The sequence below is a fragment of the Homarus americanus genome, unplaced genomic scaffold, assembly GCF_018991925.1.
Source record: "Homarus americanus isolate GMGI-L3 unplaced genomic scaffold, GMGI_Hamer_2.0 scaffold57980, whole genome shotgun sequence".
Classification (NCBI taxonomy): domain Eukaryota; kingdom Metazoa; phylum Arthropoda; class Malacostraca; order Decapoda; family Nephropidae; genus Homarus; species Homarus americanus.
The window spans coordinates 19,505,164-19,577,252 of NW_024716703.1; the positions used below are offsets into that span (position 1 = coordinate 19,505,164).

Sequence of the window (72,089 nt, forward strand, 5' to 3'; positions counted from 1 at the left end):
GTTGAAAAGCACCTTTCTGCTTCTGCCGTTGTCATTGGAGTTGTTATTAAAATTTTCAGCAACTTGACAGTGTCTGAAAATGTTGACTGTAGATTATTGTCATTCATCATCTCCAACAAGTCTATGAGACTTTCTGATTTACACAAAGCACGATTTAACCACACCGTCCACACGTTGTACGAGACTGAGCTGCTTCAAGTGCGGCGGCGGCGCCAATTAATAACAGACATGAATCGTACAGCATTGACAGCAACTATGAAAGTAACTTAAATTTTGGTCTGATTTTAATGAAAATTCACTTAGCAACGTATTGAAAATAATTAAATAACATATAAAATGATATATTTGTTGGTAGTGTATTATTCAGCTGTCTCTCTAAAGGAATCATACGCCTGGCAGTGAGTGTCTGGAGGGACTGCAGCTCTGCAGCCCTATGCATATATGTAAACACACACACACACACACATATACATACATATACGTATATACATACACATATACATGTACACGTACATATACATCATATACATGCACACACGCACACATACATACATATACGTCGGTCAGATTCATGTGGGTAATGTCACTTTTCACTGCCACACAGGACAGAGGTTCGTACACAAAGAAGGAAATACATCATATTCATTAGCAGCATATATAGGTCAGTGGATCACATACATTGGAGTCATATTCTAATTGAAGACTAATCAGTGTGGGCTAGCAAATTCCCGAACAGCTAGTAAGCTGATAAGTGGTGAGATAAATAAATAAATAAATAAAAAAGAAAGACGTTTCAGTGTCCGATATCGAATCCGACTTCATGTTAGAAAAGATTACGAACGCAATTCTCCAACAAAAGTTTGTATTCCTTAATTATTTTTCCTAGCATAAATGTCAACCACAGCCTAATCAAACCAAAAAATGCTTATTTTTTAATGTAACTGATTGCTTTGCGCCACCTGAAGCATTAAATGCTTTAGCATTTGATATCGGGTTTATATTCTAACATAACTATTTGTATACATTTTTACTTAATAAATATTTTTCTTTGTGTTGTAATTTGCGAATTATTTTTTTATTTTAATATTCTCGTAAATTTAATAAATTTGATAAAGTGGCTCAAGGTGACATTTATTGTATATTTTATATAGTGCCGAGGAATGAACCACTTACCAAGTTGTTGATGTAAACAGCTGAGAGCCATGGCTGACGTGGATAACACTAAGCTGGAGGTAGTAGCAGTCTCTTTCATTAATTTAAGCTTTATTTATTTGTTGATAAGTTGTTTTAAGTTGCTTTTGAGTCCTTTAAGCTTAAAACACACACGATAATTGTTCTGTTCTTGGTTATTTCTTACAATAACTCGACATTATCACTCCAAGTTGTGGCTGCTATGCCCAAGTTAACACAACAGGTTAGAGTAGAACTGTGGACAGGTATGTTGTCAACACCAATGTATAATGAATTCGAGTTTGGTTTTGTAGATATGATTGAAATATCTGCTCAAAAATATTTATATAGCAGTGTCTAGAAAGTTTTGTAGTACGTGGCAGAAGTGGAATTATCTGCAACAGTTTAGGTAATATTGTGGAGCACTGGTACGTGATGACCAGCCAGCAACTTTAGGATAAAATTTAGTAAATATTTGGTATGGTTAATATTTAGAAGTTGCCAACATCTACTTATATAGTCTTACAGAGGAAGAAAAAACATGAATATATTCGTTCATTGGCTGTTCTCAGGTGTTGGTACGAGAATAGGTTTTTTTGGGTGTGTTTTACTCAAACATGACCCTCATTTCTTGTGCTAAGTTTTTTTTTTAATTATTATTTTCATTTTTGACAGAAACGCTAATTTTTACAAAAATGGAGGTCAGATTTGAGTAAAAAAACAAAAATATTTTTATACCAAAATAGGGGATTATTTTACTTTAGGAAATAGTGCACCCCAAAGTAGTAAACTACTGAAACATTTAGATCTCCCCATTCTGAGCATTTTGAACCCCATTTATACAAGTTGGAAATGGAAAATAGCGACAATTTAATTAAATTTATTTTAAGTACTTTTCAGTCTTCGTCTGTGAAGAGATGTTATCTGCGTGAAACCGAGTTAATTATGCATCACGCAATAATGACTGACGTCATCCAGTCATTACCAATGATGTATCGATATCACACGATGTTTTTTTTTTCAACCAATCACATTTGAATTTTTTCAAAGGAAGCAGCCTGGGTATGGAATTGAATTTCAATGACCAGTGTAACAATGGCCGTTGTGAAAGATTGGTTGTGAATACTGCTTCTACGATTATTTTAAGTTTATTGTCAAGTTTTACGAGAAAGACGATCATGCTATCCAATTCCTACGTAATCTCGGTGTTCTCCCTATGTTTGTTGAGTGCCCCCACTGTAAATTCCGATGAGGAGGAGGTCGATGACCCTGAACCTATCCCTGGTTCTTCCACTTCTAACTAAGGTATTGTTCTTTTGGACATGGTGCACCCCAAAGTTTTAAACTACTGAAACATTTACATCTCCTTATTCTGTGTCTTTTGAATGCCATTTATACTAGTTGGAAATGAATAGGATAGGTTAGGTTAGTTTAAGCGAGGCCTATCAGGGGTCCGGGGGCAGAGCCCTGTGCTAAGGGTTAGGTTAGGTTAGATGACTCGTTTTCGTGTTCTCCCCCGCCCAAAATCCCGATTTCCCAGGCTTTCTCCCATTATTGTTGGAGGTCAGGGTGGGGCAAAACGAGCAATTTCCGACGAAATTGACGGTCAAATTCGCTTAAAACACACCAAAATACACTGGAAAAACATATTGGTCAACCCCTAGGGACTCGTGTCCTAAAGTAAAAATTTACCCAAAATAGACAACTCTTTAAGTAAGGAGTATAGCCTCTGGTAAACATGGTGGGAACCTGCAAATAGCCAATGGACAGTACTATATTATGTAAGACTCATCTCTCAATCTACAAGTCCTATATCATAATTCCTGTACTGAGATGGTAATGACCAACTTTTATTCTAATACATGAAGTGCTAAAGTTGCAGTTAATGAGTGCAGGGAAGTTAAACTATTATCGAGTACTCTTTTGTGTTGCCTTGACTAATTTTTACTTTATAGATTAAATGTAAATTTCTTGAACCAGAAATTTTTTTATACACTTCTGCTCAAGTCCCAAGGTTGCTGGATTGGTTTCAAGTTTGATTCAGCTGTTTGGTTAAAGGTTATTCTTATTCAATGATCAGTGGTCATATTTAATGATCATGTTTGTAGTTTTTGAGTTTTACCTGAATTTATTTATAATGGTGCATAATCATTTGTTTCTCTTCCAGATACCAGATTTTGTCGACCCTGGTGGATATGGAGATGTGTCGGGGGAGATGGCTGTTCCTGGCACTGTGGGGAAGACTCAGGCCAAGGAATACAACACACTTGATGAACCTGTTAGAGAAACTATTGTAAGTTTTGTTTAAAGAACTTCTCTTGCTCTTATTATTTTGTATTATAACATAGCTTATGAATTTTGTTGTGTCCACACTATTCCATGTGACTTTTATGTGTAAGTTGTGAAAGTATGATATGAGTTTTAACTGTACAGTAATCTCCCTATTAGCTGGAATAATTGGTGCATAATGGTTCTGAGATTGAGAGAGTTCCAGGTCTGGAAACGAATTTTCTCATCCCCAGAATTTTTGTGGGTACAGTACACTGTACTGGGGGAAGTTTTCCGAGAGTCTAAACTACGCGTCTCACATGGAGCCACTTAACTGCACTCAGATAGGCACAGAGCTGTATTTAGTTACCGGTATGCAAACACCACTGTACACATACTACAGTATGTATACGTATACAGTATTATAAATAAACAAAATACAGTATATTACTGTACTGTGCTCACCAGTACAGTACTAAATTCAAGACTGTCATTATTACACAAAGTACAAATGACCAAATTACACGTGTCAGTATTAAAAGCCAAACTTACAACTAAAAGTCAAAGGTCAAATTTGTTAATGTGAGTACAATATAATGTTTATGATTTACTGCTTTGATGTGGAAAGGAAGCTGGTGTCTATTTAATCCCCCATTATCTCCAATGAGTTTGCACTTCATCAATCATGAAATGACTGGTAGCATCTACATGAGGTCACCAGAGTACCCAGAGAAAACATGTTATATTGAGTAGGGTTACACTAAAGAATTCCCATCCAACCTTAGATGCAATGGTGAGAAGCAAGCACACTATTGCTTTACTTTTTTTCTTATAAGTAACATTTGTAGCGTCTACATTTTATTTGGTAAATGATTCATTCGGTTTGATTTAGGAAGTTAAAAAATTAATTTTTGAATGGATTGGAACTCTTGAAATTTTCATGTTTTCTGGTGCTGTCATGTTTAGTGTAGTAATAAGTATTTTATTTTATTTTTTTAATTTTCAGATGCGAGACTTGAGAGCTGTAGGCACAAAATTCTACCATGTTTTGTATCCCAGGGAGAAAAAGGCTCTCCTAAAGGATTGTATGTATATATAAAACTTAATTTTAAAGTAATATACTGTACAGTACAGTAATGTGTAATATGGAGATGTCTTATAAGTTAACGAACTTTGATTGTGTATACTACTGTACCGTATACTGTACAGATATGCCCTGGATAGCAACCTTGTTTATTGGTGCCTTTGGACCACATTAGCCAGTTTGGAATCATCTTCACATTCAGACTTTACAGACAGAATTTTTCATTCTTAAAAGTTTTATATTTTATTTAGATCTAAATTCCTAGAACTTCGAGCCTTGCTGAGGTATCATGAATACACTGATTTTAATTTTCCTCATAGCTTAATATGTTATGAGAAATGTGTACCTAAACATGTGCTTATATCCCATTAGTTATGCAGATGAAATATAATTTTACACATTGTCTTTATGAGTTTTTTGTGTGTGTGAGTTAATGAGTGTTAAGTATACTGTATATATAGTATAGATAAAGAGAGTAAAGTGAAATTCTTTCTGTCATTCACATCCTTCAAGAAGACAGAGGAAAGGGGGCAGAATTTCCTTCCCATTCAGTTTTTAGTTTTGTATCAATACTTCCAAACAACCAATTCTGTATGTTTATCTTTTTTTATTTTGATTCCATGGATTCAGAAGACTGTTACCCAGATTGCGTTTGTACATCACCATGCTCCAACAATTCCTTGCTGTAATGAGATAATTAATGAATCCATTGTGCAGAAAATATACAGAATTTCTAATAAAGTAACAAAACATCATACAGGCTATATATTATATTTGTTAAGGGTTGCTGGATATACAAAAACCAGGAATTGCATCACTTGTGCCAGCTTTGTTATTTATTACAGACCCTTATTTATATCCATTTTCATTGTATGAACTGTAGGAACTATTGACATTATAACATCACTATGTATTTAATTTTTTCCAGGGGACTTGTGGGGACCACTTATCTTGTGTACATTCATTGCTATGTAAGTACAGTAAATTACTTGTGAGGAAATATTGTTGTCTTTCATAGCTATATAATTAATGTTATGTTTAACACTCCCAATATGCCATGATATACCTGTACTAAAAAAAGATTATGTAAACTATTCATTCATCTGTTATAGTTAGTAACTAAAACAAGTCTGATATGACATCAAATTAGAGAATTTCTTTATATCCTAGTACTGTATCTACTTAGTATAATGATGTGCATCCACAATCTACTTCCATATTTATGCTTGTTACCATGACCGGTAGACTAAGGGTTATAATAGGCAAGCTACTATATGTGTGTGTGTTTGTGGATACAGTATTTTTTCATCAGTTTGCACAGTAGTTACTGAAAGTATAAGTATGAAACTTGTTCTCTGGTCAATAGTTTGTAAACTCTTGCCTCTCCAGATTTAGGATATACAGTACAGTATTGTGTGCCACTCAGGAGTTATTACCAGGGGTGTTAAAACCACAGAATTCCATAAGTTAAACCTGTAGGGTCATCTTCAGTAATTTTCAAGGTAGAGGCTTACAATGTATAGTCTACACACATACATTATTTTATTTAGCACTTTATCTAGGACAGAGAGAGCACTTCATTTTAAAATATTTCTTTTATCCAGATGGACTTAATGTTTGCTAGAAATTTATATAAACAGGGCACGAAGGTATTTTTCTGGCCAAGTGGTAAAAGTTATACTGTACCGAGTAAAAAGTGATATCTCCGTTAGCCGGTACAATTGATGCAGAGCACTTCCGGGAATGAGATGACTCTCAAAGCCAGAAAGAATCCCTCATCCCCAGAATTTTCCAGGCAAAAGAAAAATGTTCTCGAAAGTTCCAGAAATTGCCCATTACACCATCTCTCGAACCCAGAATAATATCCCCCATCCCGGAATTTTCCAGGTATCGGGAAAATTTTCTCGGAATTAGATGGAAAATGTGCCCCTCAGAAAATCATTCTGAAAGCCGTAATTTTCTGGAAATTTCCGGCTTTGGGAATGATTTTCCGAGGAAATTTAATTTCAATTTCGGCTATCGGAAAGTTCTGGGTTTGAGGGATTCCGGCTAACAGAGATATTACTGTACAGTATATAGAATATTTCAAGGGTGGATCACATATAGTGGAGATTCAAATGGAAAGCAAAGGTAACTTCATACAGTACTCACATACTTTATAGCTTTATGATTCAAAGTACTGGATCGTGTAGTGAGAGTTCTATTTTGGCACATATTATTTCATCTCCCTAGGATGGTCCAAGGATCTGAAGGTGCAAATGAACCTGATGGTGGACCAGAGTTTGCCCAAGTATTTGTTATTGTTTGGGTGGGTGCTGCAATTGTCACCATGAATACCAAATTACTTGGTGGAACCATGTAAGTCTCACATGTCATTATGTTATAATCATAAAGTAGGCAGGTAGTCTTTGATTACCTAAGGGAGTAGCAACCTTGTCAGCTAAGCAGGCACTTGAAAGTCCTGCATACAAGGACTAGTTCCCACTGTAAAAGTAGGTTGGCAATAAGAAGAGCATCCAGCTGTAAAACTGGCTCCAAATTTACTTGATGGCAACTGGGACACCATGCTGTAAGCTGATGATGGCTCAAGGGCAGATCCAATACTTTTCTTTAATGTAGTATTGTACTTAGGCATTTTTGTATAGGTAGTAAAAAATATTTACTATTGACTTCAGAATATCTCTTAATATCAAGTGTGCATGGCTTCAAAATGCCCATGATATTGGTCAGATTTAAAAAAATCTGTAAGCCCCCCCAAATGGGTGGGCACGCTGTACTCGGCATGTTTCCTCACTCATGATGATAAGGAGGAGAAACAGTAAGCTATTAAAGATGTTGAAATATTAGTACTGTACTTTTTTATGTGCTTTATAGAAACATACAGAAAAGGTTTACTCATGTATAGGATATTAAAGAATCTTATGAATCAACTGTATGGAGAGAAGTGGATAATCCTGATTTTACATATGCCCCAGTAAAGAGAGAGACAAATCAAGGAAAGGTAGCAATGAAATTGCAGTTGCTTGATATTATATAAACTGCTGTTAGTTTCTGCAGTAATTCATGTTACTGATTATTGGACAAAAAATTATGTGGAGTATCATAATATGGTTTTCATATTGGTTAGTTCTGCTGTCAATATAGTCTACTGTAAAATCTCTGCATAGTTTTCAGTCTCAGATACCATTAAAATTATGTAATTTAAATGTTTTCTTCAGTATTATTTTTTTTCCAGATCATTTTTCCAATCAGTGTGTGTGTTGGGGTATTGCTTGATGCCGTCTTGCCTCTCGCTCATCCTGTGCCGTCTCATACTCTTCGCCCCAAACAACAATATCCTCTTTGCTCTCAGGTTTATTGTTACTTGCATTGGATTTATGTGGGCCACTTTTGGTAAGTGCAGTATATAATGTATACATATACAAGTAAACATCGATAAACGATGGGGTTAGGTTCCTGAAAAATCTATTGCTAAGTGAAATATCATTGATAGGGAGCATTATAACATGGGGTTCAATGGGATACATTCCCAGCCAGTCCTCAAACACACATGTACTGTATTACCAACAAAAAATTCCTACACTTATGAAATCAATAGAAAACAATTAACCAACACTCACCACATCATGAAGAATAAGTCTGGTCATCATCACATGTCCCCTTCATGGCTAAGGGGACTCTTGTAGGTGGAGTGGAGATGTTACTCTGACTCCTACACAGCCTCTGGGGAGTCTCATGCCACTTCACAATGTCAAGCTTCACCTCATGGTTACAAAAACAGAGCAAAAGCAATTGACACAAAAACAGTGAATGATGATAACGTAAAAACAATGTTAGCGGCCCACACTGCTCACATGATTTTCACAACAACAGAGGTGAAGAGCTTAACAGCCACAAAAACACAGAAAATATCACTTCACAGTCAACATAACACATTTCAATCTAAGTGCTAGTGCTGTCCTCTCACTATAAGAAAAAAAAAACACAAAAAGACACCGATGATCAGTACATTGTACATACAGTAAACCCTTGCTATTTGCGGGGGTTAGGTTCCAAGGAATGGAGCGAATTGGCAAACCATAAATAACAACTTGTACTACCTTAGTGCACTACTGTATACCTACAGTATATTGTGTATGAGAAACTCAAGTCACCAATACTACTCTCCTTTGTATGTGGAAGTTTGGGCTTGATAAAGTGTACTGTACAGTAGGATGAAATCTAATTACTGAAGTATAGGGAAATCTTCAGGATCACTGTTGGAAAAAGGTGATGCAGTGGTGGTTGGTGGAGAGGTAGGTGGTGGGGTAGTGCGTGGCGGGGTGGTGAAGCGGCGGCAGCAGCTGACCAAGTAGGTGAGGTAGACGAATCAGCTGGGCAAGCAGCTGGTTCTTTCTTGAAAAACATCATGATTGGTAGTTGCTTGTTCTTGTCTTTGAGGTCTCTAGATGTTTCATTCCACTTGCATCACTAGCACTATGCAGTCTTTTAGGAGTCATTTCACACAGAAACGCTAAAGTTTTGAGTACAACACAAGAGATGCTGTGTCGCAGGCAATGGTTGAGGTCAAACAAAAGAAGAGGAGACGCTGTGGGTGCTTGGGCATGACTCGTTGCACTGCGGGAGAAGCTTGTAAGCGAGCCACCATCTGCTTACTGTGAATAGCCGAAATCGCGAATCACAAACCGGCGAATAGCAAGGGTTTACTGTACAGCCAACGATGCTGAACAATAATTGTGGAGCTACATGATGGGGAGATGCTATTGACAAAGTACCAAGGGCAGGACTGTAGTGTGTGGGTTGATTCATGACCACTTCGTTAATGCGGAATGTCATTGAACGAGACATCGTCTATCTAGGTTTACTTGTACATAATTATGAGTTAAGAAAAAAACAGAAATTTAGGATTTATTACATTCTTAATTTGTCCAGTTTTGTTGAAGTGTGCTTGTTTGGGAAGCATTCAGAAAATATCATGTTAGTTATGAATCTTAATCTCTTTATCCTGTATACTTTTCCTGCCATACAATAAGAGCATCTCCAAACACAGTAGTTTTTGCAAAGCTTGAACTGCATTATGCTCTTATCCGTTTTATTAAATTCCCTTAGTGAGGTTGATGTTCTGTTGTCCCATAAAAAAAATATATATATTAACCTTGAAAGGTTTATATGAAAAACCTGATTACCCAACTTAGGTCAGGCCTCATTTATGTACAGTAGTCCATCATGAATACTTTTGGATGTATTGATTAATGATTTGAGTTTACAGTAGTTGAAATTTGAGTAGATTGTGTAATTTTATGGCCCTTTACATAATGTTACCCAATACAGTACAATTCAATTTGACTATATTTTAAATTCCATTTTATTTGCATTTACTAGTTAGAATTGAGCTTTATATTTATTAGGACTCCTTAATTTTCAATTTGAAGAGAAAAATATTTTTGATAAAACTTTTTTTTCCCAACATGTTGAGTTAGTATCTGAGTTTTAAAACTAAATGTTCGAGTAAATGGTGTTTATAACTACCATATAGTGTGTTAAAGAATTTAAAGCAAATTGTCCGATTAATATAATACGATGTACTTTAAATTTAATTCACATTGAAATATTACACGGCCATTAGCAGAGGCGGGAAATATGACTGCGAACAACTTCATATTTTTCCCGCCTTTGCTAATGGCCTTGTAATATTTCAATGTGATTCTGATCTTTTAAAATGTTGGTTTTTGCATAATGTAGTATTACTGATACGTAATTTGTCTTAGTATCCCTTATTGTGGGTAAACATAAGTACAGGTTTCCAGTAAATTAAATGCATCCTCCGAAAGCCTGAATTTGCTACCAGTGTTTAACAGTTAATTCACGTATAATACTTCTGATAAACTTCCTATGTGCTTATGTTTGAAATTATTAATGTGAGTGTCTTTATATACAGTAATTTAGCTAAATATCTTTCTCGTCAAAAACGGTCATCCCAACCATTATGAATAAACTCATTTAAAATACATCATCATTTCGGGATGAAATCAGACAGGTTTGCAACAGCCAATCAGCTGTAACTATTGAAAAATGGTCGGGGCATCTTTTCTCAGCTGGGAAAAAATGCTGTCAAGCATCTTCGGCCCTGGCAATTTAGCCACAGTATCCCTGTCATCTTGGTGGGCCTGTCCAGTAGATATATGTGAGATATTTATGATATTTTTAGACATGAGCTCAATTCAAGGTTCATCCTTAAAATTTAATAAGTATGTTATAATGTATACACTATAATGGTTCCAGTTAAAAAGATTATAATTTCTGTGCACTTCATCTTTTCAGCTGCCATGATATTCCTTGGAGATAGTCAGCCAAGCACAAGAAAAGCCTTAGCAGTCTACCCAATATTCCTCTTCTACTTTGTTATAGCCTGGCTTATCATCTCACATTCCAATGCATGATGATATTCCACCAACACACATTGGAGTTACATTAGGGTTTAGTGACAGTTATAAGGGGAGAGCTATATTTTCTCTCTTTGGGAATGTAGGTACATATACAATGAACAGCCTTGAGTACTATCATGTGTAAAGCATGAGGCCAATAACTTGTAAGTATGACTCTTCTAACTATACATTTTAAGACAGCCTCATATTTTTATTCTTTAATTATGCTGATTGTTGACAGTGTCTCTAGTGTTGTTATTTATAATGTAGTTTTGTGTCCAGAGTTAAAAGCTTACATACTTTATGCACTGTGTGCATTTGGCTGCACAAAGGTCATTTGAATAAATAAGTTGAGGTGATCTTTAAGTTTGTCTTCATATCACATGGTTTCCAACTCTTAATGTTTACCAGTAAGTAAAATTTTGCTTATACAGTATTTTCTCGATTTCACGAACTAATTCAAGCCACCCCTTTCCGTTGAATCAAAATTTCCACTAAATCGAATTTTAGTTATTTTCGCTCGATTTAGCGAACTAGTTCGCTAAATCGAGAGTGATTCCGTGCCAAATGCACCGTTTGGCGCATGGGATTTGTTTACATCCACTCAGTCTGTGTCCTGCTGCCACCACATGTATTGTTCACTGCTACCTCTCGGTCTACATCTCGGTCAACTAACTACTGTACTTAGACATCATGCTGAAAGACTCTCAGAAGTCTCAGAAAAAAGTTGTGTGGGGGAGAAAGTCAAGAGTGCACCCATCAATTGGAAAAAAGTGTGAGCGTATTAACGTAATTAATGTCGATTTAGCGAATTAGTTCACTAAATCGAGTGAAATATGTGTAAAAAATTCCTTCCGCTAAATTGAGTTTGTTATATCGGATTCCGTTAAATCGAGAGTATACTGTACAGTATAATATCCAATGGTTTCAGTGTTCAGCATTGTTTAGTGTGTACTTGATAGTATTACATTTATAATTCATGCAAAAAAAATCCAATTTCATTCTTTAGTACATACTGTGTATGATATTACCCTAACAGTCCACGCGAGAAAAATCTGTGTTCATATAGGTAACTAAATCCAGTTGTGACTGTCAATGTGGGACTATCCATACTCATCTTTGTGATATTGTAAAATGATTTCCTTCATCTCAGCAGTGAGAATAGTAAAGAAAACCAGATACAGTAAGAATATGGCCAACATTACATTTCTGCAGTGGCCATTAAAATTAGGCAATTCAAAGTATTAATGCAACAATGAATGTAATGTTTCAAAATACGCTTGGTGTTTATACTGTGCTAATGAAATTAAATGCGTTAACCCATGCTTTGAATTGAACAGGTTCCCATATTTTTGCATAGATACACCTGTGTCAAAGTTTCAGACTGACTCAAATCTTGCCTAAGTGACTGTCATCCCATTTTGAGAGAAGCAATAATATTTGTGTACATTAGCTAAGAAAACAATGCCTCAGTGAGATGGGAACATGTTTAGTATCCTGTTTTTTCTTCTTAATCTTGTAAATGTCTTATATTTATATTCCCAGCAGGATAGTACTGTACAGTATATGGAAAACTCCCTCTGAAAAAGAAAAGATGAAGGATGACCATCAACATGTTCAGAAGTATCAAAGAGTGAACAATATTTCTTGAAACTTGATAAAAAATGGTGCTTATATGATTCATGTAAGTTTAGAAGTTGCCAAATGTGGACCAAAAAAAATTATCATTGAAAAATCAGCAAGTTGCTCTCATAATTGTGCTTGTGTACTTAAGGGAGATAGTATTTAGAAATAAGACTAAGATAGAACATCCATCATGAAGGAATGTCTGTCTTTAGAATCAATAGCAATATCACAAAGTATTACCGTGAAAAGTCAAAAGGAAATGCTAAGAGAAAGGACAATATTGCCCATAAGATTATTACCACTGTTTTCCTGCATGCACTATCAAATGTTTTATATAGGTTGAAGAAAGATTAAAGACTGAAACTTTTGATGTTTTCAGGATTTAATTTTTGGGGTTCATGAATTAACCTGATTGTAGCTATAGATATTGTACTATATTACTTTTAAAGTGAATTGCGGTGATTTGCTACTTGTATCGCATTCTGACCATACACTTACATACAGTACAGTATATACAGGTATATATATTTTATATGAAAGAGAAATAAGTGTGATTATTAATGATTGCCACTTTACTTGTCATTGAACATGAATAGTTTAAAAACCACTGTGTGTGTTTAATACCTGCTTTTTATTATTCATGTGCTCGGTTGTTTCCTAGATATCATTTCCCCTCCATTTCTAGTCTTCCTTCACCTCATCCTTCCATCTCCTTGGTTATTCTCTGCCTCTTCCTCTTTTTATCAGTCTTTTATTTCTCTTCTTGCAATATATCCAAACCACCTGGGTCAATTTTATCCAATGTTTCTTTCATTTCCTGCACTCTATTCACCACATATATTACTCTCAAGCACACCATTTCTGCTGCTTTTGACTTGCTTCCAACTAATTTGTGAATTAAGCATACCATCCTGTTTTATGTAATTAGACACTTGAAATAGCTTTTGAATAATTTATCAGAAACATACCAACTTCTCAGAGCCTGGAAAATGTAGTACCTGCTTCCCCCTCTTAACACAAGGAAAACTAAATATCAACTACAAAAGTGGAGGATGTGTAAATATATTAGGTAAAAAAAAATTAAGTCCTAAAGTGATAATAAATTAATATACGAGGTCTGTCCGGAAAGTTTCCAGCCATTTACTATTAAAAAAAATATTGCTTACCTAGGACAATGGCGCCTTAGTCCCCTTCAAAGTACTCCCCTTGGGACCTCACACACTTCTCCCAGTGTCCCTTCCACTTTTCAAAACAGTCTGCAAAGTCCTCTTTTGGGATCTTCATCAGCTGCCTCGTCTCATTCTCCTTAATCTCGTCCACGGTCTGAAATCTCCCTTTCAACGGCGATTTTAGCTTTTGAGAAAAGCCAGAAGTCGCAGGGAGCCAAATCTGGGCTATAGGGGGGCTGAGAGACCTGGGTGATGCGATGTTTTGCCAAAAAACCCTGCACGAGACGTGAAGAATGGGCAGGCGTGTTGTCATGATGAAGCTGCCAGACACCACTTGCCCACAGCTGCGGTCGTTTTCTTCTTACCTCATCCCTCAGCCGGCGAAGAACTTCGATGTAGTACTCCTTCGTTATTGTAAATGCGACTGTCACACAGTACCCACGCTCACTCAACGGCGTCTGCCGGTCAACTGAGTTGTCCCTCAGAAGTGTGGCTGTTCATGCATGCACAGTACGGTCCTCTCTGAGTGGCTGCTAAGTTACATCAGGCCGTGTGACCAGTTCTCACAATATTCACAATGGCTGGATACTTTCCGGACAGACCTCGTACTGTAAAACTTAAAAAGATAATATCAGTCTTTGAATTTATTCAGTTTGATCTTTTTCAGATACAATGAGTCTTCTTTGCACTGTCTTTTTTATGTAGTTACCCACGTAACAGTTTCACTAGTGAGAACCATGATATACAGTACAGGCATCCCTGATTTACAATATTCCACTTTAACGATGGTGATGTATTAAGACCATCCCCCTGTTTACAATATAAACATGATCCGCACGCCGCCAGGTGGCCACTCATTGCGCTACAGTACCAAACTATGTTCTATGGTGGTCGCACATGTAACTCAACAATTATTGGTCAATATCAATGTTGTTACTTTTACCATACAGTGGGAGGACATCACTAATGTTCGCATCTTACTGTTTTGGTGATTGTGAAATTATTTTTGCTATGTTTTTTGTGACTGTAAAGTGCTTTGTCTCTGTTGTGAAGTGGCATTAAGGCGCCCCAGAGACTGTGTGGGAGTCGGAGTGACCTTCACATGTTATGACAACCAGGCTTGTTCGTAATGATGTAGCGAGTGTTGTTTAATTGTTTTATGCATATTAGTATAGGAATTTTTTTCAGTGATATATGTGGGTGTTGGACTGACTGGGAACGTATCCCATTGAAGCCCACGTTATATTGATCCTGATTTACGATATTTTGACTTGCAATGGGCTTTTTCGGAACCCAACTCCACCATAAATTGGGGATACCTGTAATCAACTTAATCCATAGAATTCTCCAATAGCCAGAATTGAAATTGGCCCAGAATTTTCCAGAAAAATATCCTCAAATCTGGGTCTGCGAACGAGTTTCCAAGGTTGAAAATCAGCCACATTTGATGAGAAAAGTCCGGAAAATTACTACCTACAATTTAATTTTTTTTTCAGGGTCTGGAAACAAATTCTGATGGATGAAATAATGTGCAATTTCTGGAAAAATTCTTAGAAAATGTCTCCAAACTTTTCTGCTCCGGTCCTGGGGACAATGATTGTTTCATGCTCTGCCACGTCCTCACGTGCTTGGTGGGAAGACTGCTTGGGTAACTTGGCCCGTAGGCTTGAGTGCTGCGATTGGTTAATGATTTCATGTGACCGCATAGGATGCCTGTGATAGTGATGCATCTCCTAGGAAGTGTGAAAGTACCATATGTACAGGCTTTTCTCTTTATTCACCATTCTTCAGGTCATGAGAGCCACTAATCCCCCTCCCCGGCAATGGGTAACCTGACAAAGCACGGAGTTGACTTGAGGGTAGACTCACATATTTGTCTAAATTTTGTCTTGTTTCTGATTATTTGTGAGAGAATTTTCCCATTATTATTTATTTGAAAGTGTTTTGTGTGTATCTACACACACACACACATATACATTCCACAGGTAAAAGAAATTACTGTCTCCAGAAGAATGGCTCCCTGCCCTGGCTGTGAAAATGCCACCAACTTTAAAACTACCCTTAGACATTCTTGGATACATCCAGGGTGTCATCCGCGAATAATCAAGGTCCGCGAATTGTCAGGGCATGCTGTATTGTACTTGTACAGTGGTATTTCTATAAATGAATACAGCTGTGTCTGTCCGTGCAAGATACGTAATTTACACTCGGAAAACCTTCCTCGGTGCAGGGTGGAACATTCCACTGTCTTGGATGTGACACACAACTCCATTAATGCATCACATGCCTTTATTATATAGATTTTTTTACTTATATTTTAAACAACGGACAAGAAATGGTGTTTCTAACTTAATTAGAACTGATTTTATTAACTTCGGTACAGTATCAACATTTCTTACATTTTTTCATAAAAGAATGGATTCCCATCACTATATTGTGTCAAAATATTTTGCTGAAACATTCTTGTAGAGAATTTATTCAGAATCATTATGGCACCAAATTCATCTCTAACACTAGAACAGACGTGAAAAAAATAATTGGGCTTTCACTAGTCATAAATATTTTTGCTCGTGCCCTCAGTCCAAATGTAATGGGAGAGTGTTTGCCCATGCAAGATGAGATGTGCAGCTTGGGCTCGGAAAGTTTCCCAGAAACCTTCCGGGATGTGCGGGTAGTATCCATCCCTGTGAGAAGTAGTTTAGACTCTCAAAAAAATTTTCCATTACCGGTACTCTGAAAATTTCTGGGGATGTGGGATTTTTTCAGGTTTTAGAGTTGTCTCGCTACCTGGAAATTTCCCATCCCCAGAAGCGCTCTGCGTTAATTATTCCAGCTAATGGAGTTTACTGTTCACTATTTAAAATGAAATGCTTGTATCAGTGAAAATCTTGCCCTGACATACCCATTTAGTATCATTTCCTCAGTACCTATACATAGAAATATGTGTGTGTGTGAAGAATATATTGAACACATTATTTTGGTAACAATTATAACTAGTAATATAAACCAAAACATTTCATTTGTATATTTATGTTATTAAATATATATGTACATGTTTGTTTCCAATAAAAGTTTAAATCTAGTTCTTATCTATGTACTCCTGCCATTGAACAAATGTAAGTTTTTTTAAATGAACCTGAAGATTTTTTTGCTGCTAAAAAAAAATAAAAATAAATGTGTGGCAGACACTCGCATAGTACTAGTGAGAATATACTCAAAGATCTAAACAGCTTAAGCCATGATAGCGTAGCCACCCATTGATGGTTCAGGTTTACTGTTCCACTACATACATTATGTACAAAAACTAAATTTCCAAATGTGAAAGACCGGAAAGTTATGTTCCATCCTTTAATTAAACATATAATAAGATTGGACGTAAACATTTACGTCTTTTGAAAGAAAAGATATAGATCTGTAATACCCTGCATCCTTGAACACATATTATCATGGAATAAGTTTATCTTCAACAGTTGTGAAGAATGAGCAGAAATAGCTTTCTTCATTTTCCTCATCCTTGTCACCACCTTCTACAGTTTCTTCTTGTTCTGAAACAAGTTTATTAATTTATAAACAAATGTTTATCAACCAATTATTTATTATAAAAAACTCAATGTAGTACTGATAGGCTGATGTACTGATTGAAAACCAACCCCTTAGAAGGCAATGTAGCCCTTAGGTATTTTATTCAGCTGAGAGAAACTCCTGCCTCATAAAGGATTAATAATAATCATAAAACTTACAATACTAATACTGTAGCTTAAATATTTGTTCATTATGGTACCCAACAAGTACAGAAAACATACACAAAACATCAATAATAGGTTTTTGTTATGAAATCCCATTTTTTGGGCCAAACTGTGAGAGCATCCACTCAAGAGTATTATTGAGCAGAGCCTAGAATCACATGCCTGTGGCAGTTCCAACAGCCATATGGAACTGTTACACCCCACAACTTCATGCCTAGTGAAATCCAGACATAATGGGTGTCTCACAGACCAGTGAAGAATCTGGATATCAAGGAAAAATAAGGAATCATACCCTTCAAGGTAAAAAATAACCTAGTAATGTAATGTAATTTTTTTTTTATAAGGCTACAGAACATGCAACAATTGTTATATCCATTTTCAAATTTTATGACATTTCAGTCCACTTCAGATATAATGACTTGTTTCAATGAACTTAATTATTTTGCAAATTCATGTACAGTGGACCCTCGGTTAACGAGCACAATTCGTTCTAGAAGGTTGCTCGTTAACCGAAACCATTGTTTCAATGGGTTTTTGGGTAATTGGTTCCAGCTCACCGAAAATTGCCTAAAGTCAACAAAAAAGGTAGTAAAGTACACTTACTTTGAGGTGTGTATGTAGAAGGCTCCTGGATGATGATGATGATGGGAATTAGAATGGGGGAGGAGGAGAAGGGAGAAGACAAGGCATTGGGGTGGAAGAGAAGTCACCCCATGGCGCCATTTCACCCATAAAATTTTAGTTCATTTGGTGTAATTAAAGATTATTTTCTTTAAATCAACACTGCACTGCATTATATATTGTCAACATGTAAAATAAATTTCAAAATGACCAATAATTTGACTGGAAACACAGAAAAAAAGCATTTATGTTGAAGAATCTGAAGCAAGATGTTACCTCCACTGAAAAGACACAGAGACTGACGCCTGTATAGTGTGTTGACAGGCTGTTTGGCACACTAAAAACTAGTTTCCCTGTACTTAAATTATGTTAAATAATTGTTAAAATGACTAAAAAATTTAATATAGGACTTTTAAAATTATTGAATAGTACAAACTTCTTGATATTTACTAAAATAGTAAGGAATTAAAGCCCTAGAACCGATTACTGTATTGGCGGACTAATATGACAGCTAGTGTGCAAGCAAAAACACGTGGAGGGGCGCTCGTAAGGAATTCGTTGATTGAGGCAATGCTCATTAACCGAAGTTAAGAATCTTATGGAAGGTAATTCGTTAATCGAAATTTCGTTAACCGAGGCGCTCGTTAACCGAGGGATCACTGTACATCCTTTACACTGTGCAACTCCATGGTGACAAGTGATATTTCAAGGTGGACCCATTTGTGAGGTGTGGAGCTACCAGAACAGCAGAGCAGGAGCATAGAAATTCTGAAAGGACAAGATGTGTCATAAGCCCTGGTACTTTTGGAGGTCAGAGCAGTAAAGGACAGAATGCCATTCGCAGTAAGAATGTGACTGGGTTGGACAGTGAATGGACCGGTTGGGAACCAAAACATAAATGGAATCTGCATGTGAGGATGCCTGATGGCTGAAACTACTGTGGATACTGAAACCCGGCTGGAAAGACAAGTCAAGCTTTTGTTTTGGGAGCTTGAAAATGGGGTGTGGAGCCCTTCATGTGCAACTTATGCCCTCTGGTACATATTTCGTGACCACAGATCAGAGTTTTCCAATAAGGTGGCACAAGCGGAAATAAATTTCTATGTGGACGACCTACTCCTGTTGCTGGACTCGCCAAATGAGGCATCACTGTTCGCGTGTCAGCTTAGAAGACTACTGACGCGCGGAGGATTTGGTTAACTAAGTGGGCCAGTAATCATAAAGGAATGTTGGCTACTATCCCACCAGAGGAGAGGCAAATTGGACCGAAGGAAATTGATCTGAGACAAGACAAGATGCCAATGGAGCGAGCCCTGGGGTTTAGGTAGCTCCTGGAAGGTGATCAGCTCACCATCAAGGTGCAAACGCATTCAAGGCCAGCGACCAGGATAGGATTGATAAGCCTTGTCAGTTCCAGTTATGATCCAATGGGGATTGTGGCCTCATTCATCATCAGGGCAAAAATATTATTCCTGGATGAATACAGATATTGGCTAGGAGAACTGGCCCACCTAGGAAAATTTAGTGTACCCAGATGCCTGAAAACAGCATGTGCTAAGGAAATTGTCTCAGCACAGTTGCACACATTCTGCAATGCATCACAGGCTGCCTACAGTGCGGTGACTTATTTGAGACTGGTACATTCTGACGGAAGTAGCCAGTGCTCTTTCATGTACGGAAGGGCCAAGCTGACCCCACTCATGTAACTAACAATAACAAGGCTGAAATTTGTACAGCTGTCCTAGCAGTGAACGCAGATCGAACGATTCGCCAAGAAATGACCATAACTATAGACGAATCTTACTTTTGGGTGGATAGCATGTTAGTCTTGCAGTACATCGCCAATTCGAGTAAACGATTTCTTACGTTTGTCAAGAATCGACCAGTGAAGACATGTTACCACATCACTAAATCCAGCAGATGACGCAACTAAGGGATCACCTGCTTTGAACCTGGTTGCAGGATCTCGGTGGATACAGAGGCCTGAGTTTCTAATGAAGGAAGAAGAACAGTGGCCAAAAGGAAAGGAATTGCCAGTAGCTCTGAACGACTTACTGGGATTGAAAGGAGAAACACACCAGAGATTTGTAGTGGCTCTGGCAGTGAGTGAGTGGTCAAAACGGTTCCTGGACAAACTGTGGTTCAGGTACTCATCATGGTACCGTTTGGTGAAAGGGGTGGCATGGATTAAAAGGTTCATTCGGTGGCTCGGAACAAGCATAAGGACTAAAGACCTGCGCCTCAAGCTGAAAAGGCTGAACACTGAGGAATTACAGTCAGCTGAAGAGACAATTATACGCTTAGTGCAGAAAGAAGTTTACGAGAAAGAAATCCAAACTGTCATAAAGGGTGAGCTGCCCAGGGACAGTAAGCTATATAAACTGGAACCATACTTGGAGGAGCGAATGTTGCTCAGGTCAGGAGGAAGAATTAAAGGAGCCCGCCTTGGGCGAAGTGGTGAGGAGCCAATCTTACTGCCTAGAGACCACCAAGCCACCGAAATCATAGTACGGGAAATGCACAAAGAGCAAGCCTGACATGCTGAACGAGAGTACACGATGGCATGTGTGAGGCAAAGGTATTGGATCCCTCAGGGCAGACGCTTACTTGATAGAATCATACAACGCTATGTAGTGTGCCGACGAAACAGCTGGAAAAGTATGCCAATAGATCAGGTCACACCTGGAAAGGCACCACCTGCTTACACTGGAACGGACTGTTTTTGGTCCCTTCATAATCAAGGTAGGGAGAAAACAAAGTCAAGCGTTGGGGATGTCTGTTTACATGCCTGACTATTTGGGCTGTTCACCTAGAGGTCCTGGCCTCATTAGAAGCAGATGCCTTCCTCAATGCTGTAACAAGGTTCTCATGACGCAAAGGTGCCCAGAGCGTATGAGGTCGGAAAACGAGACAAACGTAGTATGGGCCGCCAAAGGGCTCAAAATGGCTGTGAAAGACTGGGAGTAAGATGACAGACTCAAAGGTGCTTTACTGAAAGCAGATATTGATTGGGTCTTCAATCCATCCACTGCCCTGTATATAGGGTGGAGTATGGGAAAGACAGATTCGCACAGTACAAAGGGTCTTTCAAGCAATTGTGGGCTCACAAGTTTTAGACAATGAACGTTTACAAATACTGTTTTGTGAAGTGGAGGCCATAATTAATAAAAGGCGAATCATCCCAATGTCACACTCCAAATAAACCAAAGGCGCACACCTGCTGATCTTTTGCACCTAGGTAAAGGGTAGTCTCCCTTTCGGTGGACAGTCAATAGGTGAATCACATCACAAAAGGTGGAAGCATGTCCAATACCTTGCAGATCAATCTTTGAAGCGTTGGCTGAAGGAGTACCTTCCTTAACTCAGAACTCGACAAGGGCATTTCAGACCACGGTGCAACTTCCGCCCTGGTGTCCTAATCATTATAGCAGAAGCAAATAGTCCACGCAACCAATGGCACCTTGGCCGAGTGAGGAAAGTCAAGGTTTGCGAGGATGGGCTTGTACAACAAGCAGTGGTTACAACAGCAATGTCCACGATGCTGTGACCTGTAACTAAGTTATGCTTGTTGGAGGAAGCAATGAAAGGGGCTGACATGGTCAACCAAGAAAAGGACTTGAGTGCCCACACACGAAGACAGTGAGGTCCAAACGTTAAAGGACCGAGATGTCCTAAGGAAATGACCAGTACTACCGGCCTGAGGGCAGTGTAGTCACAAGAACGTGACAGTAATATAATTTATTCATTTGTTCTGAAAACTGTGTACAGTGTTTATTCATGTTTTTATTTAAAAAATATAGTTTTTCACTTGCTTCTGGGGATCAATTAATTCTTTATACAGTAAGATGTCAGATATCCGGAATGCATGGGGAATTGAGTGAGCCGGATAATCGTTTTTCCAGATGCTTGAGAGCTACTCTCATAAATACACATCTCAAACTCAAGAACGTCATCATAGTAAATATTATAAAAGGAATAAAAGGATACAGTAAATATATTATAAAAGGATAAAAGGACATGGTAAATATATTATAAAAGGGCTGTACAGTACTCACTCATTATGTAGCACTGCAATGGTGTGTGTAATCCTGTTGTACAGTAGCAGAAGCGGTTACTTGTTAAGCTTGACTAAATATAGTTACAGTACTCACTGAATTCACTACTCTTTTTTTGGGCTGTTAAGTTCCTTAAACACTAAAGTTCCTTAATATTACACTTAAAACTAGATTTTCTTCACTAAGGGAACTGGCGTGGGAGGTTGTCCTGGTCCTCCTCACACATGCTGGATGGCTGACGTGAAGATAGCGGTTACACTGGTACAAATATTCAAGTGAGCAGAACTGTAATGGCGGCGCCCAGCGTGTTTGGCCAACATGGAGGATGCACACGGCACCTCTTGTGGCCAGAAATGGAACCACGGGCGAAGTGGTGACAAATTCAAACCGATTTTCTTGATATTTGAAATGTGATTAGACATTACTTACTGGAAATTAACCCCAACAAAAATAATGCCGGTTGCTTGAGAGTTCTGGATATATGAGGTTATACTGTACCACTGTTTAAATGGAATTTATTGATTAGGTTTACAAACACATTTTCATAAACTGGGGGCTGCCTGTACTTCAGTATGTCACATACACCAAAGTAAAAAAATATCTGCAAAATTCTCAGAAGCACTCTTGCCCAGCATTTAGTAAAAAAAATCTTGACCTCTGACCCTGCGAGTTAAAAAAACAAACGAAATTTAACCCCTTGTGTATGGGGGTTTCTCTCTGCTGAGTAAAATCTTTTGGCATTAGCCAAATAAAATATTAAAAGTGGCCTCCCCGTAGTGAAGAGGTTAATGGTACTGATGATCCATATAAAGTCTTCAAATGACCTATCCAAAATTGTACATGTACTGTACTGTACTAGTACAATGATGATAATAATGATGATGATACAGTTGTTGTACTAGCAGGTTAAAATCAACAAGCAGATACACAGTTATAAGTAACAATACACCTCTCATCATCTTGTATACAGTAATTGTAAAAATATTTTATAATGTAAAGATTTTTGTTTTACCAAAAATTAACCTAACACTAATTCCCTTAGAAAGTGACTCTTACCTGCGATCTTTCTTGTTTATGATTTCCTTGATTTCCTACACAAATGGTAGAGAATTAATAATTATATGCCATAGAAAATTTAAGAATGTGTAAATTGGAAGAATATACTGTACAGTAGTTAAAGCCCCACTAACCAGCAACAGTGGAAGACAGCTGAATAAGAGGAGTGTGGGATATATGGCATATTAGGGTCTTGGTGAAGTCCCCCTGGCTGCTGCAGAGGCTCAACTCCCATGTACTAGCCTTCTTGCTGCAACATAAACATCATTACAAGTAAAATTACAATGGTATAGTAATTATAGAACAAGAAAAGAACACTGCCAGAGCTGTATGTAACATTAAACTGGACATATTCACAAATACTGTATAAAGTACAGGGTACTTGCAATGTGTAGAAATTATTAATGAATATAGATCTTCATGTGGTAAGGTATCCAAAGTAGGCAACAGAAGTTGTACAGTATGTAACAAAAAATAAAATTCTATTGATTTATTTATATATTTTTGGTTGTTCTTTGTTATAAGATATCTGCAACAAACAACTGTGTTATTGGAATATGAGATTTACTGTAAGTGTCAACAGTCTTGGCCAGATGATCCAATAATTATAAATTTTACAGGGGTGACCAAGATAGGGCTTCCTCTTCTGCTGCTTATTTGAACCTGTCAAAACATAAGTTCTATGTATTTGGCCAGAAGCAGAAGAGCTCTTGAAAGACAAAGTGGATATTTTGCAGTAAAACACAGGATAGCAGGGAGACCTTATCAGTAAACACACAAGACAGCAACTCTCTCTTGTTTAAAAAAAAAAAAAAAAAATTGGTTTGGGAAAATATTATAAATACTCACTGGCATCATTTCCTCTGTGAGCTCCTGATATGGGTTGTAAACTTACAAATGTTGGAAGCCATGTCTATTAAAAGTTATGGTCCAACTTAATGTCTCAGAATGGTTTAAATCATCAATGTAAGGGTGGAAATTGTTTGGGGGACCATTGTACTGTAATTCTAAAGTTGTACAAATACAAACCTGCAAAATAGCAGAACAGCTATGTGCCCCTGGCGTCAGTATTCTAAAAATGATCTGGGTTTGACTTTCATAAATTACTCTCTGATCTTGATTAAGATGAGGGATGAGAAAATTATTACAGAATGAATGAATAGATGAAAAAAAGAGGTATAACAATGTATACTCAGTCTCACCTGTTAAGTAACTGATGAACAGTTAAAGTTTCAAGTTTGAAGGAGAATGAGTATAGTGAACTTGGCTCTTCTTTCTTCATTTTATTCAGCACCTACAGAATGAATGATTAATTAATTTACTTATTTGAAGCAAAATTTAAGTGAAAGTCAAAAATTAATATGATACTTAAACACATGCGTCTCTTGCCCTATGAACAAACTGGAGAGAATGCAACAATCTTCCATTTACCCCATACATTTTCAGTACTCTTTTATTCACTATATCAAATACTTTTTTCTAAATCCATAAATGCCAAAAATTTATTCTTCCACTGATCTAGAAACTCTTTACTCAAGTTCTTTAATGTATACACTTACTCCAAACGTCTTCTTTTTATAAACCCACACAGCCCTTATTAAACCCTCAGTTTTGCTACAATGCTATTATTGATAACTCTTCCATACACTTCCCCAGTAAACTCAAGACTTACTTCTCTATCACTGTACAGTATTGGATTCACAGTAATAATCTTTATGACATGAAAAGGGAGGTCAGGAATATAAAGAGTAGGAAAACAGAGGGCAATTATGAAAATAATAGTCAAATCTGGATTGAATACAATTATGCATAGAACTGTAACTCGTGACAGTGCAAGAATGGGTGATTCGCCATACTCTGCACACAAGACTAAGCCTTTTATTATAAAATCTATAACTGTACAGTGATTGAGAAACTGGAAATATTATCAATGCACATAAAATAACCAACCTGAGCGGTGAACTGAGTGAGAGATGCCTGGGGCAGCATTAAGTACATACGCAAAGCCACAGCAACTTGCAAGGCTACGTGAAGTCTCTCTAACTGAGCCACTATCATCTCAGGTGATGTCTCACAATTACTGACAAACCATGAAAGCTGTTCACCAGTTGCTAGTTCACCAGCTAAAGGGGAATGACAAATAATATTGCATATCAGAACATAAAATTCTTGATTCACTAATGATTATTATCCAAGTCAATGAAGACACTTTTTATCAATTAGGTTTGAATAGTGGGGCTCAAATACCTAAAAAAAAAAAAAAAAGATGCAGTAACAATGAGTTTTCAGCATGATCTGTGACAACTTAATGGAGAACATACCTTGGAAGATATTGATATAATCCCTCTTGATCTTCTCACAGCCCATTTCAATAAGCATGTGCAAAGGCGTAAGATCAGATAGCTCCGGCAAACCTTCTTGTCCTCGCATCAAATTGCGTGACAAGCTGCCAACCTAAACAAGGTTATTAGTGTCAATATTAGTAGTTGAAATACTAATATACTGTAAGAACATTATTTGTATCTATAAAAAGCAAGTGTCTTATTTCTAAATAGGATTACACATACAAAAACCTCCTTCATCATTACAACAATCTTAGGTCTCCACTTCTTTGACCATTCACATACCTTCTTTGCCAACTTCCTTACTAAGACTACAGTATGAGTAAAATCTATAGCCCTAAACCAACAATTTTTGGTACGTACGAGGTCTGTCCAAAAAGAAACCAAACTTTTTAAAAAACAAATTTAGTGCTTTACTTACAACTTAATCAGACTTGTCTCCTTCAAAGTACTCCCCTCCACTGTTGATACACCGCTCCCAACGTTTTTTCCAGTTCTGGAACGCGTCCTGGAATGCGTTTTGAGGGATGGTGCGCAGGTCTAGTAGCGAATTTTCTTCTAGCTCTTCTATCGTCTGAAGTCAGCAACCTTTCAGGGTGAATTTCAACTTTGGGAACAAAAAAAAAAGTCCGCAGGGGCCAAATCCGGAGAGTAGGGCGGCTGGGGGATGATAGTCGCCTCGTGCTTCACCAAAAAGTCATGGATAGGGAGCGACGAGTGGGCAGGTGCATTGTCATGGTGCAGCATCCAGGTCTTGTTTGTCCACGCTTTAGGCCTCTTCCTTCACAGTGCCTCCCTCAAACGCTTCAGGACCTCCAAGTAAAACTCTTTATTGACTGTCTGACCACGTGGAACAAACTCATGATGAATGACGCCTTTCCAATAAAAAAGGACGATCAACATCACCTCCACATTTGAGCGACTCTGACGTCCAGCTTTGGGATCGTCTTCGGTGGATGTTTTTCCCCTTTTGAAACGATGGTACCACACGTGACATTGCATACGGCTCAAACAATCCTCCCCATAAGCCTGTTGCAACATTTGAAAAGTCTCCTTAAAAGTTTTTCCCAATTTGAAACAGAATATCACGCAAACACGTTGCTCTTCAAGATCCTTCATTGTTCAACTTGCAACAAATTGCCAAGTGCACTAAACACAAGTTCACTCTAGCGCGTGTAGCTCGATGACTAATTGACGTGGCGTGATGCGGCTAGTGTTAGACTAAAGGTCAAGGTCACCGCTACACAGCGCTCCCATCACGAGCACACTGCGCCAGCTTGTTGGCGCGCTATTTAAAAAGTTCTTTTTCTTTTTGGACAGACCTCGTATATACTTGATTGTAACTTTTGATGTTTTAACATTCATCTCTCTAATTCTAAAGGAAAGTTATTGCTTCCCTTTGAAATATTTAACCAGTCTAATAAGACTGCTGGTGGAAGCTTGTTGGAGTTTCTGAGTTTTAGGACAGTAATATGTACTGAGACCATATTGTTGGAGATGAAATTCCTTACTAAAACACATGAAAAACTAAATCAAGATAAAGATTACACTATCACAAGTTACTCAAACACAAAGTATCCAGCACCAACATCCTTACCTGTGTGTTGTTGCGAACATGTATCTGAGGGCGCACCTCCCCAGAGGCCACAGCCTCAAACACCAAGAGTAAACTCTCCTTTAGTTCTTGGTAGGACTCACATCCTGCCCAAAATTAACAAAATTAGTCACAAATATTGGATTAACATATGGACCAGTAAATTACATGAAGCATCTTCTTTATTATTAGATACTGTCACCCATATGAACAATAACAAAGACAGTTATCAGTACGATGACAATGCCATAAATAAACTTAAAATTATCACATTATCAAAAATATCCCAATTAAATTCCTAAGATACTTCAATCAATACTATATACTCATTCAGCTACACAAATGGAAATTACATGGCAAATGTAAAAATACTATATTTATGTTTAAGCTTATCATATTTTAGAAAATAAAAAACCCACCAGGGCCCTTGTGATAAAAAAACAACTCGAGATATGCTTGTGATGATATACAAATGCCCGCACTTGGCAATCATCAGTGTACGAGTACAGTACAGAACAGTCTTGTGATAATGATGTTTACCTGCTGAAGGGAAACTAATAGCCAGAAAATCTAATGAGGTAATACTATGTAAACAAAGAATCCTAATACATTTTTTATGTTTTACAATGGACACTTTTTCATTGCAGTAAAAAAAAATTTTTTTTTTAAGTTTAAAATATATTAATAAGGTCTTGTAGAGACCATCTAAAAGCTATTACAGACTTACATTGCTCTATAAATAATACGATCAACGTAAAATATTAAGACCTGAAGCACGAAATCATTTTTCATGGCCAAAGGAACTAAATGAGTGATCTTCAAAATACACCATAGCCAAGCATTTCTGGGCAGAACCAACCACTGCCATGAAGAAGGTAATGTCCATCAGCAGGATGACACTATCCATTAATATTTTGCTCCATGCTAGATAATTAGCAGACATCTCACCCACCCAAACCTGGATTCAATGGTTGTCTCAAGAGACCATTGAAGATTCAGGTCAAGTCTTCAACCCTCATAATGCATATAATTTTGCAACAACCAAATGGAATACAGTGCCCCAACACCATCAATGGAGGGAGGCAGAGAATCCAGGTCACTCATGTCATCCTCCCACTACAGTATATACTTGACACCCCTTAGAAGTGGCAGGCTCTTGCTGAGGGTCACCTTTCAGAAGTACATCTCATGGATCACTCATGTGGACCCATGGATCATAAAAGTTGAGAAAAAAAAAAAACTTAAAAAGGTAACCTTGGCAAGGATATCTCGGTTTACTTTTTGCTGAATCCTACATTATTAGGATACACAAGTGAGGAGTATGGAAGGATGGCAGGGTGCAAATGCACTACAGGAGGGTTTAAATAAACTGCAGGAGTGGTCAGAGAGATGGCAAATGAAATTCAACACCAGCAAGTGCAGCGTACTTAATATTGGTAGAATAAATACTGTCAACGTATACAGCCTTAACAACATCAACCTAGAAAGGTCGGCTTGTGAAAGAGACTTAGGGGTACTTGTAAGCCCGGACCTACGGCCTAGAAAACAGTGCGTTAATGTTCGAAATATGGCAAACAGAGTATTGGGTTTTATATCCAGAAGTGTAAGTAATAAGGGTGCAGAGGTCTTATTGCAACTATATCTTGCGCTAGTCAGACCGCACCTCGATTATGCGGTTCAGTTCTTGTGCCTTTATTATAGAATGGATATCAATTCACTGGAGTCGGTGCAGCGAAGAATGACAAAAATGATTCCCGGACTTAGAAACCTTCCATATCAAGATAGGTTAAAGAAACTAAACTTGCATTCCCTAGAAAGACGAAGAGTGCGGGGAGATATGATAGAAGTATTTAAATGAGTGAAAGGAATCAATAAAGGCGATATAGATAAAGTTCTTATAATATCCGAGCAGGATAGGACTCGTAGCAACGGATTTAAGTTGGATAAGTTTAGGTTTAGGAGGGCGATAGGAAGGAACTGGTTCACAAATAGGGTGGTGGACGAGTGGAACAAGCTTAGCAACTTTGTAGTAAGTGCTGGAATGCTGGAGAGTTTTAAAAGAAGGCTAGATTGATTCATGGATGATAGAGAGTGGTAGTAACTATCGACAGGAGCTGCCATGCACAGGCCAACCGGCCTATTGCTGACTCCTTATTTCCTTATGTTCTTATGTTAAATCAATATATCGGCACTTGTACCCCCACATATGCAATAAGGCTTTAAGTCTTATAAGCAGAAAGTGACCCAAAGACCAATATGTCCTGTGGGCTGCTACCATTAGTGTCCCCCCTTAATATGAAGGAGGGAAAAATTTGAATTGGCTTCAAAGTACTATCAAAATGCTAACCAAAATATTTAGCAATAAGCCAGGTCTTACAAATTTTGGGGGGAATGTAAAAAGTTGACATTTGAGAGTTTAGAGATAAATGTTTAATTTGCTAGTAAAAATGGTCTTGGATTATTATTTATAATATCATTCATGATGGACTTCATATCCTATCCAAATACTCCACTCGAAACAATCTTCATAACAGTCATTGGACATCCAAATGAACAACTTATGTGCTGGCAACAGGTCTCAAATCACAACAGTAAGTTGTTCCAGCATAATGAATCCCAATGCCAATATTTATCTCACCTCAGTATCACAAAATGATAATATAATGTTCCAACTTAGTATGTCACTTCTGAGAATGAACTAGCTTTAGATAAAAAAAACTGAGAGAAATAACATCCATTATATAAAACTATTGTGTATTAATAAATGACAAATGAATTACTGTACTGTGTGTATATACAAAAACCAAATATAGTACTGTTGTACAGGTACTGCAAATATAATAAATAAATAAAATACTGATGATTAAATACTTGATCCATTCCCCAACCTACTCATAAAAACAGTCCACAGAAGGTCAGTAAAGTCCATGTTCTGTCGACGGTTGAATGACTTGCTCTCAATCATCAAGTCAAATTCAGACCCTCTATGCTCCTCTTTCTTTATTCGCTGACCTGCACATATATACAAAGATATGGTAAGTAATATCCACTGTAGATTTAACAGACATACACACAAAAAAGTTATTTTTGTTCTTTTTCAGGTGAGGGAATCATAACAAATTAAAGATGGAAGAGAAATTAACACTAGAGGAAAGAGTTGGTTTATTAAATTATTCATGTACAGTCAGAAGCTACACAGATCAGTTGCAAAAGAATTTAATCAATAACACCCATATTTTGCAACTGATCAGTATAGCTTCTGACTCTGTACATGAATATTAAACCAACTCTTTCCTCTATTGTTAATTTCTCTTCCAGCTTCATTAATTTGTTATGATTCCCTCACCTGAAAAAAAAGACCTAAGAGTCCAAGCTTAAAAATGAAGATTATAATACAGTACAGCACTATAAATAGTTTTTATTATTGACCCTTAATATAACTTTAGTCAATAGCTACAGTTCTAATAATTAGATATTTGTATGTTTTTGATGCCGTATTTCTGCAATTTCTAGTTCAGTGATTCTTAAATTTTTACTTTGTGCCTTTCTACAAGTTAACCTCTGACCTCCCGCACCTCCCTTCAAGTTGACTTCTGCCCCCCTTCACCTCCTGACAAGTTGACGTCTGACCCCCCTGTAATAGCCTCTATCAATATATAGACAGTAGTATTTACTGTAAATAAATGTGGGCTATTTACAATTATTCACTATAATTTACACTACCCAAATTAACTAGATAATTAGCAACGTCCTTCTCACATACTGGTTGACATTCCCATGTCCTCCACATACCTCTGATTTGCACAGTACATCACCAAGTGCCCAGTCCTCAGTGGAATTAACCCCTATACCTCACTCACAACAGATGTGTTAAAGGAGCTCTGTAAATTACCTATACAGTGGTCCCTCGGTTAACGAACACAATCCGTTCCACCAGGTTGTTCATTAACCGAAAAATTCGTTAACCGAAACCATTGTTTCAATGGGTTTTTGGGTAATTGGTTCCAGCTCACCGAAAATTGCCTAAATTCAACAAAAATGGTAGAAAAGTTCACTTACTTTGAGGTGTGTATGTAGAAGGCTCCTGGATGATGATGATGGGAATTAGAATGGGGGTGGAGGAGAAGGAAGAAGAGAAGGCATTGGGGTGGAAGAGAAGTCACCCCATGGCACCATTTCACCCATAAAATTTTAGTTCTCTTGGTGTATTTCAAGATTATTTTCTTTAAATCAACACTGCACTGCATTATATATTGTCAATATGTAAAATATATTTCAAAATGATCAATAATTTGCTTGGAAACACAGAAAAAAAGCATTTAGTTGAAGAGAGTCTCAAGCAAGATGTTACCTCCACTGAAAACAGAGAGAGACTAACACCTGTTTGCTGTGTTAAGAGGCTGGATGCCGCGCATTAAACTAGTCACTTTACCTTCAATTATGTTCAATAATTGTTAAAATGACTAAAAAATTGAATATTAAACTTATAAAATTATTGAATAGTATAAACTTCTTGATATTTACTAAAATAGTAAGGAATTTAAGCCCTAGAACCGATTAATGTAATAGTGGACTAATAATAAAGCTGGTTGACCGGCCAGTGCAAGCGAAAACATGTTGAGGTCGGTTCGTAAGAAATTCGTTAACCGAATTTTTGTTCGTTAACCGAATTTAAGAATCTTATGGGAGGCAGTTCGTTAACCGAAATTTCGTTAACCGAGGCGTTCGTTAACCGAGGGACCACTGTATTCTCTCAAAAAAGGACAGTTGCTTAATCTTGTTTAATTTGTCATTAACCCTTATGCCACAGGCAATGTAAGACTCGCCGTACTGTTGTGGCTGGTGTGCATGTGATCCCATACGTGCACAGTGGCCACAACCTCGCTGAGGGGGTGGCTGGCAGGGTGGGAAGGGGAAGTGAACACCATTGTCTGTATCACTGTCCTCACCGCTGGCCGCCTCAACAAAGTCGACCTCATCTGCGTCTGTTTCCTCCCCATCACTGTCTTTACCACCCAATACTATATCAATGCCACTCAAATCAAACAACTCTTGATGAACAGCACTACTGTTGAGGGTGTGGAGGAGTGAGGCGGCTCACTAGACATTGAAGGATGTACAGTCGGCCACAAGATAAGTATACACCTACGGTTCGTGATTGAGACAAAATATCTGGTAACACTGTCCTGAACAGAACAGACAAAATTACAAAATGACCTGTAATTTATGTTTTATTCCTACATATATGTTATAAATACATTTGTTGTGAATGTCTTACTAATGTCTTGTGTTTATATAACAAGTAATATATTGTATCCAATGGTAGTAAACTTGTTGCCGAATGGGATTGCAGTTATCGTACAGCTCCCTCCTCCTCCCCCACTTTTTCTCTTACCCTACTTTTTTTTTACTGATGTTTGGATTAGCAAAGAAAGGAAGAGGAGTAAATTGAAGAAAAAAGAAGAGGAAACAGAAAATAGTTAGAGATAAAAGGTGGGGGGAGCTGAGTTTCATGATGCGCCTGGATGCGCAGTGTTACCAGACCATTTTCGGACCTTACAGCTACAGTGTGTATACTTATTCCTGTGGCCGACTGTACATCCATCATGATAGCCTGTGGGTAACTGCACCACTAGACTTGAGACAAAGATTATGCGCAAGTTGAGTTACCAAGTAAATAAAAATCCTGCACAGATTGTGTTTGTGTGAACATTAAGTACAGTACTGTGAAACAACTACAGAGATTAGTGATAATAATCAAACTAAAACTATACAGTAACTAAAACAGTTACAAGGTACCAGCTGGAGGGAACACCGACTAGTACAGGGTTATTAACTGATGGGATTACCTGACATTCTACAACAAACTGATCTTTCACTTCCCTCACCTCTCTACAAATTGACCTCTGACCCCTTCACCTGCCTACAAGTTAACCCGTTCCTCCTTACCTCCTACAAGCTGATTTCTGACTCCCCCGATACAGTATTTAAGTATAATGACAATACAGTTCATTGTATTCATTTGGTTTGAAAGTAAAAATGAGTCACTGCAATCTACCCTGTACAACTTCATTTCATGTGACACATTACATAGCTGGCTGTAAGTGGAACACATAATTCTGTGTACAGTGAGAGAATAAAGTATCTTCCCAGCTTTGGCCCAAATATAATGAATCCTGGTGGATTATACTGGAAGCATTACTGAGACTGCATACGTGTGTCGAAGGGCTCAACTGTTCTGCATTGTATTTGTCAAAACCCCGGAAGATACTTCATTTCTCAATGTACATTAGTAGAGGCAACATAATTAATGTGAGGGATGGTACACGCTCATTTCTAATTCAATCTCAAAAATTATTGTGTCAGTGCACCTTTACATTAAGTTTAATTGGACCCTCACCCCCTAGGCCCCAGTTTAAGAATCACAGATCTAGAATATATGCTTTACAAAGTTCAACATATCAATAAAAAATTAACAGAAAATTCTAACCTTTTTCTCTAATGATGGCAAAAACCTTTTCTATGTCTTGGGCCATAGTGGTAGTTCCTTCTCTAATGAACCAAACCACCTCCCCTGACTTTAGGCCAGCAACAAACCCACGAAGCACATTTAACTCCTGAAATATCTGGTAAGCGGAACAGCGTGGATCACTGGATACTATCCTTAGACTCTGAAAATAGCATTACTCTATATAAACAAAGTTGGAGTATCTAGACTCAGCATCTATTAATTATCCTAGTGATATCTGGTAATGGATTATTCCCCCTGAAAAGGCCATTTCTAGAAAGGGTTGACATCAGGTGGTCTTAAAAAAATACGTCACTTATCTCCAACTGTAAATAATTCTTTATTGAACTCTAAAAGATATATCTCTCTTAAGTCAATAAGCATTACAAAACATGTCTAAAATTAGTAATCTATATATGTATTGTACAACAGAAGTAATTAATCAACTCACTGCTGTGGTACTGGCACTAGGTGCAGGGGGAGAAAGGATGGTGAGTGGTCTCTTCCAGTTGCAAATTAACTGCAAACTAGACGAGTTATTCTCCTCGACAGTGTTCAGTACATCAAATGTTGCCTCCACTGCACTCTCTACCTTGATTTGTTAAACAGTAAAAATGTCAGCTTTATGTCTTGCGCTCACACAATAAATGTGCGAGATGATGGGATGGGTGAGGTGGGGTTGGGTTTGAGTCAAGTGGAAGATGGGGTAGAGTAAATAGAAGTGGGTTACGAGGAGGGGAGGAGAGTGTAGAGAGAAATTAAAGAATTTGATTAAAGAAACACAGCCTGGTGTAAAGCCCACAGAACTCCAATAACCAGCACTCTCACTGTCCATGACATACTATTGAAAAATTATATACAGTATTTCCCAATATGAAAAGGACCACCATTACAATCTCCCGGTAAAATATAAATAATGAATAAATAATAAGATCATAAATGGATTCTGTCCAATGAAAGAACTCCTATTTTTCTTGGAGGGCAAAGGCCAAAATATTTCCCTCATATAATCAACAATTTCTCAAAAATATTTTTAGTGGGTGCCTACAAAAGATTTCTGGACAATGGGCATGCCCAGGCTACAATACCCCACATACTGTACGTATACAGGGAAATTTCCACCCCAAATTACCTAAGGATTATGCCTCCTTCAAAAAATTGGATAAGTTGTAGGAAATTTTGTTTCTTATCAGTTGTAAATATAACAGGAAAATTAAGATAAAAGGAATGCATCAACTCCATTTCTTCAAAAAAAATTCTTATTTCTATATTAGTGATGCAGTCAGCCCTCCACTGCTCCCTACAAAATCTACTCAAAGGGGACATTCAATTGTGACCTCACTGCATTGGGGGGAGGAGGAAGGGATAGGGTTCATGTAGATCATCAAAGGTGGCAACAAGAAGGAGGGTATAAACCATATATTTTCACACTGAATAATCAAATTATGCTTATATCTAATATATATACTATACTGTATAGTAGACTCGCAACTTAAGCGGGGGTTACGTTCCTGGGACCCCACGTAAAGCCAAAAACCGCGTAAAGTCAGAAACACTCCTAAAAATCCCCTAAATCGCCCTTAAATCACTATATATGCTGGTAGTAAAGACTCGGTGCCTTCTCCCTTAGCATGTTGCCGTCGATGGGGACACGTTTCTGGTTCATATCCTCCACCCAGATGTTTAATGCCTTCTCCACCTTCACTAGAGTTACATCTCTAACCTGGCTAGTCACCTTAGCAGTAAATGAGGCACTTGTAGACACGGCTTCACGAATTTGCCTCTCCCAACTCTTGATGGATCTCGCGCTTGATTCGTTCCACCCGTACCTCCGTGCCACAGCAGCGATTAACATGCCGCCTTTTATTAAGTCTAACATGACCACTATTTCTTCCCGGGTCATCACAGAGCGTTGTTTTTTCGCTGAAGGACCAGAGGCAGAAGTTGGCTTGTGTTTGGACATTATGAACGAGTATGAGAGAGGTTTAAATGCACTAAATTAACACACAAGAGAGGCAGCTGTTACTTCAACGATACACGCGCGGCAACTGAGACAGACAGAGGTGGCCAGGTGGGATGGCAGGGTGGTGCGTTTGGCGGGCTTGCGACCCATTTTGAGTTTTGAGTTTGAAACCGGAAATTATAACCTAACCCCCGGGGTAAGCCACGTATAGTTGAAAACGCATAAGAAAAATCCGCGTAAGTTGCAAGTCTACTGTACTTAAAATTAAATACAGCATTCAACATTTTTCATGAGTAGTTGATAATTTTTACCATCTCCTGAAATATCTAAGTAGCCTAACTTTTGAAAAAGGAAGTAATGGTGGGTATGGCTCAGCACTCTGAAGGAACCTCTCTTGTAACAGAAGATAAGCTAAGAGCATTTTTATCCAGCAAACAAATTAGAAAAGTATTAAATCCTAACTTTTTTATATTTGTGGCCCTTGGGTCAGGAAACTGGCATCCTTGACCTACCCGGTATATTTAATTATGATACACTGAAATTTATAAAGTTTTTAGGACTAGATTTCCTGGACCCTTATACTATACAAAGAATAGAAAATTTAAAAAAAGTCTGTCTCCAATACATATAATACTGTATTAGACATTTAGTTAACTGACACATTAGAAAAAAAAATACTTATCTTATATTTCAGCCCAATTATGTCAGGCCTAAAACATAAAGAAAAGACAAATATTCTGATAAGTTTAATGATATGAAGATCATCAAGTTTATATTTCCTAATATCTAGCCACACATGGCATACTCACATTGATGCAACACATATTGAAAGTTGTAGCCCCCTGATAACTCAGAATTTGATAACCCATAATTTGATACAACTGAGTATAGCAGTAAAATATTCCAATGTAAATTATTTTCAAATTATTTTTTACAGAACTTGCAATATTCTGAGATTTGATGACGCAATCTTGGAATGGTAAAACACGTGTGACCCACGCAGGATGTGTGGGAGACTGCCCGGTCAGCCACTCAATTATGTGTCAGTAGGCCTAGTGAGAGGATACCCACCCGCACTAAAAATTTTATCAGTATACATATACAGTACAGTAGTGTTTAAGTGAATACAAGGGATAATAACATTTAAAGTTGGTGTTGTAAGTCCTTACAATACAGAATTGTACTGTACTGTAGACTGTAGTGCAGTGGGCCCCCATCACCTCTGACACCTACCACATTTTACCATAAGCTTGAATTATCCTCATCCTTCACCTACAGTGCTGGTAAGTGTTAATTTTTGTGCAAGTGTTCTGATTCTGGTTGATTATTTGGGTAAAAAAAGTTGAGTATTGAGGTGGGATGAAAGACCAGGAGGAAAACGCCTTGATAAATCAGAATAATTCGAGCCCCGTGTACAGTATTCAGAGTTATTAAGGATTTACTGTCTTACAATGACAAAAACTCCAGAAGATAATAATTAAAAAATAAATAAATACCAATAGTAATCATCTTTTCACTTAAATCACTCATTCTGTTCCTGTGAAGTTCCTTTCTTACAAAATAAGCCAGCAAGTATGGAGACAAAATTAAGAAGACTACAGTATTAGCTGTGTGAAAACTTAAGATGGGTGTCCTTTATCATAGAAGATGCCATAATAAAGAGCCAACATGTATTTGTTATCAGTTTTATGATTTAAAATATTTGATGAGTTACCCTCTTTGTCGGGCCAATGGCTATGTGATGCATCTTGAGGTGATCCAAAGATGGTAAATTCTCACAACCTTGGTATGGGCCTGATGTCGTAACTATCGTGCGAGACATTCTACCTTCACTACGTTGTAATCCAATGAAGAGAGTTCCCTGAAAAGCGAAAAATTTGCTTTGAATAGGTAGGTAGATTTTCCTTCATAAATTACCATAGTGTATGTTCCAGTTGAATACATATCTCAATGGAATATCAAGGGAAAGAGAAAAAAAGGGGATATAGGATATGTTCAGGTACATATTATCCCATACTACTACCTAATCATCCAACCATATGTAGGTCTGGTGAGTGAAATGTAAATGGGACTTGGAATGAGATATACAGGTGTATTTGAGAAATGAAACTGAAATCTGTTATGTGTATGCAAGAAAAAGATGAATGAATAAGTCTTAAACATATTACAGTAGAACGTCAATATAACACATAACACGAGATGCGTTCCAAGAGAGGTCGCTTTAAACCGAATTTGCACTAAATCAAAGTGTTGTTTCAATGGAATTATTCAGTTTGGTACTTAGGAGAAACACAAAATACTAAAAAGACTGAGAGTCTACCCAGATGCACCTCAGCCCATCTCCTAGAATAAACAAAACATTGTTTTTTTTGTAGTATTATGTTGAAACAAACACTCATAAATCAACACAGCTAAAATTATGTGATGTGAAATGGTCTGTTTACTAGCATCAGCGGATGGGAAGGGGGGGGGGTGGTGGTGAGGTGATATGTTTGACGGTTGATGCCAAGGTTTAGTGCTTATTTATTTATCTGTCCTTAAGAGTGACTACGGTAAGTTTTTCTCTTAAAAAATGTCACAGAACTGACCTGGGAGAATATAATTAACGTTGCTGGAATTCTTATAAGATAATGATTAGTTTGATTTTAAACATGCTATAGTTCGCAAGAGACATACAAATTTTAGTTTAATTGGTAATTTTATTACAAAAGGCTAAAATTTTTATCTCTTGTGCAAAATATATGATGTCTGAATACAAATTATTCGCTGTCTTGCAAGGATTCCAGCAATGCATTTTATATCCTGCTAACTTTAGTCTGTGACATTTTATAAGATCAAAACTTAAAGCCTAAAAACCATGGTCACTCTTACAGGAAGTCCAGGAGAGTTGATTCATTATGACAGCTGGGCCTGAGTCAGACACCGGTTACCTAGGGGTATTTATTTATCTGTATATAGGGGGAGTTTATGTTTTTCTCTTATAAAATGTCACTGAACTGACCTGGGAAAATATTATTAGCATTGCTGGAATTCTTGCAAGATAGTGATTAATTTATATATAAACATGCTATAGTTTGCAATAGACATAAAAAATTTAGTACTTAATTAGTACAAATGACAAAAATTGGTATCTCTTTTGCAAAATATATGATGTCTACATTCAAATTATTCGTTGTCTTGCAAGGATTCCAACAATGCAGGTTGAATTCTCCTAATTTTAGTCTCTGATATTTTATAAGATATAAACTTTAAGCCTAAAACCACCAAACCCTGAATGAGAGGGGGGGGGAGTGACAATGACATGTTTGACAGTTGCCCGGAAGGTCTAATGAAGTATTTATTAGTTTATTTAAGTCCTTAAGATTGAGTTTTGGTTTTTTGCTTATAAAATGTCACAGAAGTAACCGGGGAAAATATAATTTACATTGCTGGAATTCTTATAAGATAGTGATTAATTTGAATATAATCATGCTATAGTTTGCACTAGACAAATTTGTTTTAATCATTTAGTACATTATTTTGAGTACATGTACAGTACAGCTTTGCCCTTAGGACAGTGTAGCGTGCCCAGAGAAACATTAGGCCATTAGGCGCGAAATTTTAAATATGATACGCCAGATTGACTCGCTAGATTGACTCGTGCAAAATAGGAAAGATTCGCTTTAAATAAAAATATTGTCCTTAATTGTGGGTGTCACTTTAAATCAATAATCTTAAATTGAATCACTTTAAATCAACGTTTTACTGTAAAACTCCATCCAATTAACAATACAGTACAATGCATCAAAAGTTAAATACTGTTGTCATCCTCTACCACAATACTGTACCATTGTTGAGCACAAGAGGTGAATATGGAGCCAATTATCTGAGAAAGAGTGTTGATTGTACAAGCTAAGTCTGCAAATACAAGGCGAAGTTGGTGATGGTTGTGATAAATAAGAATGAATGAAAACGATCTAAAAAGTAAAAAATAAAAACATTTTTCATTCTAAAAGCTCTTTCCCACACAGCATAGGCTGCTCCCCCATCATTCACTGCCATCCAATCTTTCTAAAAGGTATATCAGATGAGTATGTAATTGTGTTTCCCATCCACATCATGAATTAAAAGGTTTCCATCTGATTTACCTCTCACTTCATACAATCCAGATCACTCATAAGCAGTATGTCCATCACCATAAACCACTTGACAAAAAACTCTCACCCTTCATCCACTCAAATTAGAATTTAAGTGATATAAGGTCTAATTTCAGATTACTGGGTAACTACAAACATAGCATGGATAACATTACAGATTATTAAGTGTTCCATCATAAGATAGCAATAGATGTAGACAAATTAAAATTTTGCATAATTACCTGAGCATCTTTGCCATCACACACAACCCATAATGGCAAGTGCTCATCCGAGTTACCAGACATCTTGCTCAAGACCAAATTAAAGTTTGAAGCTATCAATCTGGAAATTAAACACATGTAATAAATGGTGCTTTGCACAATACATAATTCATAAAACCTGTAATGCAAAATTCCTGCATCAACAAATGGTCAACAAATGGTGACTTGAATTTTTCATATATATATATATATATATATATATATATATATATATATATATATATATATATATATATATATATATATATATATATATATATATATATATATATATATATATATATATATATATATATATATATATATATATATATATATATATATATATATATATATATATATATATATATATATATATATATATATATATATATATATATATATATATACTGTACAGTGGTTAAAAAATCCACAATGATTGGAAGATGCTGATATTTGTATTCAGTTTACCAAGTCACCTCACTTGTGCTGACATCTTCTAACCATTATCTAATATTAGGCACCCCAGCTGTCACCTGATGAACAATCTAATGCTAACTTAACCTAACCTATACCCCTGAGGTAGGTTTAAGGTGTTTAATTATCAGGTAAAATAAGTTGTGGTACCTAAGTTACCACAATGATTGAAAGATGCTAACACAGGTGAAGTGACCTGGTAAACTGAATGAAATTCAACAAGCATAGGCAAAGCAAGTATAGTCCCTTAACCAATCAGATCACAGCTTCTTCAGACTGTCAACCCATAAGGAGCTTTCTTCTTACACCACCAATACCATGTCACCAAAGGTTGGGGCAGAGACAATACCCAACAAAATGCCATCTGAGCCAGATTTGTAAGCTGAATACTCGAATTTCACTGTAACTTATTGTAATCAACAGAATGCAAAACTATAATTATTGTAAGCATTAGAATGCAAAACTATATCAAGATGACTTACCCTGCCTTTGTGCTACAAATAGGCATGTAGGAAAGCATCTTCTCTTTCTTCTTAGACAGTGGCAAAGACACAGTGAAGGGAAGGTCTGCTTCATCCCTGTATTGCACAAAGGAACACTTCAACGGAGATCCTGTTACGTCTAGATCTGCTGAAGGACATCAGAAGAAGAAAGAAGAAATGAATTCGTAAACCATTACAGAAGATTATTAAATAATTAAAAAAAGTGTTCATGCACTTTCCATATTTATTATGTATATTTATCACTAACCAATACTGTCACAACTGATTTTAGCTGGTGTCTGGCCATTAACTTGAAGACGGATGTTACTCTGTAATGAAGGCGAGTCCTCGAACTCAGTACTCCTCAGTCTTTTGCAATGCTGGGAAAAAAGAAAAACGTACATTCTGTTTAGACCGCTCATTAAGCATGTACAGTATTGTTGTACAGTATGGATATTGGGTGATACATTTGCTTTAATATATAGTTTAACATAAGTAATGCATTGTTTATTTATTTGGGTGTTATTAATTTCATGTTCGGTTACCAAATGTAGTAGGATCAAAATGCCACAGAGCTACACATACCCAGAGGCAGAACCAGGAATGTCAAAGGGGAGCGGGGGATGTCTAAGAAGTTGTGGGTGGGGGAACATGGCAAGCACAGCGAGCTCACCCAGCTTAAATATAACCAATATCATCAGCATTTGGAGGCCATTTCAAAGCCATGTGCACCTGATATTAGGAGATATTCTGAGGCCAATAGTAATAACTTTTTACAATACAAAAATGCCTGAGTACAATACTGCATTAAAGAAAAAGCCTTGGAATTTTCTGATGAAAAGGGAGGGTGGTCTGTACCCCCAGAATCACCTCCCCCCCTGAATCTGCCCCTGATACCAACCCTCCTGGGACATAACGAATTGCATGTAGCATTTCGGAAGTAATCGGATCAATCCTGGCAGATACTTTTTTGAGGTATACTGTACAGTATAAGTAGCAAGAATAAAGATTTTTGCCTCTTGCTCCTATAATACCTGTATTGTACAGTACAAGTCCAAAAATCAGGACTTCTTGGGGATTGGGTCGGTCCGGATTTTCGGATTTTCCGGATTCTCAGGCAGTACTTTTAAAATTCAAATTTAAGGAGGATTAAAGAAGAGATGAACAGGTACATTTTGATAGTTTATTCATTAGCAAATATAGCATGCTTCATTTATCAAAACGAGCAGTTTTAAAGTAAAAGCTGTGAATTCTAGAATTTTATTCTTTGCCTTTTTTATATCATAAATTGTAGACTTTCCAATGTCGAATGTTTCCATTAGAACAGTACTGCTCACACCACGTTCTAGTTTCTTAATTATTTCAAGTTTGTCACTCAATTTCAACGTGTTCTTCTTTCTCTTCACACAACGAATTTTATCTACTTTAGGAGCCATTATTATGGGCTTGTACAGTACTCTGTACAGTGGTCCCTCGGTTAACAAGCACAATCCGTTCCAGCAGGTTGCTCGTTAACCGAAAAACTTGTTAACCGAAACCATTGTTTCAATGGGTGTTTGGGTAATTGGTTCCAGCTCACCGAAAATTGCCTAAATTCAACAAAAAAGGTAGAAAAGTACACTTACTTTGAGGTGTGTATGTAGAAGGCTCCTGGATGATGATGATGGGAATTAGAATGGGGGTGGAGGAGAAGGAAGAAGAGAAGGCATTGGGGTGGAAGAGAAGTCACCCCATGGCGCCATTTCACCCATAAAATTTTAGCTCTCTTGGTGTAATTCAAGACTATTTTCTTTAAATCAACACTGCACTGCATTATATATTGTCAATATGTAAAATATATTTCAAAATGACCAATAATTTGCTTGGAAACACAGAAAAAAAGCGTTTAGTTGAAGAGTCTCAAGCAAGATGTTACCTCCACTGAAAACAGAGAGAGAATAACGCCTGTCTGGTGTGTTAACAGGCTGTATGGCATGCCAGAAACAAGTTTCTTTACCTTCAATTATGTTCAATAATTGTTAAAATGACTAAAAAAGTTAATATTAAACTTTTAAAATTATTGAATAGTATAAACTTCTTGATATTTACTAAAATAGTAAGGAATTTAAGCCCTAAAACCGATTACGGTACTGTATTGGCGGACTAATACTACAGCTGGTGGACCGCCAAATGCAAGCGAAAACATGTTGAAGTCGGCTCGTAAAAAACTCGTTAATCGAGGGATTGCTCGTTAACCGAAGTTAAGAATCTTATGGAAGGTAAATCGTTAACCAAAATCTCGTTAACCGAGGCGCTCGTTTACCGAGGGACCACTGTAAATGGAAAGAGTAGGACTCAAAATTACATACGTTGTCACAGTTTGATTGCTCGTTTTAAAGTGGCGACCGCGTGGTCGCTTGTTGTCGCTGTGCAGCTGTGGCGCTCACGCATGCGCACATACACACAAAAGCCAGCAAAAAAAAAAAAAGTCTGGATTCTCGGGTGGTCCGGATTTCTGGCATCCGGATTTTTGGACTTTTACTGTAATTAGCAAAATATTTCTATTCATCAATCAGCAACCAAGCACAAAGAAATTTGCAAAGTCTGTATTCTAGAAACCCCAAGTCCTTGAAGAAATTCTTATGGCTAAAAGGATCCAGCCTTATCAAGCATGAGTGAAACAATTCAACATGTATAAATATTCAATCAGCCAATAAATACAGTAAGGTGTTACAGTGTGCTGTATATAGTACTGTACAGGGTACAGTATATGAAAAATAATACTGTACTCTCCTAAACTTAAGAGAAAATATCATAAACAGCTGTGATACATTTATACACTAAAAAAATGCAGGTTATACAATAAAATATATATCATTAAAATATTTTGAATATATGAGCTCTGATACTGAAAAGGAACCTACCATACAGTATTTCATTCCTAAATCTAATAAGAAAGAACTCTTAAAAGGGGGTTACAAATGTGTAGCAAATAATGTACTAACAAGTTATAAATTTCTATTGTCTAACAAGTAGTGGGTGATATGTATAGAAATTATACACTCCACATACACCCACCAAAAGAAGTTCTGTTATGAACCATGAGATTCATGAACCTGTGAATCAGAGACCTCACACAATGCGCCTTCTATAGACCCAACAATGTGTGATGTCTCGGATTCACAGGTTCATGAGTCTCAGGGTTCATGGGTGGGAGAGTTTTTGGTGGGTGTACAGTCAACAGTAGAAGTTCATACCGAACCAACCTGCATGATATGAGGCGGGTGATCTGCTAACACTGTATGGGGAAGAGTTGACAAATAAGATATGCTTTACAATTTATGATAAAAAATTGCCTGAGAATACATTTCTTGTATATAACTTAATAGTATCAATATGTAAAATGTGGGAAAATAATGTTATTGAGATTTATATGACACTGCTTTATAATGAATGCGCCCTTAAGTACATAAGATACTTGTAGGAATCAGCACTAAAACTAATCACATATGTCAGGTTCCCTAGTTATGAATCATCCTGCAGCAATGTCAGATATTTCTCAATATTATTATTTTACATATAGATACAAATTAAATTGTACAGTATACAAGAAAATTATTCTTAGGCAATTTCCGATCATAAATCTTAAATAACTAGTCATGTAAGGCTTATCTGACAACTCTTCCTCATACAATGTTACCAGATTACCTGCCTCATATCATACAGGTTGGTTCGGTATGAACTTCTACTGTTGACTGTACATACTATTTGTATTATGCATAGTCCACACCACTTATAAGCCGCAGAGACTGGTGGCTTCAAAATTCCTAACCAGCAACTTTGCTGGATCCATTCCTCCCCCACCTCCCAAAATAAACAAATCATGCAATTAATTTACATCTTCATTCATACCTCCCAGGGTGTGGAATAGTTAAATTGTAATAAGGGATTATGTACATTAAGAGTGGGAAGTTAGTTGGTTAACAAAGACTTCTAGCAATCTATACAAACATAATTTAGTTTATCAGTATTTATAATACAAAACTACCTGAAGAAGAGCAAGGTTGTAAGCCAGAAACTTCTTCCTACCTAACAAAGATGAGAAGTGAGGAATTGTTTCTCAGATATATTAAGAGTCTGTATAATGTAATAAGCCATATTATAAACATTTTCTCATACAATTTAATAAATTTTCAAATTAAAATAAATGGGCAGATAAAAATGACATACTGAATGAATGAAGTATTACTGGCATGCATAATCTAACCTGTGAAAAGCGTTGTATAAGAATGATATCTGGGGTCTGCTTGTTGAAGGGTAGAAGTATGGCAGGACAGGCCTCCCGACTCACAATCAGCCGCTCCTCACCCACCACCACATGTTCACCATATTCACTCTTCTTTAACAGTAGCCTGAAAACATATGATGCCTAATTATATCTGGGAGATCCCTTCAAACTAACTAAATTTAGCTTATACAGTATTTGGGTTATACTGTACATCTGTGATAAAATATTCACAAATACTATGTGGATGAATTAAAAATATTGAATAATAATCCTTTGCAAGTTGTCCATCTTCATTTCTGCTTAGCAATCTGAAAGTCTCAAGATTATTAATTTACAAAAAAATATCACGGCTCTTACTAACTTTTCCCATCTTCTAACACAATAAAACTAAAAGGCTAAACTGTTTTAATTGAAATAATAAAAGATATGGCAATACATATCTGTAGCTACTCCATTAAATTTTTACTTGGAATTCAGGACCTTTACAACACTTTCAGCTATATGTGATTCATAAGGTCGTATGATTATTTTTAACATGTTCTGTACTGGTTTGGGCTCCCACAATGATATACTGTTTACTTTACTTTATCCTCTTCGCCACTGTTTAACTCGTTAGCCACTTGGACAGTTTGTCACATCCTGTTCCATACCGTTGGCAAGTACTGGCCACATACTAGTTCTAGAATATATCTGTACTTGCACCAGTGTTAGTCAAGCCTGGCCTTGAATGAGCTCACACTAGGTGCCGTCACAATACTTTTGGGCAGATCGTTCCAAGAGTTCACAACTTTCACTCCAAAAAAGTTTGTCCTGACAATTTACTGAACTTGTTGCTTCTTCAACCTTAAGTTGTGACCCTTAGTGGGGCGGGCATCCGCCAGCTTCAGGTATGATCACTCGACTGAGTAATGTCCTCTGAGGTGTTTATAAACTTCTATTATGTCACCTCTTGCCCACCTATAGTATGAGCTAGACAATTACAAGCATTCTAATCTCTCTGGGTACCTCAGGTGCCCTCCTTTGGACTTTGTCAATCAACTGACAATCTCCAACATATCTTGAGGACCAGGTGGGTTGACAGTACTCTTCAAGTGTAGTTGCTCGATTCAACTTCTTCTCACACTGGTCCGAGAACTTCAGTTCATTGTCAACATACACACTCAGGTCCTTTTCTCATTTACTCTCTGTTAATGCTGTTTCTTCATCCAGTTGAGACATGTCATACACCTCCTTACTGTTGGTATGACCTAGGTGCATCCTATTGCATTTTATGACATTGAATTTTAACAGCCATTCCTTTGACCAGTCCTGAAGCTGACAGAGATCTTTTTGTAATTCTTCACAGTTCATTTGGTTCTTAATTTCCCTGAATAACTTGATATTGTCCGTGAACATTTGTATGGAATGGTGTATAGCTTCTGGCATATCATTTAAGAAAGAAACAAACAAACAACAATGGGCCCAGTACACTGTCCTGTAGTACCCCACTTGTCACTGGTAAGTATGATAATTTCATGCCACTAATCACCACACACTACTTGTGGTCATGAAAAAAGTCTCTGGTCCATGCTAGGACACTTGCCGGAATCCCATACCATTCCAGTTTAATTTTCAACCTTTCACGGGGTACACTGTTGAAAGCCTTAGCAAAGTCCAAATATATATTGTTGGGATTGCCACTACGCTCCAGGATCTGGGTCCAAACATCCAGCACCTTCAGTAATTGCGTTAAGCAGGAGTGTCCTGGCATAAAACCATGTTGGCATTCTTTTTCAAGGTTGTTTTGTAATAGATGTTCCATCATGTCATTTCTTATAATGCTCTCTAGTATTTTACACACTATACTAGTCAAGCTCACTGGCATATAGGACTCATATACAGTATGCCATTTTCCAGTCACTGGGATCTTTTGCTCATCCATACATCTGCAGAACAGGATTTTAAGGAGCTCAGCAAGCTCCTTTCACATCTCTCTTAGCACTCTGGGATGCACATTGTCAGGGTCAGGGCTCTGGCTCTTATGAATCTTTAGCTTTGATAGTGCGTTCCAGCTAATATTCGACTGGTGGCCTTCAGCAGTTTGGTAATTATGGAGGGTATTTTTAGACACAATTTTGTATGCTGATTAATTTCACTTATATTCATTTTTGTGTAAATACTTAGGTTTCTAGATATAGGCGAGTTAAGATATCGATTAGGTTAGGTTAGGTTAGCACATGATTTCAGCCTTTTTTATATTTTTCCACAACATAATTTAGTATCCCCTAATAAATCAGTGAAAACTGGGTATTTTTAAACCCATTTTAAATGAAAAACTGCAGACCGTCACAATCCAAATAATAACCTGCATTCCCAAACATGTGTCAGTGCTGTGTTGAACTGTATTTCTTCAAATGCAGGGAGATTGTTAACATCTTGTTCTGTGAACATTGAGGAAAAGATTTTTTTTTTAAACCTCCGCTTTGTCCTGACCTCAGTCTGCCTAGCTACCCTCTTCAAGTCTCAGATCTGATACACCCACTTGTCTTTAATTTTCGACTTTGTCTAATAGCAGGTTTGACATGACCTTGCTTGCTTGTACAGTCTGACTTTACTTGGTTCCTGGACCTGTATGTATCTTCTGTCTTGCTCATCATTTGTCGCAACTCATCTCTTGAAATTCTGAGATTTCTTCTTAACCTTGTTAACCGCCTCATGGTTCATGTGCAACAGACTCCTTGTATTTAAGTAATATATTTATCAATCAAATACTTCACTTTACTGACTATGATGTTCAGGGTAGGGGTAATTGTTTTTCTTCCTTCAACTCCTGAGAAAACCTTGGAAGATTAAAAGTACAAAAAAATCTATTGTATTTTTCTATCCAATTTAGGTTATACAGTACCGTACAGTATTTCATATTCTTGAGGTAAAAAAAAAATATTTAAAATTTTTTGTTAGGTCGCTGGTTAACCTAGATATCTTTCAAGACCAGACTTGACAAGCACTGAAGCAGGTTCAGATACATTCAGGAGCCGGTGCATGCCCAGTACTTGCCAATAGTGCGTAACAGACGTGACCAATCGCCCAAGCGGCTAACGAGCTGATCAGTGGTGAAGAGGATAAAAGTAAAAGTAATGAATAATTAGTTACCAATATATGGTATACAGTATCATATTATGATATACCATTCATCTGTGGGAAAAGGACGAAATCAAACAACTCCTTCTGGTGGTAATGCTGTTCTCAGACATTACCCTCTTTTCTTTTAGCTCACAACAAACAGCTGATAATGGCAGCTCACCGAGGTGATGGGTCCACCGGGTATTGTCTTCACAATTAAAAAGTCGGAAAAACAGAAGTAGGACAGTTGCAATTCCTCCAAACTTTTCTTGATATTCAAAAGGTAAGAGTTAAGGTTTACAAAAGCGCTACCACCAGAAGTTGTTTGTTGTTTTTCTTTATTTTTGCTATACTTATTGTTTTGATGATTTTAAGAACTGTATATTAAAAGAAATGACAACTTTCTATTATAATTATAAGTATTTTTTAGGAATTTTTTAATTTACTCTACCGTACAATCTTAAATTCCTTGTTAGTGGGCAGGGCATCAAAGATGAGGGAAAGTATGGGGTAAAAACACGGCAAACACGGATGTTATGGCATTAAAATTACGTCTTAAGGTGCATTTGGAACGCCCAAATCATTTTCTTACCGTAAGTCAGTCCACTTTCAAAATTCCCCTGATGCCGCCACCCGCCATTGCTTATCCCTCTAAAAACTATATTAATAGTTTTTCATTACCTCTAATCCTTTTAATAAAATAATTATGCATCTTTATTAAGTTTAGAATTATGTATATACTGGTTTATTCTTCTTTTGATTACTTATTAAATGCAATCTCTGTTCTCTTTATATCACCTATAGTTTTTTACAGCGTCTCGAGACAATCGTTAGGTAGGGTTTTCTTGGTTCTTTTGCTTACTTTCATTGGCTTAAATATTTTGTCCACACTATGAGCATCATATTAAACACATAAATGAACACGATAATGCATGGAACCTAATAGAACCTGACCTAATAGGTTGGGTTTGTTACATCAGGTTCTACTAGGGTCTAATAGGTTTTATGCATTATCTTTTCCATTTCTGTGTTTAATATCATGCTAATAGTGTGTAGAAAATGTATAAACCAAATCACACATTTCCTCCTGGTGGTAGCACTTTCGTAAACCTTTACCGTAGATAAGAAACAAGTTTTCTTTTATAAATTTTATCCTAAAGAGACTCATATAAAGACACAACATTGTAAACTATTACCAAACTATCATTACTAGACAGGTACTACTATGTTCTTAGGTACAGTATTATGAACGTCTACACCATGAAACCTACATTACTGTACTGCTCATATTCATAGTCTTACATATTAATTACTATTATTTGCATACCAGAAATATATATATGCTAAACAAATACGAATCTACATAGCGATTTTATAGAATGAATAACCTAACCTAACCTATTCACCCACCCACCTACACTGGTAAACCAAGATATAGAAACAAGTATTCTTTAAATAACAAACATCAAGAGTAAAGTTGTCATTACCTTTCTAAACCAGTTTGAATGTCGATTGGCTGTACTTCATGTATGTCCTTCATCCTGTCTAACAAAAGTGGTGATACTTAATGAGGATAAATGATGAAGCAGTGTCCTTCTATCTTTTCTTCTCTTCCCGCTAAATTGTGTTTATTTACACTTGGTCGTAGTGATTTGGTAGATAAGACAAGAAGGTCCTCATCCTTAAGCTACGGAGGTCTGTAACGTTCGTACCGGATAAATTTATTTTTAATCAATAGATGGCGTAACGACTGTCGACATCTGTATAAAAGATCAAGGGTATTTTGTTTTATAAATTGATAAAGGGTGAATGGAAAGCTTGATAGACATATCAACTGATAGATAGATGCATAGGCATGTATATCAATTATTCATAGTTCAATATACAGTAGATATATGATACATAGATATATAGCAGGGGCGGATCCAGGGGGTCCGAACCTCCCTTTTTCATCAGAGAATTCCAATACTTGTACTTTAATGCAGTATTGTACTCAGATATTTTTAGATCTCCCTGTAGTTTTGTAAGAGTACTCGTCAGGTTTAATTACAAGCCCTATTTTAGTGTAATCAGCAAATTTACTTTTGTTGCTGTCTACGCCTATATCTATGTCGTTTATGTATATAATAAATAGTAATGGCCCAAGTACTGAGTCTTGGGGTACTCCACTAGTGACGTTCCCTCAATCGGATTTAGTGCCGTTAATGCTTACTCGCTGTTTTCTGTCCTGTAACCACTCCTTAATCCATTTTAGAATATTTCCTCCAATTCCATGAGCCTCCACTTTATGTATCAGTCTTTCGTGGGGGACTCTGTCGAAGGCTTTGCTAAAGTAGAGGTATACTACATCATAATCGTGCCCGTCGTCCACTGATTCGAAAACAGGCGAAAAAAAAATAGATTAGTCAGATATGAACGCCCACTTGTGAAGTCATGTTGGAAATCATTGATCAACCTGTGATTCTCGAGGTGATTTCGAATAGAGTTTGAAATTATTGCTTCTAGCAATTTGCCTACAAGTGATGTTAAACTGAATGGACGGTAGTTAGAGGACAGTGATCTATCTCCCTTCTTGAAAATCGGTATCACATTCGCTATCCCTCCACTAAGTACTGTTAAAATTTCAAGCAGAAATAAAATTTTGGTTTTCAAGTTTTGTTGCTGCCCAGGTACCTAAGTAGTTCATTAATTATAATAACTAGTTGTATTGCACGTACGATGTATATTATTTTTAGTTTGAACCAATAAACTACAGGCATCAGAAGTGGAGAGGTTAATGCTATAAAGCATTTGCCAGTCCTGCGACCATTTGAACAGCTCATGCATATCTTTTTGCAGGGTTTCTACGTCAACTTATCCAGCCACCTTCCCAAATATCTTCGCGTCGTCTGCAAACTTGATAATATGGCTCAATATATATATATATATATATATATATATATATATATATATATATATATATATATATATATATATATATATATATATATATATATATATATATATATATATATATTTTTTTTTTTTTTTGGAGGAGTTACAAAGAATACTGTATTAATTTTTACTTATATCCTCTTTACCACTGATCGGCTCGTTAGCCGCTTGGGCGATCTGTCACGTCTCTGATTACTTTTATGGGGCGAACCTTTCTGTCTTTGGGCTCCTTGTTGACCATGTGTGACGCCCACAGTTACGAATGTTTCATTGTGTTTTCCTCATCGTTATGGCATTAAATCAGTATATCTGAAAGATAAAGGTACAGTACATTATTGTGGGAAGCAGCCGAAAACTACGAATAAAATATTTTTTTTTTACTTGATTCGTCATTATCATATTAACTGAAATTGGTAAAAAATCCAGTATTATTTCTTGAATGGGGAGTTTGGTGTATGTAAAAAAAATATTGCAGAGAGAGAGAGAGAGATAGAGAGAATAATGGGTTACAGTGTACTCGTATATGAATATATTCGCAAGGTCACCGTAAACAAACATTTGACGTCAATATCGAAGAGAACCACTGCTCTACATTCAGCTCATTTATGTACTGTGACAAATTACAGACACACTATTTCTCCGACTTGATAACTTTTGTTTTTGTTTTAGATGATTAACTAAATATGACCTTTAAGACATTTATTATAATTGTTTAAGTTGAAGAAGTTTTCGCTGTGGACTGTGTGACTGTCGAGGTGTAAGAATGTGTGAATATCGATGAATAAGACCCTCTTTGTGGGCTGTGTGGCTGTCAAGGACGAAGACCTCGGGTGGACTGTGGACCCAATTGCCGTCGAGGGAAATGCCATTCTTTTGTTTTTTGGTTGAGTGTTGCCGAGTCAGTGTGGGCCGGTGGAGAAGAAAGGGTCAATGGCACTTCATCACTCTATAAAAGTGAACATCCTCAAGTACCTCAAGTGAAGTCAGCAAGTTGGAGCATGGAGTGAAGTCAGCAAGTTGGGGCATGGAGTGAAGTCAGCAAGTTGGGGCATGGAGTGAAGTCAGCAAGTTGGGGCATGGAGTGAAGTCAGCAAGTTGGGGCATGGAGTGAAGTCAACAAGTTGGGGCATGGAGTGAAGTCAGCAAGTTGGGGCATGGAGGAAGTCAGCAAGTTGGGGGCATGGAGTTGATGGAGGAAGTCAGCAAGTTGGGGCATGGAGTGAAGTCAGCAAGTTGGGGCATGGAGTGAAGTCAGCAAGTTGGGGCATGGAGTGAAGTCAGCAAGTTGGGAGATGGAGTGAAGCCAGCAAGTTGGGGCATGGAGTGAAGTCAGCAAGTTGGGACATGGAGTGAAGTCAGCAAGTTGGGACATGGAGTGAAGTCAGCAAGTTGGGACATGGAGTGAAGCCAGTAAATTGGGACATGGAGTGAAGCCAGTAAATTGGGCAGGGCCGGATTTACCAATGGGCCAAGTAGGCCATTGGCCTAGGGCCCACCGGTATCTGGGGGCCCACTGAAACTAATTTGTCGCGCAGCGTGCCAGCGTATAACCTTGTTTCAAGTGTACACCGAGTATTTCATTATATAATATATTCACAACCATAAGGGCCCCTGTACAATAAGTATAAGGACCGTAGTATGGGGCCCACTGGGCCCACCTTTGGGGGCCCACTGATGAGTTTGGCCTGGGGCCCACAAGTAGGTAAATCCGGCCCTGAAGTTGGGGCGTGTAATGAAGTCAGCAAGTTGGGACATGGAGTGAAGTCAGCAAGTTAGGACATGGAATGAAGTCAGCATGTTCGGACATGGAAAAAAACCTGAAACTAAAACCTTCACAGCCAGATTGAAAAACATACAAATTAAAAATCAGGAACGTTGAAGTCATTCCTAATAATTGTCGACCATTTTGTTTTCATTCCCATTTTCAATATTTTCCAAAGTAAACTCATTCCGTTTTTCTGCAGTTATAGAAAAATCAGTCAGCATCGAGCAATGTGAGTGTACCTTGCAGGCAATGTTTTTCTAATTACGTTTATAACACCATTATATTAATCACATAAACAGTGTAGAGTATTTTCTTCTTCTTTCACCTCTGTATGACTTTGAGGACATAAAAGTATATTTGCGATTGACTGGTTGATTGCATTTGGAATTCATCACATATATAAGATTACAATAGAATAAGAACACTATATCATAAAGTAAATAAATTATCAATTAGTGCATAAATAAAATTCCGTGGATAACACACACACCAAAAGACTAATATGCTTTTTCCCATCGCACGATGGTAAGGAAAATCTTTGCATGTAATTAAGTATATACAGTATATTTCTCATCTGTTCAATGATAACAAACGAGTGAACAGATCTCCATTATTTTCCTCAGACTCTGAATTATTGGATACATGTACTGTATGTAGTCAGTCGTACGAGGTGTAGGATCTTCGACCTTGTGTGTAGTCTGCTGCAGACCGCGACCCCGCAACTCAACCGTGATGGCCTAAGGTGTCAATGTACCATGTTTCATCCTTTAACTAAATCTGTGTAGTCTTCATAGCAAGGTAAGTAGAAATAACATTACACTTTAGCTAATTTTGTGAGGATCTACCAAATACGTATCGGTTCTTCGATATTTAACATTTGTCTTTAAGCTTGACGACAGCTGGCAACCCTCCTCCACCGTCAGCCAGGTGAAATTTAGTCAGGTAGTGAGTGGCGGACGATGGTATGTGGCGCACGGTTATTGTTCTTTTGTGCTGGTTGTGAGACTTGGTGAGGATAGTACTCTACAACATACCAGTGGAGTACCAAACAGCAACACAGGTAAGGCATAGTATAGCGGAATGGATGGTATATTGTCGTGTACGCTAGGATAGGGGCCAGTCCGTGTGTGTATGTCATGGCTGCCGCAGCCCCACCTTCCCCAGCCTAATATTTGGACAGCCTGGAGGACCCTACCAGGGGCATTGCTCCTTTCTCCAACATCCTAGGATCCCGGTGAAAGTGCTCGTACCCGCTGCCAGGCGCCAGCACCACGTCAGCGGCAGCTCATTTGTTGGCGACTCGGCGTTGACATCACCAGACTTCACCTTGTATTGTAGGATGGCTTACGGCCGTGATGGAGCGGTGGGTAGCGGGTACACTTTATTGACAAGACACAAGGGCGAATTATCAGGGTGGATCTATCGAAAATTTAAGGTGTTAAGTAACGGGCGGTGTATACAGCAGCCTTAACATACCGTGCACCCCCGACTTCACCTTGCACCCCCCCTCGCCAACCACATACAGTACGCTCCTCCCACCAGACTCACTAGGAGGCGGTGGTGTTCCTCCCGAGACCTCACGCACGGTAATCACTTAGTTAATAGATTTTAATTTGTTTGTTAAATATTTCGTTCTAATCACTAATTATACAACTGTAATGTTACGTCAGGGACCTTAGCTGTTGACTGTTGTATGTTGAAGGATTTATAATTTATTTTAATGGCGTATTAGATAAGTTATTTCTTGCGTAAGCTAGTGAGGCTTAACCCCGGGAGCATGACATACATATTTATGAAAGTTGGCTTTTTGTTAATCGTTTGCTATTGACTTAATTTTGTTTACACACATTCAGAGTCAGTTTGTGTGCAAGGTTAGGCATGTTGGATTATGTTGCGTCATCCACCACTTAACACAAAAATAACTTCATAAATATGTATGACAATATGTAGATCAGTAACGTAACTAGTGGAGTAACCCCAAGGCTTAATACTTGGACCATCACTATTTATCATATACAGTACATAAACGATATAGATATAGACGTAGACAGCAACATAAGTAAATTTGCTGACGACTCTAAACTAGAGCGTGTAATTAAAGCTGACAAAGACTCGGCAAAAGTACAGGAAGACCTAAAAAAAAAGCGTATGGTCTGAAAAATTACAGATGGAATTTAATGTGGAAAAATACTTAGGCCAGGAGATGTAAACAGAGAAACCAGATATCATATGAACAGCGTTGATATTGAGAAATCCGCCCGTGAGAAAGATTTATATTAGGAATAATGCTACGTAGGAATCTTAAACAGAGACAACAATGTGTGTATGCTCGAAACGAGGCTAACAAAGTACTTCATACAAAGGAGTGGTAGTTACAAGACTAGCGAGGTTATCCAAGTGAGACCTCACTTGGATTATGCGGTTCAGTTTTGGTTACCGTACTACAGAATGGATATCGAGTCCTTAGAAAGAATTCAGAGGAAAATGACGAGACTAATCCCGGGCATTAGGAGCGAACTCGTAGCAAATTAGATAAATTTTGATTTAGGCTCGATTTTTTTTAGTTTAACAAAATTATTGACAAAGCTTGGAGTACGAGAAAGGTAAATATTGGTTTCGGAATAGAGTAGTGGATGAGTGGAACAAGTTACCAAACATCATCATTAACTCGAACACACTGGGTAGTTTCAAATATAGGTTGGACGGCTATATAAGCAAAAGGGATTGGGTGTAAGTGGGACTGCCCAGTAAGGGCCAATAGGCCCGCTGAAGTTTCCTCCATTCTTATGTTCTTATGTTCTAACGATACACAAGTTTCATTCCACACACACGTTTGACCATATGTGCTGCTATCATACGATTGTGTTTGAAATAACATTGTTATCTTTGGTTTCACCTCTACGTCCAGGATTTAATTTTTACTCAGAACTTCTAAGGAAAACATAGTGAAATGTCAATGTAATTGTCTTTTTCTAGGACTGTTAATGGTAAAGTAATATAAAATATACACTATGCAGATAATACTGCTCTTATCACATAAAGTGAAGAAGCATTACAAAAACACGTTAACAGATTAATGGAAAAAAAGTGAAAAATATGATTTAAGAGTTAATGCTGTAAGAACAAAAGTAATGGCTGTTTCTAAATTGGAAATGAATCCTAAAATAATAATTATGGTAGTCAACAGGGAACTCAAATAAGTATAAAATTTTGTGTATTTGGGAAGTAATATTAGCTGTGGTGGTAGATGTACAGAAGAAATCAAAACAAGAATAGGACAAGAAAAAACAGCGTTTAATAATTTAAAAGACCTCATAAAAAGGTACATTAACTTCAATTTGAGAAAAGAGCTGCTGAAAGGCTTTACATGGCAAGGGCTGATGTTTGGGTTAGAAGCGTGTGTCTGTATCGTAGTCAGCGCCGTAGATCCAATACCATTAATCCTTAGGCTGTTGGGATCCCGTGAAGATGAGGAATCCAGTGCCCTGGCATGGATCGAAGTTTTTCTTCAGGACCGCAAACAGTGTGTGTGGTGATTAATGGCTTGAAATTGTCATGGGTACTCGTGACAGAACTGGGTACCTTGGGGCATTGTATTGGTCCCTTTGCTGTTTGTTTGCTCCATAAATGACATGCCAGAAGCTATACACTCCTCCATGCAAATGTTCGTGGAGTATGCCAAGTTATTCAAGGAAATTAAGAACCAAACGAACTGTGAAGAGCTACAGAAAGATCTTTGTCAGCCTTAGAAGTGGTAGCACCAACAGTAAGGAGGCATATTACATGTCCCAACGGGACCAAGAAACTGCATTGACAGAGACCAAATGTGAAAAGGATCTGGGTGTGTATGTCGACAACGTTACGGTGTTTGATCATCGATTTAAATACGCTGGGATTCCTAATATCCACGAGATCCAGACGGTGTTTTAATTGTGCCTTAGCGGTTACTTAAGACGCGTGTATGAAGTACATGTGGATGTTGCTTGCAGTGAATCATGTAGGTGCTGTAGAACTAGATTTTGGTTGCTCGCTAATGATAAGGCTCGTGTGCTGTTGTTGCAAGTTTGTATTTCGACAAGTGATCTCGTTGTATCCGATTGTCCAAGTGACATTTATTTTCTGTAAGACTGTCACTGTCTACTGATACTTCCGGCTACAGATGGTAATAATTTTTTATTTATATCAATATACTGTATATAAAAACAACATTTGTGTCGTATTTCTAAAAAGATAAAAAGCTTAAGGTTGCGAACTCTGTATAATGATAATGATGATCTGACTCAGCCTTGCAACATATATATTTTTCTAAATTGGGGGTGGGGGGGAGGGACTTTTTGTTCATTTTGGTATAAATTACGGGGAGTCAATTCATACATGATAAAAATGGGTTAATTTAATTTACGAAGTTCGCTTACCATCTTGACCAAATTATACCTAAACTAGGTAATTATCAGTTCCAGCTTTCGAAAAGTATATAAATAATAATGCTCTTATCCATAACAGGGTGTCCATACATAATCTAAACCCAATTTAAAACTTGATACCCCCAAAAACATCAGAGATAAAACACGCTGGTTTATTATACTTGAACAGTCCTAAGTATTTTTCTCGCCTTAGTTGTTATGTACAGTATAATGTTTATATATTTATTTATATTCGGTACTTTATAACGTTAATTTTATATTTGTATTTGTCATAGTGGCATAATTTAGAACGTTATATCATGTTTATTGCACACACGACTGTTCACCATTAGCGCTTTAGTTCAGGAAGGTTAAAATAACTAAAAGACGATGGTTGGTGACATGGAACGAGCGTGTCACGTCGCTCTTACCTGAACGTGACCGAGGAAGTGGATGTGACCTCGAGCAGTTCCACAAGATCAGTCTCAAGTGACAATCCACGACGTGACGTGTAGTGTTGCACCATGGTAACGTGTAGTGTTGTACCATGGTAACGTGTAGTGTTGTACCATGGTAACGTGTAGTTTTGTACCATGGTAACGTGTAGTGTTGTACCATGGTGACGTGTAGTGTTGTACCATAGTAACGTGTAGTGTTGTACCATGGTAACGTGCAGTGTTAAGAACATAAGAATGGGGGAAATTGCAGCGGGCCTATTGGCCCATACTGGGCAGTCCCATTTACACCCAACCCCTATCGCTCATATATCCATCCAACCTATGTTTGAAGCTATCCAGCGTATTCGAGTTAATGATGATGTTTGGTAACTTGTTCCACATTATTTCACTACTCTATTTCCAAACCAATGTTTACCTATTTAGCGCCTAAATCTAAATTTGTTTAATTTAAAACCATTGTTACGAGTTCGCTCCTGGGTGGATAGTTTGAGTACCTTTGTAATGTCCCCTTTGTTCAGCCCCGACTTCCATTTATACACCTCTATCATATCGCCACTCACTCTACGTCTCTCGAAGGAGTGCAGATTAAGATGCTTTAACCTGTCTCTACTCTATTGTGCCATGACGACGTGTAATGCTGAACCAAGGTGTGTGTGTTCGTGTATGTATGTGGGTCTGTGTGCGTGTACGTATGTGAATGTGCGTGTGTAGTAATGGGACTCGGCGGTAACCGGCCATAAGCCAATATTGGTTCAGTTTGGTGTCCGAAGACCGACCGGGGGGCTGGGGGGTGAGGGAGCGAGAGATGGGGTGTGGGTGAGGGAGGAAGAGAGGAACAGGGGGTGAAGGAGGGAGAGAAAAACAAGTGGAGAGAGAGAGAGAGAGAGAGAGAGAGAGAGAGAGAGAGAGAGAGAGACCCTCTCGCACAGGTCATCCATACTTCTCTCACCTTAATCACCTTCATAACAAGATAAATTAAACCTTGTTAGTAGCATAGATCAACAATCAATACAAACACGAACATAAAATATGTTAACTGATGCGATAAAAAAATCAAACGGGTTTATAAGGCGAGGTATTTGAGGCCTTGAGATAGATAGATAGATAGATAGATAGATATTTTTATTCAGTAAAACAGTCATATAAGTTTGTAGTTGGTTCAGCATTTACCGTATATAAATAATGTAGGTATACAGTTCATGTATATAGACAATGCAGGTGTACACTTCAGCAGGTATATAAGAACATAAGAACATACGAATGGGAGGAAACTGCAGCGAGCCTATTGGCCCATACTGGGCAGTCCCGTTTACACCCAACCCCTATTGCTCATATATCCATCCAACCTATGTTTGAAGCAATCCAGCGTATTTGAGTTAATGATGATATTTGGTAACTTGTTCCACTCGTCCACTACTCTATTTCCAAACCAGTTTTTACCTATTTCGCGTCCAAATCTAAATTTGTCTAATTTAAAACCATTTTTACGAGTTCGTTCCTGGGTGGATAGTTTGAGTACCTTTGTAATGTCCCCGTTGTTTAGCCCTGACTTCCATTTATACACCTCTATCATATCGCCACTCACTCTACGTCTCTCGAGGGAGTGCAAATTAAGATGCTTTAACATGTCTCTGTAGTCAAGGTTCCTAATGCCCGAGATTAGTCTTGTCATTCTCCTCTGAATTCTTTCTACGGATTCTATATCCATTCTGTAATACGGTGACCAGAATTGAACTGCGTAATCCAAGTGAGGTCTCACAAGCGCAAGATATAGTTTTAGGATGACCTCGCTAGTCTTGTAACTAACACTTCTTTGTATGAATTCAAGTACTTTATTAGCCTTGTTTCGAGCAAATACACATTGTTTACTTGGCTTAAGATTCCTACTTATCATTACTCCTAAATCTGTCTCGCAGTCGGATTGCTCAATAACATCGTTGTTCATCTGGTATCTGGTTTCCCTATTTCATTTCCTAAACTGAGCACTATACGTTTGTCCACACTGAATTTCATCTGCCATTTTTCAGACCATTCGAAAAATTTGTTTAAGCCTTCCTGTAGTTTTGCGGAGTCCTCGTCAGATTTAATTACACACCCTACTTTAGTGTCATCAGCAAATTTACTTATATTGCTGTCTACGCCGATATCTATGTCCGTATATATATATATATATATATATATATATATATATATATATATATATATATATATATATATATATATATATATATATATATATATATATATATATATATATATATATAAATATAAATAAATAAATAAATAAATAAATAAATAAATAAATAATAATGTTCCAAGTACTGAGCCTTGGGGAACTCCACTAGTGACGTTGCTCCAATGCCGTTGATGCTCACTCGCGGTTTCCTGTCCTATAGCCACGCCCTAATCCATTTTAGAATATCTCCTTTAATGCCATGAGTCTCCACTTTTCTTATTAGTCTTTTGTGGGGGACTCTGTCGTAGACTTCGCTAAAGTCGAGGTATACCACATCATAATTGGCAGTGCTCTGCCAACTTCCGGAGATCGATAATAAAGGTCGACACCGACTCATCGGGCTGCTTGAACCGAGAGTTAAACTTAACCGTTTCATAATCACTGACGGCTTCGGATACATGTGAGTCGACAACAATGTCTTGAGTGCAGGATTTATCACTGGGTTTTTTCTGGAAGGTACAGCGACCGTATCATCTCCGAGGTTCTTGCTCCACACACGGCTAATAATGTTGACTACTTCTCCTCCTCGATACCGTTGGCCACAAAAAAAAAATGCTCCAACCGTTCCACATACTGCGTCCACACCTCCGTGTCTTGATTAAATTCTTCCATCTTTCCAATCGTCGCCATGTTGAAGGGGTAGCCTCGTCGCCAGTGTAATAACTTGGACTACTTTAGGTAGACAAGCGAATGCCAGACCTTCGTTAAAAGGTTTATTAATAGAGAGAGACTCCGAAAAAGATGCTGTCGGCTGAGGCAGGACTGACTGCTGTGGCTCAAACACCAGTTTGTAGGAACCCAACTCATAGCATTCGAAACCCCGAATAAAAACTTAACATGAAACATTATAACAGTGTATCAAACTGAAAGTTGGGTTGGGTTCAGGTAAGGAAGGTTAGGTTAGTTTAGAATAGGTTTGATTTGGTTAGGATAGGTCAGCACAAACTTTATATACAGTATATGATGCTTTTAACCCTACGCTTACTTAGAATAATTTAAAAGACAACTGTATATTAAGGTACAGTCTGAGTATAATTTCTGTATCCTAACTGGTATCTAGTTAAGTAGAATTTAAATTTTATTTTGTCATTTATAGAAGTCAATCAGCGTATTTTCATTCAAAGTAATTACAGTCACGTCTTAACTTAATAGTTAAAAACAAATATTGGGTATGCGAACCTTTCTGAAAACCTGGATTCCTGAGTTACCACAAAGTAAAAAGGAATGATAAGTATCTCCTAACAGTGGCCGAGCAATTCTCACCCTGGCCTTCACGGGCGGGCATCCTCTGTAACTGTGACACTGCTCGCTTCCGGTGCAATGACAAGGTTGTTGTTTGTGTGTTAGTGAGTTTTAGAGTGTGTGTTTTTTGGTGAACTGAAAGGTGAATGTTATTTTTAGTGTGTGTGTGTGTGTACGCGTGTGTGTGTGTACGCGTGTGTGTGTGTGTGTGTGTGCGGTGTGCCAGTGTGTGCGAGTGTATGAGTATGTGTGTACATGTGTACGTGTGTGTGTGTACATGTGTGTATGTACGCTTGTGTGTATATGTGTACGTGTGTGTGCGCGTTTAACCTGTCTTCAAACATAAATTTCATCTATTCCTTTTTTACGACCCAATAAACGGAATCACTGAAAAACATGAAATCGTCAGAATAAAGAAGTAAATTTACCTAAAAATTTTGATGATTCCTTCCTGTTCACTGTACACCTTCCTCTTCTTTTTCCTCCCTATTTGGTCTCCAGGTGTCGCAGGAAGGGTGGGTCGGTCTGTGTTGAAGGGACCGCTCTTGTTCGATGAAATTATCTAATTTTTACTTAGTATTTTTTAGGGGGGATATTTTTATTGTTGAAAATTTGTAGCTGAAGGATAGTCTGTTGTTCTTGAATGGAAAGATGGAGTTGAGTGCTGGGTGGTGCGACAGACAATTCTCAATGTAAGTCGTGAATAGTGAACTTAACAGCACTTGAGTGGGACGAAGTGTCAATATCCGGGGGTTTGGTTGGTGCTTATTGCCCCTGAATGTAGCTTAATTTGTTCTGAAACAACGGCAGCTGCAGGTGTACAGTCACACTTGCCTGCAGTGTACAGGTGCATGCGGAAATTCAGGTTTCAAGGTTGGATAAGACAACTTGGACACATACATGTATAATTGTCAATATAAATACAGTGCAGGTAGAGGCACAGGTGTTGCAACAGATATCGGTACAAACACAGTATAAGGTATATGTACAGGAACACGTGTCAGTACAGGTGTAGGTACAGTACCCAAGTGCCAATATAGGTACAGATGAAGGTACAGTTGCCAGCAAAAGTCCTCCCACAAACTTGCTACACAAGGCTGTGGGGGAACCTTTGCTGGCAACTGCACATAACAAGTATAGTAATTTCTACACGAGTGACTTTATATCAATACATGGAATCATCCCACAGGTGCCACACTTCAAGGTTTACTCCTGTATCAGTTTTCTCGGGCGACAAACAGCTTCATTAGAGACAAAAAATATACTTTAAATACTCGGCGAACTGTAACTTCTTATTCTTGTCGTCTTGTCGTCTGCAGGAAGGAAGTAACAACCATTCGTGTATTATTTTTTTCCGGGGACTAGACGAGGAACCATGATGGCTATAATATTCTCTTGAGACAGATTATTCCCCTTACTCTTGATAGCGTTCTGTCTTATTTTGAAGGCCAATGGTCGTCAACGTTTGTCTGTTTTTGTGAGGGCCTTACCTTAACCCCCCAGGTGCTTCGACGCGGACGATTAACTTACAAAGCGATGCAATCCTTTTTTTTTATTTATATATTGGCATCAGGGTGTTCTGCCCTATCTGGTTAGAGCATGTCTACCCAACTGTTAATGAGTACCTTATTTTATAGTTGGGGAATGAAGGCAGTCGAGTACAGTGTATAAAAGATCTAATATTCAGTTTGCTGTACTGTATCTCCACTGCTCCCTAGCAAGCCATTAGTCCAATGGGACTCGTTCATTTTTGTTTGTGCTTTAGATTAAAGTCACATTCTTAACACCTCCAGTTACAAGGAACATTTATCGTATGAACCACAGTACATCAGACCCCAGGAGTGCCTTACGCCCGTATTATTAAACAACATCTTCCCTTGAAGAGGGTCGTCGTGTTTCAACCCGAGTTTTAAACTAATTGAGTCCTGAGGAACACCGCAGTACAGTACTTAACGGGGTGGTGTGGCGGTAAAATTAAATAATTCCAATAAAATTAATTTATAATATTGGAATTAGTTAATCTTACCGCCACACCACCGAGACTCAATTAGTTAAAACTCTTAAACAACGAGGAACTGGTCAGACCCCAGGAGTACATTAGACCCAAAGGCGGATCAGACCCTAGAATGTATCAGACCTCAGGAGTGCATTAGTCCGCAGAGGTGGATCAGACCCCAGAAATGCGTCAGACATAATAGCCCCTGGTCAGTTGCACATGACTCAAGGGACCAGTTTTCGTGAACTTGTTGAGGGTCAGTCAGGTTTTTCCATCTTCAAGGCCACGTTGCTTAAGTCTTTCGGGGTGGGTCGTGCTGGGTCACGGCTGGATCTATTAATACATATGGTCGTGAACATCTTGTCTTACACTATCTGGGAAGACTGATAAGAACATAGGAATGGAGGAAACTGCAGCGGGCCTATTGGCCTATACTGGGCAGTCCAGTTTACACTCGACCCCTATCACTCCTATATCCGTCCACTCTAATGTAAGGAACTTTCTTGATAAATTTTCGGAGCTTATCTCTATCATAAGTTCAGAGAGGAAACTTTGCTTCATTACAGGAAATTTTAACCTTGATCTATTAAAATCAGAAACCGACACCTCAGTATTAGACCTTCTTGCTACCTGTCATTCTAAACTCTTCTTCAACACTATAACCAAACCCACTTGAGTAACTGCCACCTCTGCCACTGTGATAGATCATATCTAGACTAACAACACTCCTAACAATCTTGCAAGTGGAATTATTTATAACAATATCTCAGATCACTTCCCAGTTTTTGCCATGTATAAATCAGTCACAAGATCTGAAAGGTCTAGTAGATTCCTAATAAAATACAGAGACTACTGCGCCGACAACATGCTCCTTTTTGAAAACAACTTACTGAACGCTTAGTGGGATCTTGTCTATGCTTCCGACAACCCTAATGTGAGCTGCTGCAACTTCTCTTGCATCTTCAATGCCTGCTTTAATAAGTGCTTCCCCTTCAAGACTAAGTCAGTGAAAACTGTATCTATCTCCAAACCCTATATTACGAGTGAAATCAAGGCAATGATAAAAGAAAAAACTCCAAAGGAAATTTGCAAAAAGACCCATAACTTTCGGTGTTACCGAAGTGTCAGAAATAGAGTAACTCGGGTAGTTAGAAATGCCAGACGTAGCAATTATACAAATAAGCTCCAGTCAGCATCAGGCAACAGTAAGAAAACCTGGAATATCATCAATTCTATTCAGAAACAGGAACACACAACTTTCGGCCCTCCACTCAGATTTTATGATAATTGATTCAGTTGTAACGGAACCCTCCCTCATTACCAATCACTTCAATGACTATTTTATCAATGTTGGCAAAAATCTTGGAGAGCATCCCTAAACACAATGAGGAATTTAGAGCCTACCTGTAAAACAGACAGCAAAATGAGCTGTTCTTATCCCTTGTCACAGCAGATGAATTATTGACCACTATAAAAATGTCCAAAGATGCAGCAGCAGGCGACGACAATATACTAATGAGCATCATGAAGAAAGTAGCCCACTTATTACTACCTGTTCTCCTCCACATTTGTAACTCCTTTACTAGTGGTGTCTTTCCGGAAAAACTAAAATTGCTAAAGTTCACCCAGCATATAAAAAAATCTGGGGACAAAAGTCTTTTTCAAGAATTGCCGCCCCATATGAGTCCTCCCAGCCTTGAGTAAGATATTGGAGGCGCTAGCATGTAGTAGACTAAATTCCTTTTGCAGTGTCAATAACATCCTTACAGTACAGACTTTCAGTTTGGATTTAGAGCTAGAAGGTTATCTGAGAGTGGTCTGCTATCCTGTACTAATGACATCTTAAACTCTTTTGAAGACAGTCAGTTCACAGTCGGTATGTTCCTGGACCTCTCGAAGGCATTTGATACTGTCGACCATACCATCCTCATTTCAAAAGCTTGAACATTACGGCGTTAGGGGCTCATCCCACAGTTGTTTTACCTCATGTCTCGACTAATGGGAAGCAGTGTGTCTACTATAATAATAATCAATTTGACTCCTCACCAATTTTGTATGGCATCTCCCAAGGCTCCATTCTCGGTCCTTTACTGTTTTTGTTGTACATAAACAATATAGTCCACTCCAGCACGCACATAAAATACAACTCATTTGCAGACGATATTAATCTCTATGGCAGCAACTCCATTCCTAGATGAGAGCTGTGAACACTACACAATCTTTCACAAGGAAAAACTCACTCCCAGATTTGGATCCCTTGTATCTTGGAAATAGAGTCCCCAAGCGCGAACAAAATACTAAATTCCTTGGGGTTATTTTTGATGAGAAATTTAACTGGAGAAACCACATACAAGCCATTCACAGTAAAGTCAATAAACAGTGCGGTATCATTTATCACACTCGACAGTCACTCACTTTTACAGCAATGAAAGAAATCTATTATGATCTTGTTTACCAACACCTGATACACTGTCACACACTCTGGGGGGCCTCTGGCTCTTCAAAAACACAACCCCTGTTTACTGCACAAAATAGAGTTGTGCGGACAATGACCTACTTGAAAAAAACTGATCACACTGACGAACAATTTGCGAAATAAAAAATAAAAAATTTCGATGGTATTAACACCAACTGCTGTGCCCTATTTGTTTACAAATCTGTCAATCACTTGCTTGACAACAATTATTTCCAGTTCCGGAATTATCAAAGATACATCTTAAAACACCCATACCTACTAAGACCACCCCATGCGCTCCTCTCAGTCCCAGACCTCCTAAAATATCATGGTGTGAAAGTGTGGAACATTTTACCCTCACCCATCCGAGCAAAGACTACGCTCCCTTCCTTTAAATCACCTCTTAAAAAAATATCTATTGTCTAAGTATTAATAGTTTTTGTAATACCTACGATATATTCCTGCTTTTACTGTACCACCAAAACCGTTTTATCAGAAATTATCATGTAAATGGATAGAAATTACTATTGCAATAAATATATTTACAAACTTGACATAATACTGACAGCTCTGTCCTCTTGTTCCACCTTAATAAACCAATGTTGTACTGCTTCCCTCCCTCATCATATTTATGTTTATCAACGCCAGTGTTTTCTGTATATACTTATAATGTAAAAACAAATATTGAAGTGATAACAGTGGTAACATTCTGACATGTTCTTATTACTACCATACTGTATACGATTCCAGATGATACTAAATGTTACATAATTCTTCCTTGAGGTAAATGTACAGTATATATCAGGTGCCTACAAGAGAGCCAAGGCTCTCATTGGCTGATCCATGTTAATATTATTATTTTTTTGACTGTATCTATGTTCTCCTGGCTAAATAAACTGTTTCGATATCAATATTAATATATTTGAAGCTACCCAGCGTGTTCGAGTTGATGATGTTTGGTAACTTGTTCCACTCATCCACTACTCGATTTCCAAACCAGTGTTTACCTATCTCGCGCCGAAATCTAAATTTGTCTAATTTAGAACCATTGCTACGATTTCGTTTCTAGTTGGATAATTTAAGTTCCTTTGTTATATCACCTTTGTTTAACCCCGACTTCCATTTATACACCTCAATCATATCGCCCCTCACTGTACGTCTCTCGAGGGAGTGCAATTTCAAATGCTTTAATCTGTCTCTGTACTCAAGGTTCCTAATACCCGGGATTAGTCTTGCCATCCTCCTCTGTATGATTTCTATGGATTCGATATCCATTCTGTGGTACGGTGACCAAAAACTGAACTGCTTAATCTACTGTAAGTGAGGTCTCACAGGGGCAAGATATACCCCGTAGTTTCAGGATAACTTAGCTAGTCTTGTAACTAACACTCCTTTGTATGAACTCAGGTACTTTGTTAGCCTTGTTTCGAGCAAATGCGCATTGTTATCAATTCAATTTCAATTGTTTATTCCTTGATAGAGGAACATTGTTATCTTGGTTTAAGTTTCCTACTTATCATTACCCCTAAATCTTTCTCACAATCGGATTTCTCTATAAACAGAGTCTATATGAACGTTGTTCAACTGATATCTGGCTTCTCTGATTACATCTCCTAGGCTAAGTACTCTACATTTGTCCGCATTAAATTCACATGCCATTTTTCAGACCATGCGATTTTTTTTTTAGATCTTCCTGTAGTTTTTTGGAGTTCTCGTCAGATTATTACACGACCTTTTTTGTGTCGTCAGCAAATCTACTTATGTTGCTGTCTACGCATATGTCTACTGTATGTCGTTTATGTACGTATGTAATAAATAGTAATGGTCCAAGTACTGAGCCTTGGGGTACTCCACCAGTGACGTTACCCCAATCCGATTTAGTGCCATTAATGCTGACTGTTTCCTGTCCTGTAACCACGCCTTAATTCAGTTTAGAACATCTCTACTTTATGTATAGTCTTTCGTGGGGACCCTGTCGAAGGTTTTGCTAAAATTGAGGTAAATCGCATCATGATCGTTTCCGTCATCCATCGATTCGAAAACAGTTGAAAAGATTCATAATAGATTTGTCAGACATGAACGCCAGGTTGTAAGGCCTCTCTGGGAATCATTGATCAAATTGTGATTCTTGAGGTGATTTCGAATTAAGTTTGAAATTATTACTTCCAGTTATTTGCCTACAATTGATGTTAAACTAAGAGTATGGTGATCTATCTCCCTTCTTGAAAATCGGTATGACATTCGCTATCCTCCAGGATTCTGGTATTACACCGGTTCTTAAGTTAATATGGAGTTGGGTCAGTGCGGTTAGTTCACTATAAGCTCTGAGGTTTAGTTTTTTGAGAAACCTGGCCTTAAGGGGCAGTGCGTGCGCGCGCGCGCGTTCGTTCGTTCGTTCTTAAATCCCTGACTTGACCCTTAAACACGTACACAAAGTTAGATGTGTTGAGGAAATATAGAAATTAAATTAAGGTAAGATAAAGTAAAAGTAAAGAAAGTAGAAGAAAATACAGTAAATGTAATGTAAGATGAAGAGAATAAGTTAAAAGTAAAGTAAGTAAAGTGTGGTGTAGGAGAGTGGTTGTGTGTTAGCCGAGTTTCTTGCGCGCGTAGTACTGTACGTGTTACTTGCATCATGCCTTATTTTACACATTCCTGTGCTGATCATTGTTGTGGTGTGACCTGACACATAATCAGAGACTCTGCTACGGTGTTACCACAGGAGGGAGAAGCCTATAAATATTGATGTTTAAATCCTTGTTCTTAAAGGATTTTAGCTTAAATCGTCGTCTTTAAAGTGTTCAAGCTTAAATCATCGTCCTCACAAAGTTTTATAGCCTCATAATTGTCTTCAAATGGTTATGCCTCTCGTCTCTCAAAATCTCTTTTTACAGCTGTTATAAATTATACGAGTGTCGTTACTAGCAATGCCATAGTTAATAATACTGTAATATTAAATTTTGTCATGTTATAGACTCGCTGTTCATAAGTTCATAAATGTTCTTCGCCTGGACAAGACATGGCTTTAGTTACGGTTTCTATCGTCAAGTGTTATGCTGGCTGTTAGGCAGATCATTCTTTAACTCTGGACACTGGAGCCCTCGCAGATACAAGTGGGATTCGTCCATTGTTTTACCCACTAACGGGGACACTGTTGTATCCATTAAGGGTAGGAGGAGGCGGTGTTTTTTTCGTGTGTGTGTGTGTGTGTGTGTGTGTGTGTGTGTGTGTTGGTATATCTCACAGGAGATGTTTACATGGTCCGGGTGGACGAAGGGCTGTACATCCTCCTGCTCCTCCCGGCTCCTTGTCATTAAGGCGAAGGGAGAGTGAAGACCACCTCCCGGGGCCTGTTTATTCTGCTTCCTGCACCGTCATTCCTGTGAACGGCCCCCAACCTGTAAACGTCCTCCCCAACCTGTAAACGTCCCCCAACCTGTAAACGTCCCCCCAACCTGTAAACGTCCCCATCCTGTAACGGGCCCCTACCTGTAAACGGGCCCCTACCTGTAAACGGGCCCCTACCTGTCAACGGGCCCCCTACCTGTAAACGGGCCCCCTACCTGTAAAAGGGCCCCTTACCTGTAAAAGGGCCCCCAACTTGTAAACGAGCCCCCAACCTGTAAACGGGCCTCCTGCATGTAAACGGCAACTTACCTGTTAATGGCGCCTACCTGTACACGGCCCCATACCTGTACACGGCCCCGTACCTGTACACGGCCCCGTACCTGTACACGGCCCCCTACCTGTAAACGGCCTCCTACCTGTAAACCTCCTACCTGTAAACGGCCCCCCTGCCTGTAAACGGCCCTCTACTTATAAACGGCCCTCTACCTGTAAACGGCCCTCTACCTGTAAACGGCTCCCTACCTATAAACGGCCCCTACCTGTAGAGGGCAACTTACCCGTAAACGGCCCTCTACATGTAAACGGCCCATTACCTGTAAACGGCCCCTTACCTGTAAACGGCCCCTTCCTAAAACGGCTCCTTACCTGTAAACGATCCTTTACCTGTGAACGGCCCCAACCTGTAAACGGTCCTTAACTGTAAACGATCCCTTACCTGTAAACGGCAACTTACCTCTGAACGGCCCCCTGTCCGTAAACGGCTCCCCTACCTTTTAATGGCCTCTACCTGTGAACGGTCCGCCCCAGGTTGGGGAGGACCGTTCACAGGTGGGGGCGGACCGTCACAGGTAGAGGCCATTAAAAGGTAGGGGACCGTTTACGGTCAGGGGGCCGTTCAGAGGTAAGTTGCCGTTTACAGGTAAGGGATCGTTTACAGGTAAGGGGGCCGTTTTAGGAAGGGGCCGCTTACAGATAAGTGGTCGTGAACCTGTGAACGGTTCGCCCCTACCCGTGAACGGTCTGCCACTACCTGTGAACAGCTCCCCTACCTGTGAACGGCTCCCCTACCTGTGAACGGTCTGCCCTACCTGTGAACGGTCTGCCCCTACCTGTGAACGGTTCCCCTAACGGTTCCCCTACCTGTGAACGACCTGGTCTCTACCTGTGAACGGTCTGCCCCTACCTGTGAACGGTTCCCCTACCTGTGAACGGTTCCCCTACCTGTGAACGGCCCCCTACCTGTGAACGGCCCCCTTACTTGTTAATGGCTTCATCTATGATCGTGGCCAAGACCTGTTTACCTAAAACAAAAAAGTCTTATTTTCTCCAGTCTTACCAAAGAAGGATCCGAGCTAGAGGGACACAACTGTGTACCTGACGATATAAAAGAGAAAGAAGAAAAATAAGAAATGAGAGAAAATGGTTAGGTGAAAAAGAAAGATAAAGACGTTAGGTAATGGCTAGGTAAAAGACAGGGAGTATAAAAAAATTTTCCCAGACGGTAATGTTGGTTCAAGTCTGTTAGAGGCTTAATGTATACCTTGACTCTATTGTGTTATGTAGTAACCCTGTGTGTGTGTGGGGGACATGTGTCTCTGTTGTTGTTCTCCTGTGTCTTTTAGTTCATCCGTCTCCTGTTGTAGTTCATCCGTCTCCTGTTGTAGTTCATCCGTCTTCTGTTGTAGTTCATCCGTCTCCTGTTGTAGTTCATCCGTCTCCTGTTGTAGTTCATCCGTCTCCTGTTGTAGTTCATCCGTCTCCTGTTGTAGTTCATCCGTGTTCTGTTGTAGTTCATCCGTCTCCTGTTGTAGTTCATCCGTCTCCTGTTGTAGTTCATCCGTCTCCTGTTGTAGTTCATCCGTCTCCTGTTGTTCATCCGTCTCTGTTGTAGTTCATCCGTCTCTGTTGTAGTTCATCCGTCTCCTGTTCATCCATGTTGTAGTTCATCCGTCTCCTGTTGTAGTTCATCCGTCTCCTGTTGTAGTTCATCCGTCTCCTGTTGTAGTTCATCCGTCTCCTGTTGTAGTTCATCCGTCTCCTGTTGTAGTTCATCCGTCTCCTGTTGTAGTTCATCCGTCTCCTGTTGTAGTTCATCCGTCTCCTGTTGTAGTTCATCCGTCTCCTGTTGTAGTTCATCCGTCTCCTGTTGTAGTTCATCCGTCTCTTGTTGTAGTTCATCCGTCTTCTGTTGTAGTTCATCCGTCTCTTGTTGTAGTTCATCCGTCTTCTGTTGTAGCTCATCCGTCTCCTGTTGTAGCTCATCCGTGTTCTGTTGTAGTTTATCCATGTTCTGTTGTAGTTCATCCGTGTTCTGTTGTAGCTCATCCGTGTTCTGTTGTAGTTCATCCGTCTCCTGTTGTAGTTCATCCGTCTCCTGTTGTAGTTCATCCGTCTCCTGTTGTAGTTCATCCGTCTCCTGTTGTAGTTCATCCGTCTCCTGTTGTAGTTCATCCGTCTCCTGTTGTAGTTCATCCGTCTCCTGTTGTAGTTCAGTTGTAGTTCATCCGTCTCCTGTTGTAGTTCATCCGTCTCCTGTTGTAGGTCATCCGTCTCCTGTTGTGGTCATCCGTCTCCTGTTGTAGTTCATCCGTCTCCTGTTGTAGTTCATCCGTCTCCTGTTGTAGTTCTTCCGTCTCTTGTTGTAGTTCATCCGTCTCTTGTTGTAGTTCATCCGTGTTCTGTTGTAGTTCATCCGTGTTCTGTTGTAGTTTATCCGTGTTCTGTTGTAATTTATCCGTGTTCTGTTGTAGTTTATCCGTGTTCTGTTGTAGTTCATCCGTGTTCTGTTGTAGCTCATCCGTGTTCTGTTGTAGTTAGTCCGTCTTCTGTTGTAGTTCACCCGTCTCCTGTTGTAGTTCATCCGTCTTCTGTTGTAATTCACCCGTCTCCTGTTGTAATTCACCCGTCTCTTGTTGTAGTTCA

The 72,089-nt window shown here is 38.2% G+C and overlaps 4 protein-coding genes across 5 annotated transcripts in view; 1 reads left to right on the top strand and 3 right to left on the bottom strand.

Annotated features, from left to right (window-relative positions):
- Positions 1-1,190: 1,190 nt before the first annotated feature.
- Positions 1,191-16,824, top strand: LOC121858323 (protein YIPF6-like). Its single transcript, XM_042354683.1, has 7 exons — positions 1,191-1,232; positions 3,338-3,463; positions 4,445-4,523; positions 5,451-5,493; positions 6,755-6,880; positions 7,758-7,915; positions 10,844-16,824. Exons 1-7 carry the CDS (start codon positions 1,203-1,205, stop codon positions 10,960-10,962), a joined length of 681 nt encoding a protein of 226 aa, XP_042210617.1. The 5' UTR covers positions 1,191-1,202; the 3' UTR covers positions 10,963-16,824.
- LOC121858322 (protein zwilch homolog) lies at positions 16,092-49,992 on the bottom strand. Of its 2 annotated transcripts, none has more exons than XM_042354682.1 (15): positions 49,818-49,992; positions 45,208-45,352; positions 41,230-41,341; positions 40,962-41,106; positions 39,985-40,084; positions 37,342-37,488; positions 34,116-34,256; positions 33,647-33,827; positions 30,049-30,168; positions 27,160-27,263; positions 25,542-25,674; positions 25,171-25,343; positions 24,423-24,514; positions 23,355-23,470; positions 16,092-17,287 (listed from the first exon to the last, which is right to left on the bottom strand). In XM_042354682.1, exons 1-15 carry the CDS (start codon positions 49,868-49,870, stop codon positions 17,187-17,189), a joined length of 1,863 nt encoding a protein of 620 aa, XP_042210616.1. In that variant the 5' UTR covers positions 49,871-49,992; the 3' UTR covers positions 16,092-17,186. The 2 variants fall into 2 exon arrangements, with proteins under 2 accessions (XP_042210616.1, XP_042210615.1); XM_042354681.1 differs by having other exon boundaries at positions 40,962-41,109; positions 49,818-49,991.
- Positions 49,993-70,714: 20,722 nt separating this feature from the next.
- LOC121858404 (interaptin-like) lies at positions 70,715-71,875 on the bottom strand (the record flags this gene model as incomplete). Its single annotated transcript, XM_042354850.1, has 3 exons — positions 70,715-71,034; positions 71,103-71,659; positions 71,733-71,875. Coding segments are annotated over 3 exons (1,020 nt in total), but the record flags the coding sequence as incomplete, so codon positions are not given.
- Positions 71,876-71,980: 105 nt separating this feature from the next.
- LOC121858406 (zinc finger protein 853-like) overlaps positions 71,981-72,089 on the bottom strand; it is a 34,050-nt gene continuing 33,941 nt past the window's right edge. The window contains exon 3 of the mRNA XM_042354851.1: positions 71,981-72,089. This exon is cut by the window's right edge and continues 386 nt beyond it. Coding sequence (XP_042210785.1) covers positions 71,981-72,089 — 109 coding nt within the window.

Coding starts and splice junctions, on each gene's coding strand:
- LOC121858323 (XM_042354683.1), top strand. CDS start 1,203: ATGGCTGACGTGGATAACACTAAGCTGGAG. Junction 4,524..5,450: donor AAAGGCTCTCCTAAAGGATT/GTATGTATATAT, acceptor AATTTTTTCCAG/GGGACTTGTGGGGACCACTT. Junction 5,494..6,754: donor TTGTGTACATTCATTGCTAT/GTAAGTACAGTA, acceptor TCATCTCCCTAG/GATGGTCCAAGGATCTGAAG.
- LOC121858322 (XM_042354681.1), bottom strand. CDS start 49,870: ATGAAGGACATACATGAAGTACAGCCAATCGACATTCAAACTGGTTTA. Junction 40,085..40,961: donor ATTTGTAGCACAAAGGCAGG/GTAAGTCATCTT, acceptor TTTAATTTCCAG/ATTGATAGCTTCAAACTTTA. Junction 27,264..30,048: donor TCTGTGGACTGTTTTTATGA/GTAGGTTGGGGA, acceptor AATTTTGGGCAG/GATGTGAGTCCTACCAAGAA.